The 72,089-nt window shown below is 33.8% G+C and overlaps 4 protein-coding genes across 5 annotated transcripts; 2 read left to right on the top strand and 2 right to left on the bottom strand.

Annotated features, from left to right (window-relative positions):
- Positions 1-9,270: 9,270 nt before the first annotated feature.
- LOC120087911 (phenylcoumaran benzylic ether reductase POP1-like) lies at positions 9,271-11,938 on the top strand. The gene is made up of 5 exons (XM_039044923.1): positions 9,271-9,569; positions 9,832-9,966; positions 10,584-10,821; positions 11,200-11,403; positions 11,527-11,938. The coding sequence occupies exons 1-5, from the start codon at positions 9,387-9,389 to the stop codon at positions 11,691-11,693; spliced, it is 927 nt and encodes a 308-aa protein (XP_038900851.1). The 5' UTR covers positions 9,271-9,386; the 3' UTR covers positions 11,694-11,938.
- A 28,193-nt stretch (positions 11,939-40,131) lies between these two features.
- LOC120087858 (phenylcoumaran benzylic ether reductase POP1-like) lies at positions 40,132-42,608 on the top strand. Its single transcript, XM_039044822.1, has 5 exons — positions 40,132-40,401; positions 40,680-40,814; positions 41,496-41,733; positions 41,967-42,170; positions 42,268-42,608. The coding sequence occupies exons 1-5, from the start codon at positions 40,219-40,221 to the stop codon at positions 42,432-42,434; spliced, it is 927 nt and encodes a 308-aa protein (XP_038900750.1). The 5' UTR covers positions 40,132-40,218; the 3' UTR covers positions 42,435-42,608.
- Positions 42,609-42,855: 247 nt separating this feature from the next.
- LOC120088311 (adoMet-dependent rRNA methyltransferase spb1) lies at positions 42,856-49,555 on the bottom strand. The gene is made up of 11 exons (XM_039045520.1): positions 48,947-49,555; positions 48,275-48,322; positions 48,035-48,193; positions 47,872-47,918; positions 47,281-47,437; positions 47,136-47,197; positions 45,603-45,792; positions 44,953-45,042; positions 44,700-44,842; positions 44,462-44,588; positions 42,856-44,166 (listed from the first exon to the last, which is right to left on the bottom strand). The coding sequence occupies exons 1-11, from the start codon at positions 49,418-49,420 to the stop codon at positions 43,123-43,125; spliced, it is 2,541 nt and encodes an 846-aa protein (XP_038901448.1). The 5' UTR covers positions 49,421-49,555; the 3' UTR covers positions 42,856-43,122.
- A 2,303-nt stretch (positions 49,556-51,858) lies between these two features.
- Positions 51,859-54,877, bottom strand: LOC120087626 (protein RER1A-like). Of its 2 annotated transcripts, none has more exons than XM_039044465.1 (4): positions 54,675-54,877; positions 53,777-54,145; positions 52,345-52,525; positions 51,859-52,165 (listed from the first exon to the last, which is right to left on the bottom strand). In XM_039044465.1, the coding sequence occupies exons 2-4, from the start codon at positions 54,124-54,126 to the stop codon at positions 52,112-52,114; spliced, it is 585 nt and encodes a 194-aa protein (XP_038900393.1). In that variant the 5' UTR covers positions 54,127-54,145; positions 54,675-54,877; the 3' UTR covers positions 51,859-52,111. The 2 variants fall into 2 exon arrangements, with proteins under 2 accessions (XP_038900393.1, XP_038900392.1); XM_039044464.1 differs by having other exon boundaries at positions 53,777-54,149; positions 54,675-54,874.
- Positions 54,878-72,089: the final 17,212 nt, after the last annotated feature.

Genomic DNA, 72,089 nt, shown 5'->3' with positions numbered 1-72,089 from the left:
AGATGGGCTGTCAGAACGTAGAGGAGGTAGGGATGGAGTTGGTCAGATCTAGTATGGATCGTACGATGGACGGTAGTTTGGATCGGGCGGCTCTCTTTAGGTTCCCTCCATCTGATCCCTGGGAAGAGGATCAAGTTGGCCCTTGCGAACAGCTTGATGCACTATCTCCCTTCAACCCTTTGAGCGAAAGCGGCAAAAGGAAGGAAAATCCAGTGGGACCGACCCCTCGTCTCCACCCGTAGGAACTACGAGATCACCCCAAGACGCCTTCGGTACCAGGGGTCGCGGAACCGACATAGAACCCTGTTCAATAAAGTGGAACGCATAGCTGTCCGCTCTCCGGTTGGGCAGTTAAGGGTCGGAGAAAGGGCAATCACTCATTCTTTAAAAACCAGCATCTAAGACCAAAGAGGCGGGCGAAAAGGGGAAAGCCTCCGTTCCTGGTTCTTCCTTGTAGTGGATTCTCCGGAACCACAAGAAATCCTTAAGTTAGAAATTGGGATTCCACTCAGTACCTTTTGGAGATTTTGAGAAGAGGTTGCTCTTTGGAGAGCACAGTACGATTGAAAGTTGTAAGGCTGGTTGTTTCGGGGGGGAGTTGTCTATCGTGGCCTCTTATGGTAGAATCAGTCGGGCCTGAGAGGCGGTGGTTTACCCGTGTTTTTACATGCATAATCCACCCCAATGCATCCAAATACATCGCCCAAAAGCTTGCTCGGCCGTTCAATGCATAGGCGAGGCGTGGGCGTGACGTTCGAATGCAGCACCGGACAAGGCGTGGTTGATGCACAGGCTGCTCTCGCTCTCTCCCACTTTCTCGCTGCTCTCGCTCTCTCCCACTTTCTCGCTCAAAATCTCGCTGGTCTTGATCTCAATGATCTCGCTCTCTCGCTGATCTCGCTGATCTCACTCTCAACGATCTCGCTCTTAGCTACTACGAACATTATTTGTTTCCGTGCAACTTCTACACGTTTTTTCCAGATTTTTCCCAAAATAATTTCCCATATTTTTCTCAGTTCTTCAATCCTTTCTTCAGCCATAACGCATTTCACATAACTTCTCTATACTTAGCCGAAATTTTCCAAACTCAATTTCCATATTTTTCTTTTCAAATCCCCATTCCTTCTTCACCATTTCACATTAACTTTCTCATCAACCTACTCAACCTTTTTATACAAATTTAAATAGGGACACACAATTAAGTGGAAAATTAAGACAATTTAAATAAGAAAACACACTTAAGTATAAAATTGGGATTCGGGGTTCACACATAGTTCTACAAGATGAAATTCACTCTTAACCGTTTTAGGGTTAGCAGATAAATTGTTCCCTTAAGTACTGACTCCTAGTCTTGAGTAAGAGACCTCGCCTTCTCTATGGCTGAGTGGGACTCGGTTTATTAATTGGACCATAAACCAATTGTTCCTTAGTGGATCAGTGGAGATTAAGAGCAAAATATATTACAAGGGTAAATGGTAATTTTGACCCAGCTTTGAATATGAACAACCTATGAAGGATCGACTTACTGATCATAGTTAAATCATATGGACCGAAATATATCTACAATATGGAGAGTACAACTACTGGGTTTTAATGATGTGACCCGATAGTTAACGAATATTGGTTAATTCGGTTAAAAGAGTTTAGCCAATTAATCTCAAATCATTGGAGCTCATGATTTGTAGGACCATTAGCTCACAAACAGACTAAATCTTAGAATAATGTGATGAGAAAATTTGAGATGTTTAAATTTAATTTAAGGGACTTATTAATTATATGCGATATAATTAAACGTTTAATTATCGAATGAAATGAAATTGGAGAACTAAAAAAATATTTAAATATGATTTAAATATTCAATAGATGAATAGGGATTCATGTTTATGGAATTGGTATTTAATTAATTTAATATTTGATATTAGATTAATTTATTTAAATAAATTATTTAATTAATTATTAAGAAATGATTTTATTTAAAATTAATGGTAGAATTAATTTTATTTAAAATTATTTTTTAATATTGATTATTGAATTAATATTATTTTTTTCCAATTTTATTTTTTGAAATTATATTTCAAAATAAAAAAAGTTGAATCTTAATTCAATTAAAAAATTGAAAAAAATTGAATAAGTGGGTTTTTTCTACTTTTGCCACTCAAATTCCATTAATTTCTTGGTAGTTTGGTGTCAACATTTAATGCAATCAAATTGTATGTTCGATTTGTTTAAAAACAATTTCATTTAGATGAAATTTAAAAAGTTGATGCAATTGGAAATGTGTGTAAAAATTGGTTTTTCTCAAACACTTACACCAAAATCTAAAATTCTTCTCTAATTTTCCTAAATTTCAACCTCATCTTGAGTTTCACCTCAGAATCTAAGATCCAAGAGAAGAGTAGAGAAGATAAAGTGATGGTCTACAAGAAATTGGTGAGAAAAAACGAATAAGGTATTGTTGAATTGAAGGAGATCTTCAAAGATAAAGCATTATGAAACCCTAAACATATTATTTATGTACTTGCATGCTCATTACTCAAATTAGTGTAATTAGAGTGCTTAATGATTCTGTTTGCTTTCGTTTATTGCATGCTACCTCTATCACCGCCCTGATCCCAGTCTTGTTGTCAACCCTAATAGCGACGATTGACAGGGCTAATTGCATCAATGGACTTTACTTACTGTGAACTTCTGATTTTGCTATGACACACAGTTTATCAGCCTCTGTTGCAGTATCTTCTATGGTTTCGTCTATTACTTGGCACCAAAGATTGGGCCATCTTTCTAATAAACATTGGGCCATCTTTCTAATAAACATTTGTTGTCACTGAAAGATACCCTATTGTTTTCTGATTCTATTTCTTTTGATTGTGAAATTTGTCTCCTTGCTAAACAAAGAAGGTCGTCTTTTGATTCACATAATCATGTTTCTTCACAAATTTTTGATGTTGTACACTGTGATGTTTGGGGACCTTTTAAATCTCCCATTTATAAGCTGATTTTCATTACTTTGTTACTTTAGTTGACGATTGGTCAAGGTTTACATGGGGTTTTCTTGTGGGTCAGAATCTGGTGTTTTAACTACCATCCCTCGTTTCTTTCAATTTGTTGAGACCCAATTTTCAAAGTCTAATTAAAATTTTCGATCTGACAATGCCCTTAAGCTTAAATGTGAAGAACTTTTTTTCTTTTTTTTAACTTCCAAATGGGTTCTTCATCAATTTTCATGTGTTGAAAGGCCTCCACAAATTTCTGTCGTTGAACGCAAGCACCAACATCTTCTTAATGTTGTTTGTGCTTTCTTTTAGTCTCGAGTATCTTATCGGTTTTGGGGTGATTGTGTTTTGACTGCAATGTATATTATCAACTGCCCACCTATGCCTTTGTTATCAAATGTAGCTCCTTACACTGTGTTGTATAACAAACCGGTTGAAGATATTTGTCTCTCGGGATGTTATATTTCATGAGGATAAGTTTCCTTTTCTGCATGTTGTACTTGTTAAAGTAATGGTTTTTTATGCTTTTCGAGAGTTTGTTTTGCTTATTCCAATTTTAGAGAATATTTCGCAACCTTCTGTTTTTTATGGTTTATCTCTATAGAGGCTACAAATTCTTTGCATAGTTCAGTTGAAGATGGTGTTTTGGCTGGTTCTTCATCACTTTTGTCAAAAAGTTTTGATCCAGCACAAGTTGTTCAACATGCTGTTCCAAGGTTGATGAAGTATCAGGTTCCTCCTGTTGATGATGCTCATGTTCATTCTATTGATCGATATTTGTCCTATGATCGGTTTGCTACTCCTCATAAGTCTTCTATTCTAAAATTTCTACTGTCTTTGAGCGTAATTATTATCATCAAGCAGTGAAATTTCCTCAATGGCAAGTCATGGATGAGAAAATTGTCGCTATGGAGTGCATAAATACTTGGACTTCATTTTAATTACTTGAGGGTCGTCACACTGTTGATTGTAAATGGGTTTACCGTATTAAATATAAATCTGATGGTTCAATTGATCGTCATAAAGCATACCTTGTTGCAAAGGGTTTTAGTCAACTGTAAAGTATTGATTTCACTGACACTTTTTCTCTTGTTACTAAAATCGTCAATGTCAATATTTTTATCACTTGTTGCCTCATATAATTGTTTTCTTATTCAAATGGATGTCCATAATGCCTTTCAGAATGGTGGCTTATTTGAGGAAGTGTATAGGGATTTGCTTTCCGGTTACTACTTGCATATGGTTCAAAATTTGAAGTTGTCCATTGATTTTGGTACAATGTTGAGTTCTGACGATGCTTCATTGTATAGCCGTCTGATTGGCATGTTGTTGTATTTGCAAATCTCACGTCCTGACATTTCTTTCAGTTGTTCATAAACTAAGTCAATATGTTGCTAAGCAACATTTTGTTCATTTGGATGTTGTGTATCATCTATTATGCAATCTTAAAGGTAATATTGGCCAAGGGATTTTAATATTCTTGATCGACTACATGGAGATTCGTTACTAGTTTTTGTATTTCTTTTTGGGTGATTCCTCAATTTCTTGGAAGACCAAAAAACAAGCCATTGTTTCTATGTCTTCTATTGAGGTTAAATACTTCGCTCTTTCTACCGTGGCTAGTGAACTGACTTAGATCTTTAATGTCCTTACTAATTTACATATTTCCTATCAAACACCTACCTTCTTGTATATTGTGAAAATATTATGGCTATTTCTATTGCTTCTAATCCTATTTTTCATGAAAGAACCAAACATACTTGAAGCTTCTTAGCTCGCTGATATTCTTACGAAAATTTTGTCGTTCTTCGATGCTTCAACATTTTATGTTTAAGATGACGGTTTTCAATTTATGTAGTACATCTTGAAGGGATACTAGAGATATTAGTTAGAGTTTGTTAATATTGTTATATTTTGTAAAATAGCATTGTGGGTTACAACTGTATGAAAAGTGTCATTTTATTTATATTTTTGAACTTTGTTCATTAATGAATAACAATGAGAGAGTTTATATTTTCTACTTCTCTCGTAAAACATCCAAATTGATCAAAACCAACTTTAATCCAAATATCCAAATATTACAACTCATCAAAACCAACTTTAATCTACAACTACAAATATGTTGATGTTGTTTTATCAATCAAAGCAACTCCTTCATTTCATCATAGAATCCATTCGAGTTTTTATGTTAATCAAGAGAGGAAGAAATAACAAAAAAATTGGTAGATAGATTTGAACAAATTTGACAAAATTGACCAAATTGGTAGGGGGAGTTTCAATAATGCTTTTCATTCAAAGTTATTTTAAGGAAAATTGTAATTGATAGCAAATAATAATAATAATAAGAAAAATAAGAATATTGCTAAATATAGCAATTGTTTCTAAAATTGTAAATATAGCAAAAAAAAAAAAAAATTAAGTCTGATTCCTTTTTTTATTATTATTATTTTTACGATTTTACTCTCATTGTATCAATAGGTATATCAATATATTTTATATTTGGTATATCAATAAAGGCTTGTTTGGATTGGTTTGTGTGTTTTTTTTTTAAAAAAAACTCATTTTTATTGAAACATTTTTATAAAAAGTGATTAGAATATACTTGAAAAACTATTTTGAGTGGTTGTCAAACACTCCAATTTCTTCCAAAAAAACTTCTATGGTCAACATTGTTCGTTCGATTATGATAAATACTAATTTTATTTTCATTGGACCAATTCAATTTTGATGTTCATGGTATATGTTAAATGCATTTATTTTGTCAAGTAATATATCAAATATAAATTATATTAGTTTAAATTTGGTTTATTTCCAATTTCTTTATATAATTTTAATGGTATATAAGTTATTTACGTTGGTATATCAATTGTATAACAAATATTTCATATTTCGTATATTAATTGATTAATATACCTAATTTAGAAAGGAAGAAACATATCAATGATATATATACCAAATATGAAGTATATCATTTAGAATGAAACTTAAAGTTTAACATTGACATTTCAGTTGTATATTAGTACTAATTCAAAATGAATTGCAAGTAGATCATTAGTATATCAATAATATATCATAATGAGCTGAAAATGTAATACTAAGCATTTGGTGTATTAGTAATTTATTAACACTCATTTAAGTTTTATTTAAATTGTAACATAGATATATCAATAGTATATCAGTAGTCATTAAAGATTCATTTCATGTGCATCTTTAGTGTATCGATAATATATCACTCATGATCTAAATCTATTTTAGGTATTGTACGAATGTATTAGTAGTATATCAATACTCGTTCAAAATTCAATTTCAAGTATATATATTAATAGTGTATTAGTAGTTATGGTTAGACACTTATTCAGAATTCATCTAAAGTGCAAATTAGTTTATCAATATTGTATCAATGCTCATAAAAACTTAATTTGAGTATATCATTAGTGTATTAGTAGTATATCGACATTTATTCTAAATACAATTTTAAGTATTAGTATTATATCAACATTAACTCAAAATTCGTTTCAAGTATAAAACATTGATATACCATTAATATATCAGTATTTCTTAAAAATACATTTGTTCAAGTATATCAATGCAAATGTTCAAAATACAATTCAAGTGTGATATTGGTGTATCGATAGTTTATCGACATTCATTCAAAATGGCTACTAACATAACATTTTGAACTATGATAAGCTGATTATAATGTATCAGAACAATAATATTCTATAACAGATAAATAAGGATTAAAATTAATTCCTCGAAGAATAGTAAATGAACAAGCACTTCTTGACTGATAAATATGGTTAATGAATGATTAATTTTGTATATCCATTATATAACTTGCATACTTTATGTTCAGTATATTAGTCAATTGGTATATCAAATATAAAGTATACCAGTCATCTGATATAGTGGATATAAAGTATATCAGATAATAATATACATGATGAGACGCCAATAATGGTAAATTTGGAATAATAATGACGTAGATCTACTTTTATATTTTTTTTTGTTATATTTACACATTTTGAAAAATCATTGCTAAATTTATAGATTTAATAATGTTATATGCTGTTCTTGCAAGTGTCCCTATTTTTAATTCATTATATATATATCAAAACTTTTGTATGGATGACTCATTTTCAGCTCCCTAAATGATGAATGACTCACTACTAAAAAAACAAATGAAATCTAATCTTCTGCTTAGGTTAAAGTGCATCATTGCTTTTAATTTATATAGAATCACATTAGGGATAACTATATCTATCGTAGCTCTAACGTGATAGTCATGTCTATCGCGGTTTTTGTTTTTGTCCACTCCATGGCAATATTCATGGCAAAAACACAGGAAAATTGAAGATTGCGATAGACATGACCGTTGTGTTAGAGTTATGATATATATGGTCATCCCTAACATAAGATTCTATAAAAAGTGGTAGTGTGATTTGACGTAAGCATAAGATTAAGTTTCATTTGTTTTTTAGGGACAAGCCATTAATCATTTAGGGAGTTGTGTGTGTACGCATGTGTATATTTTTTCTTTTGTTTTCTTAAGTAGGTTCAATAACTAAAATCTAAAATAATATAATCATCAAGCAATATAAAATCAAGGAAAAACTAGATTTTGAATAATTAACGTCAATATAAGTTTTAAATTTTGAAATACTTCCATAAAATGACAAGTTTTACATATAAATAAATTTCATCAATCCTTTTTTAAGATAAATTTCATAAATCAAAAGCAAGCAACTTGTGTACTATTGAAGATGATAATGAATTAAATGTTCCTTTTTTTAATTCATATTTAATTTTTAAATAAATTAAAACTCATTTTTATTGTACTTTCAATTTCATATTCATTTTAAATTAGTCTAACAATTACAAGGTCTATAATAATTTTTATGTTATTCTACTTCTCTTAAGACATCGGTTTTGCTATTGACTCTTCTCCTTGAGATCTTTTTCGATAAGGTTGTGTTCCTTTTACTCCTATTTTCATTGTGTTTGGTGTGTTATTTGGTCTCATTGTGATCCTAATGTTTCTTATTTATTTGTGCCTTGACCCTTAAGTAGTGAAATCTCTTTCTTTTTTTTTTTTTTTTTCATTTACAACAAAAAAAAAAAAATGGTATTCATATTTATATGAACCGTCCTACCTACTACTTTATTTATTCTTTATTATAAAATACTAAATACTAAATACTAAATCATGAGTTTCTTGTTTTTATATTAATAATATTATTTTAGGAAGTGCATCTATATCATGCAACCTAGGTTTTGTAACATAGTAAAAATAATAATCACAATTAGTTTCTAAAAAAATCCATTTTTAAAAAATATATTTTTTTCCCACTAGCAAATTTTAATTGGATAATTGGGTGCACACATAGTTCAAAAATTCAATCCAAATATCGAAATTTAAGATTTTGATAGTCTCAAAATTTTGATAGAGGAGAATTTTGATTTTCCCTCCATTTCTAAAAATTTAGAAATTTCGAGCTTCTTATTTTATTTTTATTTTTTTAGTAATTAGCTATGCTTGTTCAAGGGAAATATAAGAGAGTTTTTTTTCTCTTTTATCATACAAAATCTTTATTTTCAAAAAATAATCATTCAAATATTTTTCATTGAATTTTCACATCATTTCAACTCAAACTTGAATCAATGTGAGTTCTCTAATATTCCTCTCATTTTCTCTATTCTCTATCTACTTGTAGAGTTTACTTTTTCTTCTTTCTTTTCATTTTTGTTGTGTTATATTTATATTATTATCTTTCTATTCTTATTACGTTAGGTTAGTTTAATGTTATGATTTTTCATTTGTATCAACTTCATTTTACAATAAACAATTTACAACTATTTTATATACAAAAATTTCATGTCCTTTAATTTTATAATTAATTTACAATATTTGATATTATCTATAATTATTTATTTTTTTTAGTTTATGCTTTACATTTACACAGATATTTTACAATATATATGTAAATATTATCTTACTTGAAATGATGATTAAAAATGGTCAATTTTAATCTAATTTAACTGCAATCAAAATTTCATTAATTAATTACAATTTTCATAAAAAAAATTGATATTTTTATCGATATTTACATAAAATCATGACTTTAATATTTACATGAACATGATATTTTATTTTGAAACATGACTTGCAAAGGTGAGTCCTTAAATTTTTTTCCTATTATTTTAAATTTATATATTAAATTACATGACATCATCCTCCAAAGAGACTTTACAAAATATGTGAATTTATATATGAGTTTCCCACGCATATAGATCTTGCTATAACAAAAACAGTGTCGAAGCATCATCTTCTGCCCATTTGCAGCACATCGGTACAGCTCCGATCAGGTATTGTTCGTCGGAATTCTTAATCCGATGGCTCAGAAGCTCAAGGTTCTCATCATCGGAGCAACTGGTTACATCGGAAAATTTTTAGTAGAAGCCAGCGCCAAAGCAGGTCATCCAACTTATGCATTTGTCCGCGTAACTACATACTCGGACCTTGAAAAATCTCCCATCATCCATGATTTCAGGAGCTTAGGTGTTAACTTCGTCTTTGTAAGTTCCTTATTCTCTATCTCTCTGGATTCTGTCGTTTGATTGTTGAGAATGTTCAGTAAGATTACTGAATCAATTGCTGAAATGTGAAATGTTCTCCAATTTTCTTGGTTTCCAATTAACTGAATTAGGTCTTTAGTTCAATTCTTCAAAGTGTTCATTATCTAATTCGGTATGTACTGATGATCGTTCAAATCATTCATACTATAATCTTGGGAAGTGATAATGTTCAATTTGCTAAAGCGCTGAGAAATTAGGGCAGGGCGATATCTTCGATAATGAAAGTCTGGTTGAGGCAATACAGCAGGTTGATGTTGTGATATCTGCCGTTGGTCGTGAACAGTTAGGCGATCAAGATAAGATCATATCTGCTATCAAACAAGCTGGTAACGTTAAGGTAATCTTCAATCATTTTCACCACTGTCATTCCATTACCAAATTTGTTCAATGTTTTACCATTGATTTTTGTTGCTCTGCGAGATGCATCCTGCTGGAAGAGTTGTAAAATTTTTAGCACTAAAAGTTAAGCCATATAATATTAAATTTACCTTCACGAATCGGGTTAAATGTTAAGAAGTCAACAATCAAAGATGAACAGAAAAACGTAAACCAATAGAGAATCGATACACAGATTTTGTAGTTCACTAACTGTTGTTAGCTATATTCACAGATATAGAGTGAGAAGTTTATTATTAGAAAGAATATTAGATTACAAGTCTGAGAAGTGCCTCTAAGGTTAGAGAGTTTATATGGCGCACTCCTTTAAAACTTAGGGTCATAATCGTAAATAATATAAATCATAGACTTCAGGCATTCCAATATTAAACTTTTGGGTCAAACGATGATTTAACATGGTATGAGAGCAACTAGTCCTAGAGGTCCTGTGTTCAATGTTCAAACCCGTGCAATGTTATTTCCTCTTAAGTGAAGGAGAGTGCTAAATGATAATCTTCACCCATAAGCTTAAGGTTTTAGGTTAATCGGTGGTTTAACAAAAGAATTTTTGTGGTATAGAGATTCTTCCCCTCGGAGTTTGGCAGCGATGTGGATCGTGTACACGCAGTGGAGCCAGCAAAATCGTTGTTTGCCAGTAAGGTTGAAATTCGTAGGGCTGTTGAGGCAGAGGGAATCCCCCACACATTTGTTGTAAGCAATTTCTTTGATGGTTACTTTCTTCACGGCCTTTCTCAGCCAGGAGCCACTGACCCACCTGGAAACATAATCAAAATCTTAGGAGATGGAACTACCAAAGGTAATATGCGGATTGCAATCGCATGAGTTGTTTGATTGTTTTATTGTTCAACACTATAATCCCATTTTCTTGAATTCCAAAATGAAAACTTCCCTGAAAATCCAAAAGATATTGAACTGTTTCATTGGTGATGCATGATTCTAGTCGTGTAGCAACCCAATTAGTGCGAGATATCTGTTTTGCAGGTCAACTTAACCATCCGGACCGACCTGCCTACCCGACTAGAATCATTCAACTACACATATATATACACTTGTTAATACAGAATTGACTGCATCATCATTTATAACCAGTTTGTTGAAGGGAAACAAATTTGGTTAGAACTTAGAACAGCCCCCTCACACTAGTTTCATTATTCATCTGTGTTGTTTTGTGAAGTGATTTACAACAAGGAAGAAGACATTGCGACTTACACCATTCGGGCCATAGATGATCCAAGAACACTCAACAAGATCTTGTACATTAGTCCTCCTGCCAACATCTACTCGACGAACGAGCTATACTCACTGGTGGAGAAAAGAGATGGGAGGATTGTTGAAAGGATCTACATCCCAGAAGAGGAGGTGTTGAAGAACATCCAAGGTTGGGCCTGCTTGGGAAAAACAACAATTTGTTGATTCTATCATGCTTTTTAGATTTAACAAAAAAAAAAAAAAAAAAAAAAAGGCTGAAACACAGTGGCGTATTTGCTATGTTCTTTTGCAGATGATCCATTTCCAGCTAATATAGTATCATCAATTCTATACTCTGCTTTTGTGAAGGGTGATCATACCAACTTTGATATTGAACCAGCAATTGGAGTTGAAGCTTCAGAGTTGTACCCAGATGTTCAATACACAACTGTGGAAGAATACCTCTACCAGTATGTTTAGAAAGCAAACCGTCTATCAACTTGTTAGGTTTTGACAAAATATTAAAAGAGTAGTTATCCCACATCTAAAGTAATGAACTCCAAGCATAATAAAAGGTGTTTGTGCCTTTAATTTCAAATCATCTCAATTTGAAGCACTTTAAGCTTGGTATACTAACTCAATTGTGTGAGTGGATAATGCTTTGTAATTGGGGTCGGGGAGAATTATTACGTGATTTTAATAATTTTTCATATGTAATAGAATTTTTTTGTTGTCTATGGTTTTTTTCTTCGGTTTGAAGTTTTTCCACATTAATTCTTTTAATTTTTCTGTTATTTTCTTGTTATTTCCTTCGATAGTGGTGGGAGTTTTTTCCACACAAACTTTCAAGCCGTTGATATTTACCTTTACTTGGTTTAATAATGATCTCATTTGAAGAAATAAGTTCTTATAGATTGCCTCACTGATCCAAAATTGCTTATTTATTTATTATCTTTATAAGATGATAGTAGGAAAAAAAATTAGGTTTAAATTTGTGGTCTGTATCGATTTGATCCCTTGATATATCTTAGTAAGAAAATTTAAATTTTAGATACAAAACAAAATAAATGTATACTTTCGAAGGAAATACTAGGCATGGACTATTTTTCTCTTTTTTTTTTAAGTTCAACAATGGCTAAGATGTGATATAATCATCAATAATTGAAATGATATTGATTTTTTATCCACTAAATCAAGCTCGAATTTGCAAGTTATTATTTATTATCATTTTGATACATTGCCATATTAGGAAGGGACAGTTTTTTTTTTTAATTTTATTTTTTAGATTTAATAACATGGGGAAGTGGTATCTCCTAACTAGTTGGGACTAAGTTTACAAGTAGTAAACATCTTATCTGGTAAATGATGCTCGAATTGACTATAACATAATAAGTCAATAATGCCTTGCTTTTTAACTGATTAAGACATATACCTCATTTTTTTGCACTTTTAACATAATATTTTAAAGATTATTGAGCTTTGAATTTCCTCGCTCCTTAACGTTGTTGAACTTAAAAGATAATAATAATAATACATCACTTTTTGTTATTGAAGATTAATATCTTTTGTAAAATGATTTATATTTTGCTATATATGTAAATAAGTTGCTCATTTTGTTATATATGAAAACATTCCTTCTAATTACAAATTTCAAAACAAAAAATTATTACGTGGTTATAATACCATTTTGATAGTTTGTTTGATTTTAGTCTAACTTTGCCCAATTTTAATCCATGTATTTCAAATAATTCTTAAATTCACTCCCTCAAACTTTATTCTTATCATAATTTGTTTTATAATTTTAGTAATTTTCCTGCAAATAAATATAACATGTGAATATGTCTTCAAATTTTGTAGTGAAAATGTAAATAGCTAACAAAATATTTGATAATTTTTTATTTGACCTTTGCACTCTATCAAATTAGATATTCTAAATTTTGTTGCCCTATTTATTAAACATAAATTTAAAAGTTTATAGACCTATTTAATAAAAATTTAAACTTTAGAAGACTAAACTTCTAATTTTAATTAATTATAAACAATAATTCACAAATCCACACGCCAAAAAGAAAAAGAAATATATAAATCTGTGATAGAAGAAGTGAAGAAACTAGAAGTTGACCTATGAAGCACAAATATTTCATGTGAGGCAAAGAAACAGTATCAGACACGTACCAGATATCGATACTTCCAGATACTTTTCATATACGTATCTGACATGCGATTTGACATATCTATTTCTACGCGTACTTTTTTTTAAAGAAAAAAGACAAACAACTCATCTAATCTTTTCCAATCTAAAACTAGGCAACCTATTTAAAAAGCTCACTAATGAAGTCCAAAACTAAAAGGAAAAAAAATAATAAATAACAGACCAAACCTTAGACTAGAATCATATAATCTCCATCTTCACATTTTAGTCGCCACAAAGTCCACTAAAATATAAACCATTTAGATATCTTCAACAATTCAATGAAGAAGTTATTCATTTATCTTCATATTTCTCCCTCCAATCTTCTTCTTTTTCTTTGCAATATGAGTCACTTTTCTATTGCATTTTATTGACTATGATAGTATGAAAATTATGTCAGTTGAACTACGTTCTTGTTGGCTAAACATTAAATTTGAAATTAAGTTAAATTAATAAATATCCACGCCATATTTATTCATCTATCAAGTTCTAAATTCTCTTAGCTAAACATTAAATTTGAAATTTAAGTTAAATTAATAAAGGATTACTTGGTAGACCATCTTAAAACAATAGATTTAATAAAATTTGAGTTGTATTTGATGTTTTTAGATAGTGTAATTGTTTTAAATGACAAAATTGTTGAAACTGTTTTTAGATATAATAAAATGACACTGTCTATTAGTGATAGACATCTATCAATATTTATCACTCTAGACATGTGTTTGGTAGAAGATTCAATAATTAAAGTTCAATTTAAATAATTTTCAAAATGTGTTTGGTAATACATTTATATATCATAAAACTAATTATAGTTACCCATTAAATATGAGGTAGTATATAAACTATTGCCAATTAATTTATAAACTTAAAATTATGTATGATTATTATTTTGTAGTATAAAATAATTTATAATATATTTATATACATATTTCAATTGAACAAAGATAACTAAGTTTATATCGGTTAATGTTTTTATATTTTTTTAGTAAAAGTTTACATTTTTAAATTTAAAATGGAATACATTGAAAATATAAAAATATTGTTTTTATAATTTCAACCATTTTTGGTTTACATAATCTAGAAGAGTTTTCAAAAATAGAATTTAGTAAGAGCTCTTTTTCAATATAAAAATGTATTTAGAAAATATGAAACTGAATCAAAATTGTCTAGTATGTCCTAAATTCTCTAAATAAAATTACATATTTGACCTACAAAATAACCACTATATTATATAATTTTTTTTTTTTTTAGAATAGGTTATATTATATAGATACGACATCATTAAAAAAGTTTTGAAATATATTATATAAAATTCAATCAACAAAATATATTGAATTAAGTGCAACTAAAATGTATTTGGATTGACAATTAAAAATACAAATTCAATAGTATACACAAAATAACTCACACGAAGGTTTAAAATATATGTGTCAATGAAATTATTGAGATCTCAATTTTAGTGAAAATATTGATAATATATCGACATCGATGAATATTTCTAAAAAGAATATAAAAATATAATTTTTTTTTAGAAAAGTATTTAACATAGTAAATAAACATTCAACACTTTTCAAATTAGTTTAGAAAAATTGTTCTAAAAATAGAGTTTATCATGTATATTATATTTTGTTGTTTATTTTTTCTTTTTTATGAACGTTTTATATAATAGAAATATTAATTCACCTCCCATGTCAATGTCATATCTATAGAAATATGAAAATGTCAATAAATACCAACCTATGGATGGAAATTTAATACCATGTTCACGCCAAAATATTTAAGTTAATTTCAAATATTAAAAAAACACACACTAATTGAAGATATAAATTTTAGCCTACATTTAAGATTATGTTTAATTTTCATTAGTTGAGGTAACCTTGACATTTTTTTCTTTTTATTATGTGGGTTGGGGAATCGAACCTCTAATCTTAAGGTTGATAATACACTTGATATCAGTTGAACTACGCTCTTTTCGGTAACATTTTTTTAAAAATAAACCTTTGACATTTTTTAATTATCACATTTTGCAAAATATATAGAAAGAGGTAAATTAAATTATAAACTTAGTCACCATACTTTTTTCCCTTTAAAAAGTTCTAGTAAATTTTTTAATTTTCATAATGGTGTTATTTAGTGACTATCATTTTTTAACATTTTAATCCTTTATAAGCACACTTTTGTAATTTAACATTTTTCTTAATTCACAGTAGGCAATAAGTATCTTATATATTTGATATATACCCTCTACCTCTACAAAGTGGAAATCTAAGCATGACGCGAAAATCATGTGGAATTAGTGAGGCCTGACGTGTAAATCATGTGGACATAGCGGAGTATGATGCGTAAATTATGTAAGAGTGTCAGAGCATGACGCGTGATGAGATTGAATGTATTTGAATATGATTTAAATAATATGAATGAGATTCACATTAATACTATAGATTAAAAATTAAATTAATATGAATGGGTTTCATATTAAAATTATAGGTTATGAGAGAAATAAATATTTGAATATGATTCAAATATTCGTTTAATAAAATATAATATATTTAATTAAATTAAATCGCTCTTCTTTTACACATGGGAGTGGGGAGTTACCTCCATCTTCCTTCCAAACACAAGAGGTTGTTTAGTTGAAAGGTTTTCTGCATGAAAATTGACACACGAATCCAAATGACATGTTTGTTTCACAATTTTCAACTATTTATCTGGGAAAAAGTTATTTCCAGCATTCTCATTTCACAAGGTTTTCTATTCCCTTCAAAAAGTGTGAGTTGTCTCTTTTTCCATCTTTATCTGCTTTTATCTTATATATAATTTCACTTTAAATATAGTTAGTTAGTTAAGTAATTAATATTAATTTAATATAAATATTTATTTTAATAAATCAATAATAATCTATTAAAATATTTACTTAACTTATTTTTATAATAAAATTTTATTAAAGGAATGCAATTACATTTTTACATAAATTAATAATTTATTAGCCAAAAAATATCTTAAATATATTTAATTAGTAAACTAGGATTAGTTAATTTTAATTAGTACAAAAGTTCTATTCTTAATAATAATTTATTACTTTTATTGTTTTTTTTAATAACCAAGTAATTATTTGTTGAGATTAATTTTAGTGTTTCATCTGAATGAACATGTAATCGTTAATGATCAGTTAATTATTTATTGTTATTAACTTTTATTACTTCATTCATTATTAGCATATCATATCTAAAAAAAAAAAAAGAAAAAAATTAGTAATCTTTATCAATATATCATATTTTTATTTTTATTTTTTTACATTTTATAAAATATATATTCTTTAAAAATTAAAATTACTAATTATAAAAATGATTAGTTATTAGATTATAATTAGTCTGACATTCATTAAATACATTTATTTGTTAATTTTTAATTATAAATACTCATTTTTCAAATATTTATAATTAAAATTATTATTGATTCATAATTAATTAATTTTTTTTATCTATATATTGAATTTTGTTTATTGGTTAATATATTATCTATTACAATTATAAAATATTTTCATGCATACTTTTATAAATTAAATACAAACATAATTTTTTGTCATAAAATTCTGATAGTATTCCCATGCACAACCAAACATAGTCATCCTATTGCCAGACATCTTATTCTCAGACATCTTTTATTCTCAAGTATTTATAAAACTTTAAACCAAACGACCACAAGATAGTTATTTTTTGAAAATGGTAATAGAACGTCCTACAGTTTTCTTCTTCTTAATTGCTCTCTCTCTCAAAATCTCCCACAGAGAAAGTTCTTCGTAAAAGTTTTCGGAGAAAGTTCTCTGTAAAAAAGTTTTCATTCTCCTCGGAGTTCCCTTACTCTTTCAAAAGGAATGCTCCCACAAGCTGGTATCTTGTTAGAGAAATAGCAAGGAAGACTTTTGAAGGTATCGATTTGAAAGAGAAGTTGTTGTGAAGAGTTCTATAAAGGTTTTCTTTTTCTTTTTCTTTTTTTTTTTTCTTTTCCTTCATGCTAAGTCTAAAATTGTTTACAATATGTGGTTCAGTAATTTTTTTATTAATTTTCATCTTTCCAAAATTGAAGCAAAAATGATCAAACGCTTTCGCTGTGAGATTCGATCCCTTCAAAATCAATTTCATAAATCAAAGATTCAAAAGTAAGCAATTGTGTCCTATTTAAGATGATAAAGAATTAACTTTTCACTTTTTGTTAATTCACATTTAAGTTTTAAATTAATTAAAACACTGTGTTTATTATATTTTCAATTTCATATTCATTCTAAATTACCTAACAAGTAGGGCATATAATAATTTTTGTGTTGTTCTACTTGGCCCGAGGCATCTATGGAAGGTTTTGCCATTTGCTCTTCTCCTAGTGATCTTTTCTCATGGTTGTATTTCTTTTAGTCTTGTTTTCATCTTGTGTTTGGTGAGTTGGTTTGGTCTCATTGTGACCCTAATGTTTCTTATTTATTTGTGTCTTGACCTAGTTAAGTCTCTCTTTTTTTTTTTTCATTTACAATATAGAAATGGTATTCATATTTATATGAGTCGTCCTACCTACTATTTTATTTATTTTTTATTATAAAATATTAAATCATAAATCAGAAGTTTCTTGTTTTTATATTAACAATATAATTTTGGACAATGTTATAAGTATAGCCAACTCCTTTTCTATAAGATAGAATTTATTATTATTAGTTTTTCCAAAAAAAAAAAATCATAATAATTAGTTTTTCAAAAAAATAATAATAATTCAATTAAAAAATATATTTATCACATGATAAATTTTAAATTGAATAAGTAGATGGGCTACACAAAGATAGGTACAACTAAGCCAACTCTTAAATTTTTTCTTATACTTTAAATTACATGACATTATCCTCGAAAGTCAACAATTTACAAAATATGTGAATTTATATGAGTTTCCCACGCATATGCATATCGATCTTGCTACAACAAAAACTTGGAACTTGAAAATTCTCTGTTCATTGATAATTTCTGGAGCTTAGGTGTCAATTTCGTCTTCGTAAGTTCATTGTTCTCTATCTCTCTGGATTTTGTCATTTAATTGTTGAGAATGTTTAGTAAGATTACGGGATAATGAAAGTCTGGTTGAGGCAATAAAGAAAGTTGATGTTGTGATATCTGCCATTGGTCGTGAACAGTTAGGCGATCAAGATAAGATCATATCTGTTATCAAACAAGCTAGTATGTTAAGTTAATCTTCAATCATTTTCACCACTGTCATTCCCTTACCAAATTTGTTCAATATTTTGCCATTGATTCTTGTTGCTCTGCAAAATGGATTCTGCTAGAAGATCAGTTGGAAAATCTTTAGCATTAAAAGTTAGCGATACCTTCACCAATTAGCTTAAGTGTTAAGAAGTCAACAATCAAAGATGAACATAAAAATATAAAACAATAGAAAATCGGTAAACGGATTTACATGATTCACTAATAGTGTGTTAGTTACGTCTATAGTAAAGTGAAAGAATAGTTTATTATTAAATAGAATAGTATCAAATTACAAATATGAGAAACGTAAATACCAAAAATATCAAATTCAAGGCATTTTAATATCAAGTTTTTTGGTCCACGGGTGATTTAACATGGCATGAGAGCAAGTAGTCATGGAGTTCTTGTGTTCAAACCGATCCAATGTTATTTCCTTTTGTTATAATTCGATTGTTAGGTTTTTCTATTATTGTAAGTATCTTGTATTTTCCTTTTTTGTGTTTTGTACACTTGTATACATTCATATCTTTGGTGAATGAATAGAGTATTTTGATTCTCTCTTGAACCTAAGAGTTTTACATAGTATCAAAGCCCTCTAAACAAACTTAGGGTTTTATGAATCTTAGGGTTTGAGAATTTAGAACCCGTTTGTGTTACATCTAGGGTTTTGTGAAGAGGCGAGTTTACACTTTTTCTCACAGCCGCCGTCTTCAGTTCATTTGTCATTGTTAGCCACTGCCGCCGCTGAAAAAAAAAGGTAATTTTTCAACACCGCCCAGTCCGCCGAGGAGCCCAGCCGTGGATCCACAGAATCTGAAAGTCCATATTCTATCTTACCATCGCGTGAGGCTCACGCGTCACTTTTCTCTTTTGTCGTCAATCCACGCAACAACGGGTGTAGGCACATGCACCACCTGTTTCAGTTCGTCTTCTGTGGGTTTCCTCAGTTTTGTTTACTCTTCTTGGTAGTGTGTTTGTTTGGGCTATATACTCACTGTTTGTAAAGCTATCTCTTCGATAAATTAGGGGTTGATTCTTTTCTGTTTGGTGTTTATTTTTTGAGGTAATGGCTGATAAGAAACCAGTAGTCATGTCTGAGATGGTTCCTATGGTGTCAAAAGTAATTGAACACAAGTTGAATGGATCCAACTACTATTCATAGAGAAAAAATGTTCGCCACTTTATTAGGAGCATGGATATGGATGATCACATCAGGGAAGAGCCACCAATTGATGCTAATAAAAAGATTTGGTGGAGAGATGATTTAAGAATGCTTCTATAAATCAAGAATTCAATTGATCGTGAAATCGTTCAACTAGTAAATCATTGCGAATCAGTTAAGGAACTATTGGAATATTTGGATTTCCTTTATTCTAGAAAGAGAATATTAATAGAGTGTTTGATGTTTGTAAGACTCTATATCAACCTGATCAAGGAGAAAAATCTCTTACAAGCTACTTTATGGAGGTTAAAAATACATATGCAGAATTCGATGCCTTGATGCCAATCAGCACGGATCCAAAAGTTCTAATGGCTCAACGTGAGAAGTTGTTCATCGTAAGTTTTTTAGTAGGTCTTGCACCTAAATATAAGATGGCCAAAGATCAAGTGTTGTCAAGCTCAAATATCTCATCATTGGAAGAAGTTTATACTCGAATACTTCATACAGAGAAGATACAAGCAGTTATGTCATCTGATTCTAGTAATGCTTTGATTGGACGCACAAATGATTATAGAGGTAATAAGGAAGTTGAATCAAATAGCTTCAAAAGTCATTCCAATAACCAAAGATCAAATCCAAGAGGTGTTGTTTGCTATTACTGTCATAAACCTGGCCATACAAAACATGAATGCAGAATATTGAGGGTCAGAGAGTGCCATCACTCTCTGCACATGTCGCTTCTACTCTTGATAATCTTGACAAGTTAATTACGATTTCTGTAGAGGAGTTTGCTAAATTTCAATAGTATCAAGAGTCATTGAGGGCATCATCTTCTACTCCCATTACAGTCATCAGAGAGACAGGTAACATTTCTAAATGCCTTCTTTCCTCCACGTCAAAATATGTCATTGACTCTGGTGTTACAGACCATATGATAGGTAACCCCAGTTTATTCTCTAACCTTTGTACATCTACCTCTTCACCTAATGTCACTATAGCTGATGGAACCTCTACTCCTATTTTAGGATCAGGAACCATCCATCTTAATGAATTAATTTCTTTGTTATCAGTTTTAAATTTACCACATTTCTCGTTTAATTTGATTTCGGGTAGTAAACTCACTCGTGATTTTCATTGTTGTATCTCGTTTTTTTCCTTGTTATTGTTTATTTCAGGATCTTACGATGAAGTAGACTATTGATAAAAGGCATGAATTTGGAGGTCTTTACATCTTTGAGCCACAAACACCTACAACCATCATATGCTCTAGTGTGTTGTCTCCCTTTGAAGAGCATTGTCGTTCGGGTCATCCGTCTATCTCTGTGTTGAAGAGTCTTCGTCCACAACTTCAAAATTTGTCTTCTTTAGATTGTGAGTCATGTCAGTTTGCTAAATTTCATCATTTGAGTTTGTACCCTCGAAATAAATGAGTTAGTGCTCCTTTTGAATTAGTCCATTCTGATGCTTGGGGTCCATGTCCTATTGAGTCCAAAGGAGGATTTAGGTATTTTGTTACATTTTTCGATGACTATTCTCTTGTTACGAAGTTATATTTAATGAAAAATCGTTCTGAGTTACTTTCTTATTTTCGTAACTTCCATGCTGAAATTCAAACTCAGTTTAGTGATGCTCTTAAAATCCTACTGAGCAATAATGGTAAGGAATATTTCTCTCATGCACTCAAGTCTTATTTAGATGCCCATGGCATTATTCATCAATCTTCTTGTGTCGATACTCCATCTCAAAATGAGGTTGCAGAACGAAAGAATCGTCATCTCCTTGAGACAGTCAGAGCTTTGATGTTTCAGATGCATGTTCCAAATTCTTTTTGGGTCGATGCTGTTTCCACAACTTGTTTCTTAATAATCGCATGCCCTCTTCCATTCTTAAGGGTGAGATACCTTTTCGTACTTTATTCCCCAAGCAACATTTGTTTTTCATTCCACCCAAAATATTTAGTTGTGCTTGCTTTATTTGGGATGTTTGGCTTCAACATACCATGGATCCAAAGTTCTTAGAATGTATTTTCCTTGGTTATTCCTATATTCAAAAGGGGTATTGGTGTTATTGTCCTAGTCTAAATAAAGAAAGTTATCGATTGCAAATGGGTGTTTACGGTTAAAGTTAGTCCTAATGATTCTGTTGCTCAGTTAAAAGCGCGTCATGTAATGAAAGGCTACACACAAACTTATGTCGTTGACTATGCTGATACTTTTTTTCCTATAGCAAAAATGGCATCTGTGAGGTTGTTTATTTCATTAGCTTCAATCAATCTTCACTACTACAAAATCTACATTACTTGACACTTGTAGTTTTTAATTACTTGACGTTTCTGTGGAAAAAAAATGTCAAGTAATATGATTTTGGACAAAAAAATGTCAAGTAAAAGGGTTAAAAAAACGGAGATTGATGGAATATTTCAGATATTTGATAGGCCTCCAATTATGTGGCAATATAAAGATATAAAGAATAAAGAAGAGGCGGTTGAATTGGTTAAAGAGGTCGTCCAATTCCGTTGAGAGAAGTGGATGTTTAAAAGAAGAAGGAAATGGAAAGAGAGGGCAGTGAAATATGAATATCAAGAGTGAGGAAGGGGAGCTCTCGAGAGTGGGAGTTCAGAAGTCTCTGTCATGGAGAATCCATCGCAGTGTGCCACTCATCGTCTACTTTTACTAAGTGATCGTGTAGCAGAGCTAAGTGATCATGTAGTAGAGCTCAGCGATCGTGTAGCATTTGGTAGGCGATCGTATAGCATTTAGTGGGCAATTGTATAGAAACTGGTAAGTGATCGTGTAATGTTTTGAAATCAATCGTGTAGTTCCGGGTAAGTGATCGCGGGGTGTTTGTGGGCGATCATCTAGTTTTACTCAGCAATCATGTAGCAAAGCTAAGCAATTGTGTAGCATAGCTAAGTGATCGTGTAGCATTTGGTAGGCGATCGTATAAAAACTGGTAAGCGGTCTGTAATATTTTGTAAGCGATCGTGTAGTACCGGGTAAGAGATCGCGGGGTGTTTGTGGGCAATCGTCTAGTGTTACTCAATGATCGTGTAACAAAGCTAAGCGATCGTGTAGCTTTTGGTAGGCGATCGTATAGCATTTGGTAGGCGATTGTATAGAAACTGGTAAGCGATCGTGTAATGTTTTGTAAGTGATCGTGTAGTTTTGGGTAACGATCGCAAGGTGTTTGTGGGCGATTGTCTAGTGTTACTCAGTGAGTTAAACGATCGTGTAGCAGAGCTCAGTGATTATGTAGCATTTGGTAGGCGATCATATAGCATTTGGTAGGTGATCGTATAGAAACTGGTAAGCGATCATGTAATGTTTTGTAAGCGATCATGTAGTTTCGGGTAAGCGATCGCGGGGTGTTTGTGGACGATCGTCTAGTGTTACTCAGTGATCATGTAGAGACTTTAAGCGATCGCACTACTACAAAACCTACATTACTTGACAGTTGTACTTTTTCATGTCAAGTAAAATAATCTTTACTTTTTGTTTCCCTCTCTCTCCCATTTTCATTTCCCACTCAAATTAAAAACTCTTTCTCTCCTCCTTCACCATCTCACTCACGACCTTCCCCTTCCCCTCAATTTTTTTCTTCTTTCGTGTGCCCGAGAGCCCTAGCCGTCGTCAACCTTCATTCTCCCCTCGCCTCCGTTCGCGCCGCTGTTATTGAGTTTTTCATTCCGTCGTCTGCTCAACCGTGCCAGCCTTCTCCCTTATCGTCTTCTCAGCTCTCTCGTCGTCTGCTCAGTCGCGCCAATCGGCCAGCTGTGCACGTCGTTCGGGAGTCTTCAGCCCCACCCAGATTTATAGCCGAATGCCCCTAACTACTTTCGTCGCTTCAGTTGCGCCCAGATCTGTAGCCAAACGCTTCTGTCGCTTCAGCCCCGCCCAGATCTATAGCCGAATGCCCCAACCCTTGTTTTGGGTAAGGTTTGGTAATTTTGTGGGTTTATATGCATAATTTTGATTATTGTTTGATTTTGGGTTAGTTCTGATAAAAATCCATTATGTTTGGGTCATAGATTCAGGTTGTAGCGGAGTTTGAAGATTGGAAGCGTTTGTGTGGAGTTGCAAGGTTTTGACTTTGACAAATTTTGGTAACTTTTAGTAACTTGTTATTAAACTTTGGTTTGATGTATATTCATACTGGACAAATAAATCAGTGTATGAGTGTTCTTGTTCCTCTTTTGTTTTCTTTTCAGGAAAGTTGGTTGAGGCTCGAGTGAAGCATCGATTTGAGCAAACACTTGGGGTAAATGTTTTGGATGTATTTGAATGAATTTGTGATTTGGAGTTTTAATGTAGCATCTTCTGTAATGATTTACTTGTTTGAATGTTTGATGATGAGATTGATTTTGAAGTGTTGGAAGGAGTTGAGTAATTGTCCAATAGGTTTGAGACCGATCTTGGCAAAGTTTTGGTAAGTTTGGAGGTTAGTATAAATAGTTCTTTGTTACCTATTGAAGTATTGGTCTAATAATTGAGTTATTTTCAATTTTTGATGTTCAATTCAAAGATTTCAAGGGATTGGAGCCACTGTCCAACAAAGTTAATGAAGTTTGGATGTTTTGATAGGTATTAAGGCCTCGAAACTCTTTTGAAATTGTTACATACTTGCTAAAATTTGTGTTTTATAACCATTATTATTGAACTTTTTGTAGGCTGGATTACTTCATTGTAGTTTTGAAGTGGCATTCGAATCAAACCACACTTTGGGTAATCTATTTGGAGTTAATTGGTTATTTTGGTGAATGAAATTTTGAAGAAATTTTTTATTGCTTGTAGATAAGATTGGGCTTCCAATATTCTCTATTTTTTGTGAAAGTTGTGAAAGTTGGGGGAAAGGTATCTACATTCTTCTATTTTAAATTTTAGCATGTGCTTGACTTTTTGTCATTGTTGTATCTTAACACTTATTTATATATTTTGAAATTTGATGTTATCACCTTTTATTCTATTTTGTAGGTTGACTTGCTTAAACATGGCTTACTTGACTCTTAGTTCTCGATCTTTAGACTTCAAAGCTCAATGTATAGATTACATAATGTACTTTGTTGAGAGGTTATTTATTAAACAATTTGTCACTTTTGTATTTGTTGAAATTTGAGTTTTATATACAAAAACAATAGTTGAGATTTTATTTTATGCATGTACATGTGAAAGAGAAATATTTTTGTAATTTGTGAGGAGTGTTCATATGAAAGGTCATAGTTGAACATATGGATTTTCAGTGAATATATTGAGTTGATAGATCTTAAATGTATAATGTTTATTTAGTTGATGTAATTGTATTGTTGGAATACAAGACAGAAAATGAGAATATCGATTGGGGCATTTAATTTGAAAACAAAAAGACATATACTTGACACAAAAAAAGGTAAAAAAGTTATCATATATGATACGTAATCAATGTCAAGAATCAATAAACTTGACATACCACCAATGTCAAGTGTATTATCTTTCTTGACACGAAAATTGTATCAAGAAACATATGTCTTGACGTTTTTTCGGAGTCAAGTTATCACATTATACTTGACACTTGAATAGTTGACGCTTTTATAAGTGTCAAGTATACCCTTTACTTGATATTGGAAAAGCGTCAAGTAATCCAATTTTTGTAGTAGTACTTTGACCTTTACATCAGCTTGATATTAAAAATGTATTTCTTCATGGTGATCTTCAAGAAGAGGTATATATAGAGCAACTACCAGGGTTTGTTGATCAAGGGGAGAATGGAACGGTGTGTCACTTTCGTAAATCTTTGTATGGATTAAAGCAGAGTCCACGTGCTTGGTTTGGTAAATTTAGTCAAGTGATTGAAAGCTTTTGAATGTGGAAGAGCACGTCAAATCATTCAGTCTTTTTTAAGAGATCTGAGGGTGGTGTCATCTTGTTAGTCGTATATGTGGATGATATTATGATTACTGGTGATGATGCTTTAGGTATCCAATCCCTAAAGACCTTTATTCATAGTCAATTCCATACAAAAGATTTGGGCATGTTGAAATACTTCTTAGGAATTGAGGTAATAAGAAGCAAAAAAGGAATACTATCATTACAGAGAAAATAGGTACTTAACTTATTGACTGAAACAGGGAAGCTAGGAGTAGGGGCTAAGCCATGTAGTACCCTAATGATGCTCAACTTACAGCTCACAAAAGATGGAGAATTGCTAAAAGATCCTGAAGATATAGGAGGTTAGTGGGAAAACTTAATTACCTTATTATGACTCGACTCAACATAGCCTATTCAGTGAGTATTGTGAGTCAGTACATGTCATGCCCTACAGTTGAACATTGGACTGCATTGGAACAAATTCTGTGTTATCTGAAGGCTGCTCCCGGGCGTGGTTTATTATATAAGGATTATGATCATACTAATATCGAATGTTCTCAGACGCCGATTGGGCAGGATCTAAAGAAGACAGAAGATCAACTTCAGGGTATTGTGTTTTTATTGGTGGTAATTTGATTTTTTAGAAGAGTAAGAAGCAAAATGTGGTGTCACGTTTAAGTGCAGAATCAGAATCTAGAGCAATGGCACAGTCTGTGTATGAATTGATTTGGATATATCAACTTCTTGTTGAGTTGGGATTTGAAATCACCACATCGAAAAAGTTGTGGTGTGATAATCAAGCAGCACTTCATATTGCGTCTAATCCAGTATTTTATGAAATGACTAAACATATTGAAGTTGATTGCCATTTTGTACATGAGACAATTCAACAAGGATTGGTATCTACAAGATATGTGAATACTGGAGAACAATTAGGAGATATTGTCATGAAGGCATTAAATGGAATATGTATAGATTATCTATGTAACAAGTTGGGCATGATTAACATATATGCTCCAACTTGAGGGGGAGTGTTATAGTTCAATTGTTAGGGTATTCTATTATTGTAAATATCTTGTTATATTTTCCTTTTCGATGCTTTATACACTTGTATATATTCATATCTTTGGTTAATGAATAGAGTATTTTGATTCTCTCTCAAACCTAAAAGTTTTACACCTTTCAAGTGAAGGGAAGTGCTAGATTAGATAATATATAATAACAAAAGAATTTTTGTGGTATAGAGATTCTTCCCCTCGGAGTTTGGCAGCGATGTGGATCGTGTACACGCAGTGGAGCCGGCAAAATCGTTGTTTGCCAGTAAGGTTGAAATTCGTAGGGCTGTTGAGGCAGAGGGAATCCCCCACACATTTGTTGTAAGCAATTTCTTTGATGGTTACTTTCTTCATAGCCTTTCTCAACAGGAGCCACTGACCCACCTGGAAACATAATCAAAATCTTAGGATATTGAACTACCAGAGGTATATAATATGTTGATTGCAATCTCATGAATTGTCTGGTTATTTTATTGTTCAACACTATAATGCCATTTTCTTGATTTCCAAAATGAAAACCTCTCTGAAAATCCAAAAGATATTGAACTGTTTCATCTTTCATTGGTGATGCGTGATTCTAGTTGTGTAGCAACCACAACGTGCAAGATATCTGTTTTGCAGGTCAAATTAACCATCTGGACTGATCTACCTACTCGAGTAGAATCATTCATCTACACATATATACATTTGTTAATACATAATTTAATGCATCATCATTTATAACCAGTTTGTTGAAGGGAAATAGGTTTGGTTAGAACAACCCCCTCCTCACACTAGTTTCATTGTTCATCTGTGTTGTTTTGTGAAGTGATTTTTAATAAGAAGACATTGCGACTCTACCAGTATGTTTAGGAAGCAAACAGCCTATCAAACTGTTGGATTTTGGCAAAATATTAATGGGGTGTTTGAGGCAAAAACTATCATAAGATTATAATAATCAGTAAATACTATTTCAAAACCCCCAGTTAGCTACAGTACACACTATTTCAAAATCTCATTTGCTACGGTATTTACTATTTACTATAGTTATTACTATTTTATGTTCATCATTTTTTTTACTCTTTACTACATTATTTATTATTTCCTTCTCAAACTAAAATAGTTTACACCTCAAACACGTATCATTATAATCAAAACTAAAATAATTTACGCCCCAAACACAAACTATTATAACCCAATTATAATAATTAAGGAGTATAATAACTAACTCCTTACCCAGCTTCTAAAAAAGTAGTTATCCTATATTTGAAATATTCTAGAAAGTAATGAACTCCAAACACAATAAAGATGTCTATGCCTTTAGTTTCAAATCATCTCAATTTGAAGTACTTTAAGCTTGGTATACTAACTCGATTGTGTGAGTGGATAATGTTTTAAGAGAGTTTTCTTGTAATTGGATCGGTGAGAATTATTATGTGTGATTGTAATAATTTTTCATATATAGTAGAATTTTTTTGTTGTCTATAGTTTTTTTCTTCGGTTTGAAGTTTCTTCAAATTAATTCTTATTGTTTTCTTTTAATTTTTCGATGATTTTTTTGTTATTTCCTTTGATAGTGGTGGGAGTTTTTCCCACACAAACTTTCAAGCCATGTTGATATTTACCTCTACTTGGTTTAATAATGATCTCATTTGAAGAAATAAGTTCTTATAAATTGCCTCACTGATCCAAGATTGCTTATTTATTTATTATCTTTTTAAGATGATTGTAGGATTAAAAAAAAAAAATAGGTTTAACTTTGTGGTCTGTATCGATTTGATCCCTTGATATATCTTAGTAAGAAAATTTAAATTTTAGATGCAAAACAAAATAAATGTATACTTTTGAAGGAAATACTAGGCATGGACTATTTCTTTCTTTTCTTTCTTTTTTTTCCAGTTCAACAATGACTAAGGTGTGGTATAATCATCAATAATTGAAATGATATTGATTTTTTATTCACTAAATCAGGCTCGAATTTGCAAGTTATTATTTATTATCATTTTGATACATCGGCATATTAGTAAGGGACATAAGTTTTTTTTTTTTTAATTATATTTTTTATGTTCAACAACATATGGAAGTGGTATCTCCTAACTAGTTGCAGTTAGGTTAACAAGTAGTAAACATCTTATTTGGTAAATGATACTCGAATTGACTATAACATAATAAGTCAATAATACCTCACTTTTTAACTGATTAAGACATATACCTCATTTTTTTCACTTTTAAAATAATATTTTAAAGATATTTGAGCTTTGAATTTCCTCCCTCCTTAATGTTGTTGAACTATAAAAATAATAATACATCACTTTTTGTTATTAAAGATTAATATCTATTGTAAAATGATCTTTTATTTTACTATATTTGTAAATAAGTTGGTCATTTTGTTATATGTGAAAACATCCCTTCTAATTACAAATTTCAATGCAAAAAATTATTATGTGGTTAAAATACCATTTTGATAGTTGGTTCAATTTTAGTCTAACATTGTCCAATTCTAATCCTTGTATTTTAAATAATTCTTAAATTCACTTCCTCAAACTTCATTTTTATCATATTTTGTTATATAATTATAGTAATTTTCATGCGTGAATTTGAAAATGTTAATAGTTAACAAAATATTTGATAATTTTCTATTTGACTTTTACACTCTTGTCAAATTAGATATTCCAAATTTTGTTGCCCCTACTTATTAAACATAAATTTTAAAGTTTATAGACCTATTTAATATAAATTTAAATGTTAGAAGGCTAAACTTTTAATTTTAATTAATTATAAACAATAATTCACAAATCCACACGCCAAAAAGAAAAAGAAACATATGAATCTATGATAGAAGAAGTGAAGAAACCAGAAGTTGACCATTGTTGACCGTAGGAAAGAAATCACTAATGTGCCGTCGGCGACGGCGGCTGCGGCGGCGGCCATCCTTCCCCCACCAACCACATGCCTTGGCAAGCTCCTCTCAATTTTTTTTCCTTTGAGAAAAGGAATATCCACGCCATACTTATTCATCTTAATTTCAAGTTTTAAATTCTCTTAGCTACACATTAAATTTGAAATTAAGTTAAATTAATAAGGGATTACATGGTAGGTCATCTTAAAACAATAGATTTAATAAAATTGAATTGTATTTGATGTTTTTAGATAGTGTAATTGTTTTAAATGATAAAACTATTGGAAATATTTTCAGATATAGTAAAATGACATTGTCTATTAGTTAATCAGTATCTATCACTAAATACATTGAAAATATTTTTATATTTTTTAGTAAAAGTTTACATTTTAAAATATAAAATTGAATACATTGAAAATATATAAATATTGTTTTCGGAACTTCACAATTTGGTTTTAAAAAATGATTTATTATTCATATTATATTCACATTAGTTATATTTTGTTGCTTATTTTTTCTTTTTTATGAACTTTTTATATAATAGTATTGAATGAGAAATTTTAGACCAATCACAAGTTGTCACGTCATTTACTAAATTAATGATGAAATTCCAAATCATTAAATTTGGGCTCAATTAGGAGTTGAATATGTCTTGAATTGAAGTTGAAGACAAATTTCGATGACGCCACGTGGTTTTATCATGATCGTTGAATCAGATAAGATTAATTTGACTCAATTTGATATTATAATTTGGGTCAAAGTCCAACTAAGTCCAAAAATAGGCTGAATTTGACCCAAATGTCAAATCAGGCCTAAATCCGATTAATTGAGTCCAAAAGCTAACCCCATGGACCAACCAAGCCCAAGTCCAACTAATTGAGCCCAAAGGCTAGACCCATGGATCAACCAAGCTCAAGCTCACCTGTGAACTCTATAAATAGATAAGCTCTCCTCATTTGGAGGGGAAACAATTCTATACTCTAGAGAGCTTATCCATTCTTTACGATCAGAAGACTCTTTGACTTCTGAAGCTGACCACGCCTGAAGACTGAAGTCCTTTGAAGCCATGGATTAACCAAGCTCAAGCCCACCTGTGAACTCTATAAATAGATAAGCTCTCCTCATTTGGAGAGGAAACAATTTTATACTCTAGAGAGCTTATAGGGAATTCTTTACGATCAGAAGACTCTTTGACTTCTGAAGCTGACCACACCTGAAGACTGAAGTCCTTTGAAGATGCAAGCATTCTGAGACTGAAATCCTTTGAAGATACAAGCCTTCTGAAGACTAAAGTCCTTTGAAGATACAAACATTTTCTACATTCAAAGAGCCCAGAAAGAATTCATCAACAAGCAGAAGACTCCAAAGACTCCTGAAGCTGCACTCCTAGAAGACAGAAGATCCTTGAAGACCCAAAGACTCTTCCAAGGCTTCTACTTCAAGAACATTCGGTGCTTTTCTTCTTCAAGTCAAGCACATTCACCCAATTGAGAGAGAATCAGAGGATCAAGTACTAGAGATCGAACCACATCGCATCAAATCAACTTCAATATCAATACCAACTTAAGTTCAACTCTACGAAACAAGTTTCTCCGGAAGCCTCGTACGAATAATCCTCCAATAAGATCAACAAGCCTAAAGGCCAATCATCCAAGAAGACCATCAAGCTCAAAGGCCGATTATCCAAGAAGATCATCAAGTCCAAAGGTTGATCATCCAAGAAGATCATCAAGCCCAAAGGCCGATCATCCAAGAAGATCAACAAGCTCAAAAGCCGATCACCCAAGAAGATCAACAAGCCCAAAGGTCGATCATCCAAGAAGATCAACAAGCCCAAAGGCGGATCGGTCAAGAAGATCAACAAGCCCAAAGGTCGATCACCCAAGAAGATCAACTAGCTTAAAGTTTATAGTTTATTTTGAAAGCATCAAAATACTATGTATTAGAGATTGTACTCACTTTCCACAAAATTAATACAAATACAAAGTTCAAGTTCCACGAAATAAATTTCTCTTGAAATCTCGTGCGAACAAATTGGCATGCCCAGTGGGACATCTCTACCTCTCATCTCTCTCTCGTCATCCAAGTCTAACAAATCTACAAATGGCACCAAAGAAAGTTGCATCCAAAGCTACCATCGCAAGCAACACTTACATATGCTCTGTCATCATGGAGGAAATTTGGGACCAGCTGATGGAATCTCTTAAAGGCAGGATCGTCATAAAAAAAAATCCCTTGTTCGACAACTATGCTTCTGCTACTGATCTATCAGAGAAAGTATCACATTTTGATGTAGTGTCTGTCATGATGACTGACGTAACAACTGAGTCGATCATGGTAAAGATAGAGGTAAAGATAAACTCCTAATGAAGGTTGTAGAGGAGCAAGATCATGAAATCGCCGCTTTAAGAGATCAAATACAGGCTCAAGATACTACTGATCAAGTCAATCTCTAGCTACAAAAGCCAATGACAAAGGAAAGACTGTCTTGCAAGAAAGTTAGCCACCACAATCCACCTCTGTTGCCTCCCTGTTAGTTCAACAGCTCTAGGATATGATCACAAACTCCATAAGAGCTCAGTACGGAGGACCGTTGCAAACTTCCTTTATGTACTCAAAGCCATACACCAAGAGAATTGACAACCTGAGAATGCAGCTAGGTATCAACCTCCAAAGTTCCAGTAGTGCGATGGAAAGGGCAATCCAAAACAACATGTTGCATACTTCATTGAAACCTGTGAAAATGCAGGAACCAAAGGAGACCAGCTAGTCAAGCAGTTCTTTCATACCTTGAAAGGAAATGCTTTCGATTGGTATACTGATTTGGAGCAAGAAGTGATTGACAGTTGGGAATAGCTAGAAAGGGAGTTCCTGAACCGCTTCTACAGTACAAAGCGTACTGTTAGCATGATGGAGCTGACGAACACCAAACAGTGGAAGGGAGAGACAGTCGTTGATTACATCAACCGATGGAGAGCTTTAAGTCTGGATTGCAAAGATAGACTTACTGAATTATCTGCAGTGGAGATGTGCACTTAAGGCATGCACTGAAAGCTTCTCTACATCCTACAAAGGATAAAACCTCGTACGTTTGAGAAGCTGGCAACACGCGCTCATGATATGGAGCTGAGCATTGCCAACAGGGGAACTAAAAATTTCCTAGTTTCTGAAGGGAGAAAATACAAAAATGATGCCAAGGGCACTGAAAAGATCGTGGGTAGTGCCACAAAAGAATCTATGGTCGTTCATGCATCCCCGTTGAAATTTTCCTCCAAAGGAAAACAAACAAAATTTGAAAGAAGGCACAATGAGGGCGAGAAGCGTCGTCCAACTCTTAAAGAACGACAAGAGAAGGTTTATCCATTCCCTGACTCTGATGTAGTAGATATGTTGAAGCAACTACTAGAGAATCAACTTATTCAGCTACCGGAATGCAAGCGACCGAAACAAGAAGGAAAAATAGATGTTCCTAACTACTGTAAGTATCATCGGGTCATTAGTCACCCATTTGAAAGGTGCTTCATGCTGAAGGAATGAATTATGAAATTGGCTCGTGAAAAGAAGATTGAGCTAGATTTGGAAGAAGTAGCTCAGAAAAATCACGCTACAGTAGCGGTGACTTCAAATGTTCCAATACTGTCTGTGTCCCATATTCAAAAACAAAGCCCGATCCAGTTTGGAGAATTCGAGCCTATAGTTGTTTGGTTTCAACAAGAGATTCAAACAGAAAATTCCGAAAAGAAAGATGAGCTTGATGAAGATGACAACGAAGGGTGGATAGTAGTGACTCATCGAAAGAGAAGACAACCAAACTTCACCCAAAAAGAGTCGCATTCCTATCGAAGCTATAAAAGAAGAAACAAGACTCATAAAAAGAAAGGCAAAAAGATGACACAGAAGCCTAAGCCAGCTAAGAAAGAAGACAAGGACTTCCCTCAATTCCGACGGCCGAAAACTTCGGCAGAATTTCTCCCAAGAAACTTTCTCAATAATCATCAGAGAAGGTATCAGAAGTTATTGCATGTTACACTGTCGGCATAGTGGAAGTCGACAACAATCATGTGACTGCTGAAGAAGTCAACGACTCAGAAGAAATGAAATAAAGAACTTCTATCTTCGATCGTATTAAGCCTTCAAGTGCTCGATCTTCAGTCTTTCAAAGATTGAGTATCGCCACGGTAGGAGAAGAAGACCAATGTCTAACGACTACTTCTGCTCGAACTTCAGCCTTCAAAAGGCTAAGTATATCCACATCAAAAAAAGATCAACCTTCAATATCTGCTTTTGATCATCTCAAGACAACAAGCGATCAACGTAAAGAAAGGATGAAAATCTTGAATCCAACGTCATTCCATGAAGAAAACAACGACGAAAAGATTCACAGTCGTGTACCTTCACGCATGAAGAGGAAATTTTCTATTGACATAAGTATAGAAGGTTCCTTGATAGTGAAGCCAACACTCATCATATTGACAAATCCTACAAATAAGAGGATAATCAAAACCATGATGAAATAAGAGCTTCTGATGTTTAAATGAAGAAGCTCCTCATCGCAAGAGCCTAAACTGCATGATGCTCCTAGACCGCATGAGCTTAAAATGTGAAGGGCCCAAAAAAAATTGTACGAACTATATTATGACTTGATCCCTATCATTATAAAGGGTATGTAGGCAGCTTGAAAGAAACTTCAAGTTCAATCTAGTTAAAAAATAATAATAATAATAAATAAATAAATAAATAAATCTTCTTGAACTATATTATGACTTGATCTCTATCATTATGAAGGGTATGTAGACAGCTTGAAAGAAACTTCAAGTTCAGTCCAGTTAAAAAAAAAAAAAAAAAAATTGAACTACGTCATGATTTGATCCCTTTCTTTAAAGATACGAAGGAAACTTAAAGAAATTTAAGTCTAGTCCATCAGAAGAGGTACGACAACCACGCAAATATGATACTACAAGATTGATGTTGATCGTCCCCATTAAGGAATGACACTCCAGATTGAAGATGTTAATCCCTATTGGGGGCAATATAATGGATGAAGAAGTTCATCCCTCGTAAGGAGCTAGCACAGTAAATAAAAGGCATACGCTTGGAATGCACTTCGCTTCCTCTTTGAAATCAAACTCGGATGCTCTTCTATCTTCAAGTTCAGAGGTTTCATCGATGTTTCATCTTCATGCTCAAGTCTGGAGGCTTTTCAATGGCATCTTCATGCTCAAATTCGTGAAGTCGAGCTCAATGTGAAGATTCATCGATGCTTCGTCAAACTCAAGTGCGGAGGATTTACAGATGCTTCAAGCTTAAATGCGGAGGATTCATCGATTCTTCAAGCTCAAGTGCAAAGGATTCGTCGATGCTTCATCAAACTCAAATGCGGAGGATTTGCCGATGCTTTGTCGAACTCAAACACAAAGGTCTCGTCGATGCTTCTCCATCTTCAAGTTCAGAGGCTCCATCGATGCTGCTCCATCTTCAAGTTCAAGATTGGCGTGCATGACCCCACTTCTATCTTTAAGTTCAAGATTGACGTGCATGGCCCCACTTCCATCTTCAAGTTCAAGATCGGTGTGCATGGCTCTGCTTCCATCTTCAAGTTCAAGATTGGTGTGCATGGCTCCACTTCCATCTTCAAGTTCAAGGTCAGTGTGCATGGCTTCACTCCGTCTTCAAGTTCAAGGTCGATGTGCATGGCTCCGCTCCATCTTTAAGCTCAAGATTGGTGTGCATGGCTCCGCTTCATCTTCAAGTTCATGGTCGGTGTGCATAGCTCGGCTCCATCTTCAATGAGTCAATCTACAAAATCATGACGCAGCTTCGCTTCATCTCCAAAGTCTGGCGTGGTTCACTTCATCTTCAAAGCCATAGCGTGGCTTCGCTTCATCTCCAAATTGATGGCGCGACTTCGCTTCATCTTGAAAATGTTAGTGCAATTTCGTTTTATCTCCAAAGTCTAGCGTGGTTCGCCTCATCTTCAAAGTTATGGCGTGACTTCGCTTCATCTCCAAACTATTGGCGCGACTTCGCTTCATCTCCAAAGTCATGGTGCGGTTTCGTTTCCTCTCCAAAATGTTGGTATAATTTCACCCCTTCTCCAAAATTGGTGTAGCTTCGCTTCCTCTAAAAAAAATATGGGTGTGGTTCCACCTCATATGCGAGATCAAGTTTGGTTTGCCAAACTCTACCTCATATGCAAGGACAACTCTGGTCCGTCTGGCTTCACCTTGTATGCGAGATCGACTCTAGCCAACCTGACTCCACTCAAAAGCTTGATGGCATATTCTTCTCATCTTCAAAGTTTGATGGCATATCAATCTCATCCTCAATACTTAATGGCATATTTCTCTTATCTTCAAATTTTGATCAAGGAGTAACATAACAAGGTAGACTTTATTGGGATCCTCCCTAGGGTGAAAGCATGGGAGAGTTGTAAGCCTTGCAGGGCCCCTCCCATGACGTTCAGGATATACGAACGGTGCTACAAGGTAGACCTTATCGGAATCCTCTCTAGGGTGAAAGCATGGGAGAGTTATAAGCCTTGCAGGGCCCCTTCCATAACATTCAGGATATGGCAAACGGTGCTACAAGGTAGACCTTATCGGGATCCTCCCTAGTGTGAAAGTATGGGAGAGTTGTAAGCCTTGCAGGGCCCCTCCCATGATGATCGGGATATGCGAACGGTGCTACAAGGTAGACTTTATTGGAATCCTCCCTAGGGTGAAAGCATGGGAGAGTTATAAGCCTTGCAGGGCCCTTCCTATGATGATTAAGATATGCGAACGGTGCTACAAGGTAGACCTTATCAGGATCCTCCCTAGGGTGAAAGCATAGGAGAGTTGTAAACCTTGCAGGGCCCCTCCCATGACGTGTAGAATATGCGAACGGTGTTACAAGGTAGACCTTATCGGGATCCTCCCTAGGGTGAAAGCATGGGAGAGTTGTATGCCTTGCAGGGCCCCTCCCATGACGTTCAGGATATGCAAACGGTGCTACGGTAGACCTTATCGGGATCCTCCCTAGGATGAAAACATGAGAGAGTTGTAAGCTTTGCAAGGCCCCTCCCATGACGTTCAGGATATGCAAACGGTGCTACAAGATAGACTTTATCGGAATCCTCCCTAGGGTGAAAGCATGGGAAAGTTGTAAGCCGTAGACCTTATCGGTATCCTCCTTAGGGTGAAAGCATGGGAGAGTTGTAAGTCTTGCAGGGCCCCTCCCATGACGATCAGGAAGCATGAACAGGCATACAATAGATAGACCATACAAAGGTCATCCTACAAAAGACGCGGTTGTACACCCTTGAGTTGCGCTTTAGCTCCTACAAAAGAGTAAGGGGACAAATTAGTAAACCTATGAAGAAAAAAAAAAGGCAAGTAAAGAAAAAAAAAAAAGGCAAGTAAAGAAAAAAGAAAAAGAAAAAAAAAAGGAAAAAAAGAAATGTTCTTTAAAAAAAAATGAAAGAAGAAGAGAAAAAAGAGAAAAAGTAAAGATTAGAAGAAGATGAGGGGATGAAGATAATGGAGGGGTTTGAGTTCCTATTTATATTGAGGTTCCTGGTTCCATAACAAAATATGAAATCCAAATCAAATAAAAGATTTGATTTAAAATATTAGATTTTTTTTATCAGATTTCTTAATTTGATTCTATTCTAATTTCAAATTAAATTAAACAAATTTCCTATTTAATTTAATCTTATTAGATTTTGTCCTCAAATTTATCTTCAACAAATTTAAATTGTGGATAAAATCATAAATTAAAATCTGACCATATTCCAAATTTTATTCAAAATAAAAAATTTTCAACATTGAGATTAAATTGCAAATAAAATCTCAAATTAAAATTTGGGCATATTTCAAGTTTTATCCCAAATCTAAATTATGAGACTTTTATGCTTAAGCCAAATTATTAAGGATAAAATCTCAAATTTCATATTCCAAATTTTATCCCACCTAAATCACCAAATCATACTTTTATCCCAAATTATTAAGTCAAATTAAAATTTGGGCATATTCCAAATTTTATCCCAAATCTAAATCATCAAACTTTTATCTTCAACCCAAATTATTAAAGATAAAATCTCAAATTAAATTTGGGCATCTTCCAAATTTTATATCAAATTCATCTAAATTTAGGTTCTAAATCAAGTTGTGGGAAAGATCTAAAATTTATCCCAAATTAAAATTTGGCCATATTCCAAATTCAAGTATCCTATTGAGCGGATAAGAAAAAAAATCATCTTTTATTAAAATTTGGGCATATCCCAAATTTTATCTTAAATCCAAATCAAATTAAATTGGGACAAAGCTCAAAATTTTTCGTAAATTTGGGAATATTCCAAATTTTATCCCAAATTCAAGTTAAACTTATGTACTAAATTCATAGTTTGACTAACACATCAACTAAGGTCAAATTCAAGAATAAATATATTTGGATTTTGATTCCAATTTTATATTTTTCGAGATTCATCGCATAAATCTTGAAAGGGGCATTTGTTGAATGAGAAATTTTAGACCAATCACAAGTTGTCACGTCATTTACTAAATTAATGATGAAATTCCAAATCAGGACTCAATTAGGAGTTGAATATACCCTGAATTGAAGTTGAAGAAAAATTTCGATGACGCCACGTGGTTTTATCATGATCGTTGAATCAGATAAGATTAATTTGACCCAATTTGATATTATTATTTAGGTCAAAGTCCAACTAAGTCCAAAAATATGTTGAATTTAACCCAAATGTCAAATTAGGCCTAAATCTGACTAATTGGGCCCAAAGGTCAATCCCATGGACCAACCAAGCTTAAGTCCAACTAATTGAGCCCAAAGGCCAGGCCCATGGATCAACCAAACTCAAGCCCGTCTATGAACTCTATAAATAGATAAGCTCTCGGGAAAACAATTTTATACTCCAAAGAGCTTATAGGGAATTCTTTACGATCAGAATACTCTCCTTTGAAGATGCAAGCATTCTGAAGACTGAAATCAGAAGACTGAAGTCCTTAGAGAATTCATCAACAAGCAGAAGACTCCCAAGACTCCTGAAGCTGCACTCCTAGAAGACAGAAGATTCTTGAAGACCCAAAGACTCTTCCAAGACTTCTACTTCAAGAACGTTTGATGCTTTTCTTCTTCAAGTCAAGCACATTCACCCAACTGAGAGAGAATCAGAGGATCAAGTACTAGAAATCGAACCACATCGCATCAAATCAACTTCAACATCAACACCACCTTAAGTTCAATCCCACGAAACAAGTTTCTCCGGAAGCCTGTGCGAACACTAATCCTTCAATAAGATCAACAAGCGTAAAGGTCAATCATCCAAGAAGATCAATAAGCCCAAAGGTCGATCATCCAAGAAGATCATCAAGCCCAAAGGTTGATCATCCAAGAAGATCAACAAGCCCAAAGTCGATCACCCAAGAAGATCAACAAGCCCAAAGCCGATCACCCAAGAAGATCAACAAGCCCAAAGCCGATCACCCAAGAAGATCAACAAGCCCAAAGGCCGATCACCCAAGAAGATCAACAAGCTCAAAGGCCGATCACCCAAGAAGATCAACAAGCTCAAAGGCCGATCGGTCAAGAAGATCAACTAGCTTAAAGTTTATAGTTTATTTTGAAAGCATTGTATTAGAGATTGTACTCACTTTCCACAAAATTAATACAAATACAAAGTTCAAGTTCCACGAAATAAATTTCTCTTGGAATCTCGTGCGAACAAATAGAAATGTTACTTCACCTCCCATGTCAATTTCGTATCTATATAAATGCGAAAATATCGATAAATACCGACATATGGATGGAAATTTAATACCATGTCCAAACCAAAATATTTAAGTTAATTTCAAATATTAAAAAAAACACACACTTGACTAATTGAAGATATAAATTTTAGCCTTCATTTAAGATTATGATTTAATTCTCATTAGGTTGGGATATATATTTTTGCTCAACATTCTAACGGAAGACTATATATATTTCAAAACTATATATAGAGAGAGCAATATAGTTTTTAGGAAAAATTACAACTACCATCATACTTTAGGAATGGTTTTTTGCCCTACCATCATAATTTAGGAATAGTTTTAAAAATAATTTCTAAAGTATGATGGTAGTTGCAATTATACCCTTAAACTTTCAATTTTAAATGTAGAACCCTTAAAAACAAGTGTTAAATTGAGTCCTCAAACTTACATAATTGTATAACTTTGAAGGGTTCCATGTTTATCATTTGTGAGTTCATTTTCTACAATTGTTGTAAGTTTGAGTGTCCAATTTTAACACCTCTAGAAGTTTTGGGGCCTATCCTTTACAATTGAAAATTTAAATGTATAATTACAATTACCACCATACTTTAAGCGTGATTTTTGCAATTTGTCTTCATTTTTATTAAAAAAAACAATTCTTTAATAATGCAAACCAAAAATTAACCTCTTAATAATTTTTCCAAAACAATGAATTGACACGTGGCGATTGTTAATTGTTCGCTCACAATAGATGGCGGCCCCAAATTTTTTCCATATATATATTTTCCACTCATATGGATGTAGATACAACGAAAAAGTAGGATCATCTTCTTAGTTCTTTCCATTTGCAAGTCACCGTTACAGCTCCGATCAGGTTTTGTTCGCCGGAAACCATGCCTCAGCAGCCCAAGGTTCTCATCATCGGTGGGACTGGTTACATCGGAAAATTTTTAGTAGAAGCCAGCGCCAAAGCAGGTCATCCAACTTGTGCATTGGTCCGCGAATCTACGCTCGCTGACTCCGGCAAGTCTTCGATCATCGATAATTTCAGGAGCTTGGGTGTCAATCTCGTTACCGTAAGTTTCTTATTCTTTATCTCTGAATTTTTTTCGTTTGATTGTTGAGAATGTACAATACAAGATTACGGAATCGATTGCTGAAATGTGAAATGTACAAGTTGGAAGTGATAGTGTTCCAACTGAATTAGGTCTTTAGTTCAATTCTACGAAGTGAAGATTATCTTTTTGGTTTTTCTGAAACTAATAATGTGCTGATGATCCTTTACGTCCATTCATACTATAATCTTGGGAAATGATAATGTTCAATTTGCTAAGACTCTGAGAAATTGGGGCAGGGCGATATCTTCGACAATGAGAGTCTGGTTAGGGCAATACAGCAGGTTGATGTGGTGATATCCACCGTTAGTCGTGCTTTGTTATCCCATCAAGATAAGATCATATCTGCCATCAAACAAGCTGGTAATGTTAAGGTAACCCTTCAACCATTTCACCACTGCCATTCCCTTACCAAATTTGTTCAATGTTATGCATTTGATTGTTCTTGCAAGGGTTGTAGTGTTGTAGATTGATATAATTAAATATAACATAAACCATCTTAAGATTTTTGGTTGATTAGCGATTTAGAGTTCATAAGGATCTAAGAGTTATTCAGTCTAGAAGAAAATTAGATCTAATCCAAGAATAATGAATCTAAAAGAGGCAAATCCTATAAGACATGTTGAGGATCCGTTGGAAATAGGAAAGACTTTAGCAGGTGACCTTTTTTTTTCATATCTTTGTTTTATCATTTTCAGGATAGAGAAAATACGAATCCCCATCCACTCAATAAACCAAAAAGTTTTTGTTGATTTTTTTTATTTTATTATATATTTTAGGTATTATATATAATATCTAAATATAGAAGACCAAAAGAGTAAACTAAACTCTTTATTAAAATTTAATGGAACTTTAAAGTAATGACATTAGTTGATTAAGTTGTCCAGTTTGAACCCTATAGTATCATTTTCTCTCTCATTTAATATTTTTTTTTAATTTGTTTATCATTCTATAAATTTTTAAGTTCATCAACTTAACCTTTTAGGTTGATTGGTGATTTAACAAAGATACATTTTGTGGGGTTGGTCTTTGCATTAAAAATTTGTTTGGTACAGAGATTTTTTCCCTCGGAGTTTGGCAACGATGTAGATCGTGTTCACGCTGTGGAGCCTGCAAAACGGATGTTTGCTGCTAAGGCTGAAATTCGTAGGGCTATAGAAGCAGAGGGAATCCCCCATACATTTGTTGTTAGCAATTTCTTTGGTGGCTACCATCTTCGCAACTTCTCTCAACCAGGAGCCACAGACCCACCTAGAGACAAAATTAAAATCTTAGGGGATGGAAGTCCCAAAGGTATAGTATGTTGATTTCAATCTCATGATATACAGCTATATAATCCCATGTTCTTGAGCTGTGATTCTTTTCTTTTAATAAAAACACTTCTACATAACATACATATATACACATTGGGCTGGCTGCAACATATGAAGCATCATCATTCATAACCAATTTCATAAAAGGAAACAGGTTTGGTTTTAACAGCCCTTCCTCACACTAGTTTCATTATTCATCTGTGTTCTGTGAAGTGGTTTACAACAAGGAAGAAGATATTGGGACGTACACCATCCGAGCCATAGATGATCCAAGAACCCTCAACAAGATCTTGTACATTAGACCTCCTGCTAACATCTACTCGACTAATGATCTAGTCTCACTGTGGGAGAAAAAAATTGGCAACAGTCTTGAAAGGACCTACGTCTCAGAGGAGGAGCTTGTGAAGAACATCCAAGGTCTGTTGGGACAAAACAACAATTTGTCAATTAATCTACACCGTTTCTTAAATAAAAAGACTAAAACACATTTGTATTGCTAATTTTCTTTTTGTAGAGACTCCATTTCCACTGAATACAGGATTAGCAATTAGTCACAGTGCTTTTGTGAAGGGAGATCATACCAACTTTGATATTGAACCAGCAGTTGGAGTAGAAGCTTCAGAGCTGTATCCAGATGTTCAATACACAACTGTGGAAGAATATCTCAACCAATTTGTTTAGAAATGCCCACCCACCCTCAAACCAATTTGATCTTTACTTTGTTTAATACAGCAGCTCTGCCCTTCATATTTGTATAATGCAAAAATGATGAAAACAGAGGCTTTTGTAGATAGCCTCAGGTTTTTTTTCTTTTGCAGACTAATTCTGAAATAATCTCGTCTTTGATTCACTTCATATCATTCTAACATAGTTCACTATAATCCTCATTTATAAAGTATAAAAGCATGGTTAAGAGTGATTCTAACATAATTAAAACTACTTTATCATTTTTAAAATCATAAAACATGATTTTAATCATTCAACTCCAATTTTGATGATATAAAAATTGCATTTAAAAATATGAAATTAAATAATAAATGAATTTTAAGTGATTAAAAATGTATTTTAAAATAATTTCAAGCGCTTATGTAAAGATGTCATCAACATTTAAAAGTTACAAAGCAACTATCATAATTTCTCTTTCTCTAGTCCCATAAAGTCACTTCCCAATCATCCGATACTACAAAATGCATATTTTTAAGTTAAAACTATACTAAACTTTGATGGTGTTTCCACATAATAGCTTTTGTTGGACAAAGAATAAATATCAAAATTGAATCGAACTGCAAAATTGTACACGAGAGTAAATTGGCAGAATGCTTCATCTCTGTATATCACCAGTTTGGACATTTCCACACATTTTCTTCCATCATTTATTTCCCTTTCTTCCCTTCTTCCCGGAAGCCTTAGCGAATCCGGCATTACCTCTTGGTGCCTTTGAGTCCTTGGCAAATCCCCCCTTAGCTCTTGGAGCCTTTGAGTTCTTTCCCTTCTTTGAACCTTTACCCTGCTTGCTCATTCCATGCTTCCTCGCGTCCTTCTTCATACGTCGATCAACCAAGACTTTACCTTTACCAACCCTGACTTGAACTCCTTTCTTTGCAACCACAAGTTCCTTTTTGGGCCTTTGGGGTACAGCTTTTTTGTAAAGTTGATCAATCATCTTCCTCTTTGATCGATCCGATATATCAGCCTGGTCTGAGATGACGTTTGCCTTCTTACGAACCTTCTCGAGTCTCTTCATTGCAACTCGCTTCTTTCGTGCTTTAGCTTCAGCTACCTTTTTAGCAGGGCGAGCATCGATTTCTTTGAATTGTGCTCTCATTGCCGCAACCTCCTCTTTGGTTACAGGCTTTATCGGTTGACGATGTCTACGCTCCTCATCCAAAAACCACTTGGGCAAGCCTGTGTCATCAAACATGTACTTGTTGTAAGAATCGTCAAGAATTTGCTCTCTTTGCTTTTTCCTCAGCATCTTCTTTGCACATGCTAATATCTCAGCCTTTGTGTCAGGATCTTCATCGTCAGACTCTTCAGAGGATGAACTGTCACTTGAATCTGTAGCCGGGGCAGGGACTACCTCAAATCCATTGTCTGCTTCGTTAGATTCAGTTGAAATTTTGGACTTCTCTCTTGCATTCTTTGGAATATTTGACTTGCCTTCTTTGGAGACAGCAGTACTTTCCTTTGGTCCATCAACCTGCGTATCATCTTCGCTATCCAACCCCTTCAAATCTCCCTCCTCTGCTGCTTCAGCAAAAATATCCTGACTGAACCACTTGTTTGCAATGTCCTCTTGAGTTGGCTCCGCACCATCATCAAGAGATACCATCAGTGGATTTCTATCCGCATCTACAATATTTTCGTCGGAGTCATAATCAGATTGAACACCATCGACTCCATTCTCATCCTCCTGCAGAAATCCGACTCCCAGGTGAGGATAATATTTTCTCAGGAACTGATATATGTTTCATATGACCATTCTACTAACATGGGAATGATGATTGAATTAAGCTAACTATTACAGTTCCTATTTCCAAAGGGAAGGACATTGCTCATATATACAAAAATAGACCAAAAGAAAAACCAAAGTGACCAAAAACCGTGAACTGCATCAGAAAACAAAAGCAAACATGACCAGGGGTCGTACGTCAAATTGAACTAGTTATCAATTATAATTAAAAACCTTTAGCACTACAGCTTCATACCTCAAGCATCTCGACATCATCAGAATAGGCTTTTCTTGCACGTTTCCGCTGCTTTGCAGTTCCTTCCTTTCTGGAAATAAAGCTTTCATAAGCCTGATCCAACAATTCTTCCATATGTTCATCATACCTGAAAAAATAGTATCAGTATGCATCACAGAAATAACAATAAGCAGTCATTACTTCATTATAAAAGTTAAGCAGAATGTTAACTGAATTAAAGCAAAGGGAGGGAGGAAACCTTCTGCGCTCTTCATCAGAATCAATATCACTAGCTGAAGACCCATGGTTTTCCTCGTTGGTCACATCATTTTCATGTTCTCCAAACTCATCATTGCCATCATCATAGTCAGTTGAATCAACAACTCTTAAATCATTCTTACCCTGGTTAATATACAATAGTAAAAGAATTTCAGAAGAAGATACAACATTCCCAATGCCAAAAAAAAAAGAGAGAAATGGATTGGCAGGGAAATGTGTAAGTGAAAGCATACCTTGATGTTGGAAAGAGAGAATAACTCATGATCAACATAACCCTCTTCCATGACATCTAGTTGCGCCCCCATCGCTTTCCTAGCTTTGTCCTTTATGATAAAGAAAAATACCCACGTAATCAGATATTACATGACTAGTGATAAAATACTAGGGTGAAGGCATGGGTCATATTCTGAGATTTTATGAGGTGGAGAAAAAGATTCGACAATGCCAACATTAGATTGATCAGCCTATACTTTACCTCTATTCTACTATTTGATGAAACATGAAATCTACAAATCGGTGGACAAGTCAACTGGAAGTGATTGCAACTTACAAGAACATGCCCTTCCCTTTCCATGACAAATTGTAGCTCGTAGTAATAAGTTTAAAAAACAAAAAAAAGGTCTAGAAATCTACAAAGAGTTAGACACTCATACTGTATTGAGCAAGACCCTAATTCTTTATCCAAATAATATTGTGAATATTAGAATTCCCAAGTGCAAAAATACCAATCAGCAACGAATTTTTCCGTAATAAGCAAACATCAAATTTCAATTAATTGAAACACCATAGTCACTTCTTGTGTAAAAGAGCAACATAAGTCTCTGTAAGCATTAATCCCAAGTGGACAGGAAATAATGAAAGAGAACTCTGCAAGATCACAAACCTTAGCTTTCCTTTTTGCAAGTAACTTCTTTGCCCTTTTCTTCTTCCGCTCCATAGCATATGTCAGCTCCTCCATCTCATTTAGTAGTTTATCATCTTCATCCTGCTTTACCTCATTTTCAGCATCTTTAACCAAAGTGGATGTAGCCTTTAGATTGGGAGATAAGGCCTTCCTTATGTTCAATCGCCACCTAAATGAAGAATGATAAAAAATAATAATAATAATAATAATAATTAATGAATGAATTAAAAATATTTAAAACATATATATATATTCAGAAACGTGAAGTTATCAGAGAATTGTTCCGACAGCTGCATGCAAAATGTGCACACATATACACAACCACCATTACAGTATATCAACCTTTAAGAATTTGCCTTCCTATTATACAAGTAATCTCCAGGTGGAGGGAAATCTATTGCTCTACCACACCTGTTTGATCCTATCAGGTGGAACAAAACGTGAATAAGACTTACCCATAAGCCTAATAATTTATGGCCCCATACAGCTCTACATCTATGGTAGTAATGTAACACCTCCAATCTGAATTATGAAGATTACGAGAAAGGCTACTGAGCCTACCAAGAGAGGCTAATAATTCTATTATTTAGATGAGCAATATTTATGGGTACGTGTGGGGCCAATTTTGTAAAATAGCTGAAGATAGTTCCTAAACTAGTTCATAGACATCTAAATCCATACTACTTAAAACTGGTTCTTAAAGTAATTGAAAAGGATATGGAAACTAAAATATCAATACCATAGGTCCCATTTGGTAACCATTTGGTTTTTTGTTTTTGTTTTTGAAAATTAAGCCTATTTCATCCACAATTCTTATAACGATTTGCATCTTTCTTAATTATAATGGTTGAATTCTTAACTAAATTCTAAAAAGAAAAACAACTTTTTAAAAGCTACATTTTTTAGTTATCAAAATTTGGCATAATTTTTTAAACTATTGATGAAAAGTAGATAACAAAGGATGAAATATGGAAGTGGAAGTACTGTCCATAGGCTTAATTTTCAAAAACAAAAACAAAAAACAAAATGATTACCAAACGAGGCCATAAGAATTCAAATCCCGAGACTTCAATTTTTGTGTGCCTACTGCTTTCAACCAAAACAGGAGCATAGACCAGTAACAGAAAAGTTCAACTTTAGAAGCCCCAAAGACATGATTTATTTTTTATTTTTTGATATCCGTGAATGTTCAGGCCAGCTTCTGCATACCTCAACTAATCTCACGGGAAACCTATTGACCCTACAACGTTTAGGCGTTAAGAAAACTCATAGGATATTAAATTTTAAGTAGGTGACCACCATGGATTGAACCTATGATCTCTCAGCCCCAAAGAAGTCATGATTTAGTCCTCTCCAACATCTAAAGACCGCATTACATCATACACGAGACCAAGGACTTAAACTATAGATTAGTCTATGCTTATAGGAAAAAGAATAATAATAATATTTAAAAAGATGCAAAAATAAAATAAAAAGACTTGAATGCAAGTATCTAGAGGGTGTGAATCTTACTTCAGCAGATGCTTGAAATCTTGCTTTCCCAAGACACGCAAATCATCACAAAGTGCCTTAACCTGTCAGAGTATAGGCATTTAGTGAATAAAGTTCCCAGATGATGATTGGAACCTTCAAAAAACAAATGCTAAATATACAATACCTCTTCAGTTGTTAAATCATTATCCTTAATCGGCAAACAAGCAGGATCATCAAAAGTTATGCAAGTCACAGTTCCTAAAATCTCAAGAGGAGAATCTGACCAGATGAAATTAGATGCAGAAGACACTTTCCGAAGAGTCATATCTCCATCTTCATATCTATTATCACAACAAACATAAAATAAATAAAAAATCCTTCATGGGCAAAAAGATGACACATGATCACCGCTGATCCCACCACTACCCATGACCCAATTCTTATCACTAATACAAATTAAAAATAATTCAGCAACACTTTTTGGTTTCCTCTCTCTATGCACAGACACAGATGAACAATCCTTTCCCAGCATAATAATGAATATAAGCAGTATCCTCTCCCTTTCCCATTCTACCATACTTTGTACCCAAAACAATTGGAAATTTACTGTCTCCAAATAACGCCCTTAAGTACTCATAGAAATCTTTCTAACTATAAATGATTCAATAGTTGCTGGCAATCAAGCACCCTGCTTCTTCGTAATATCTAAATTGTAAGTCAAACATGAGCATGAACAAACATAACATATAAAATATGTCCTTAAAATGAAAATTACCCATCACGATGTCTCTTTTGTTTTGTTCCTCTAAGTACATCCACCACCTAGACACAAAAAAATAATTTGATATAATATATTAACGACGATGATGAATGGACTACAAACTCAGGAGGCAAATACAACACACACATTAGCTACATTTGGATGTAGCAACAATTACCTTCCGTTGGGGTTCGACAGATCCTTGAAATAGGTGTTTCACATCAAGAAGATGAGGATCAATCTTTGCAGGAGCCTTATAACTAAAACCCAAAATATAAATTTCTGCAGATGTAGATCGACTTGCTGCTGGTTTATCAACCTCAACCTTATTAAATAACTGCAATACCATTTAAATGCTAATAAATATCAGATATATAGAAACAAAATGACTATGACATCATATTAGAGTGAAAATTACCTGCTTGAGACAATATAGGACAGAACTGTAATCTTGTGACCTGAAAACCTGAAAATGAAAGAGCAAATAAGCAATCGGAAGGCAGTCATATTTGTGATGGGGAAAAAAATAGAGAGTGCTCGTGACTTCCTGATCCGCACATAACTAAAACAAGATTAAGAATGATCCTATTTCCTTTAGTAGATATTGATAATTGTAATAGCTTAAAATTCTCATTTAAATTCTAAACCCCCAATCTCACTAGTATTTCAGTGTTTTACGAACAAAAAAAAAATCCCAATTGAAATCCTCACATCCTTGACTCCAGAGCAAAGGAACCTAAAGTAAAAAGATGGAGGACCAACAAATTAACTTCACTCATCATGAATGTAACAAATTGCAAACACAACATACAGGAAGATGAAAGAATAAAATTTACTAAACTTGTTTTTGTTATATAAGCAAAAAAAAAAGTATCCTAAGATTTCATATTGAGAACCACGATAGACCAGGGGCTTGCTTGTTTATCAACTAAGTAAGAGAAGAATCAACGACAGATAAACCGAGCGTAAGTTAAGACGACTACCCATTGAAATAATATTTAATACCCAACACCCAGAACGATCACCAAGGAACAAGAACGGACCTCAGAGGATTACAAAACAAATGAATACCTAATATGAAAAAACCCACCTTGGTAACAAATGTGCCCTTCGGAGCCAACAACTGAGTAGCTAATTTAACAGAGTCTATAACCAAGGAATTCTGAGCCATAGCCTCCTGCGCCCAAGCCCCGCCAACATTGGGTGAACCATCGTGCAAAATCAAATCAAAAGCAGCGCACCCTTTGTCACTCATAATCTTCTTGAGCCGGGCCTTACACTCCGGCTTGGTAATATCCTGCTCGATAGCGACAGCACCGCGGACGGGCGCAATGGGAACCAAATCGACACCGACGACGAGGCTACCGACGGGAACCCGCTCGACGGCAATTTGCATCCAACCACCAGGAGCGGCACAGAGATCGAGGACGGCATGGGAGGAGCGGAGGAAGTTGTATTTGGAATCGAGCTGAGCAAGTTTCCATGAGGCACGAGAGCGATAGCCATGCTCTTTGGCAAGGCGATAGTACTTGTCCAAACGATGCTTCCCCTTGACTTTGCCCATTGCCGGAATTGAATTCGGAGTTTTGAGGGATTCGCCGGCGACGCCGCTGTGGGCTTTTAGGTTTAGAAAGAAAAGAAAAAGAGTGTGAGAGTTTTATGGCGTTTTTATTGCTCCTCCGAATAAGCCTCACAGTGGGAGGCGGTTCACTCGGTGTTTAATATTTTTTTATTAATTCGCACAATATATAATTTTTTTTTAATTACCATTTTTGTCCATTATCAAAATTTAAGTGATTTTTGCCCTTTTCAAGGAATTTAAATAAAAATTAGTCCAAAGTTTAATTTTAATCTTTCACTTGCATCAACAACGTGTGAAATTACTGATTTAACTTAAGAATGCACACATTTAGATTTTCGCTCGCGCTTCTTACTCCTTCCCTCTTCTATCATCCTCAATTTGCTCTTCTATACTAATAAGTTTTCTTACTTCTCACTCGCTCTCCTTATTTCTCAAAAAAAAAAAAGTACATATTGAGCCAAAAAAAGTTAAAGAAATTGATTGAAGAACAAGTTGTAGATTAAAAAAGAAGAATGATTAGGTTTAAAGAAAAAACTGTAGACTAGACTTTAAAAAGAAAAAGAAAAAAGAAAGTTGTAGTCGATGAAGAAAGAAGAAGCATGCACTGTCAAAGTGGTACTTTCATATGACATTGACGTTTTGTAGAATGCCAAAATTTATTCATTTTCAAACTCAAAGCTAATTTTCATTTGGGTCCCTTCTATTCAATTTTCTCAAAAATTAAGTACATATCGGGTTCTGGCACTCAAAATCAGGGGCACTCATAAAAACAAAACATCCAATTGTGTACAATTACAAATTTTGATGCATCATCTATTATGGGTTTAACAACAAATTCGATATCGATGATGTATCAAAATTTCCTACATACTATATACAACATTGTAATCGTATGCAAGGGTGTTTTGTTTTTTGAATGGGGTCCTTTGATTTTGAGTCTTCGAACCCATTGTAGGTTAAAGTTGAACAAATTTAAAGTATTAAGACCAAAATAATATTTTTACCCTTTTTTCTATGAAACATCAATGTAAAGGTTCAACCTCAAGAAAATGAGTAGGTATGTACACGTTGATATAATACTTATTCTAAATATTATTACTTTTACATTCTTTTAAGGAGGATTTCAAAAATAGAAAATAAAGGAAACTATTTACACAAAATAATAAAATTTAATCTTATTTTATAGAAGTTAATAGAAGTCTATCAGTTTTAGAAACCGATAAAAGTCTTATCATTGATGCAACGCTCTCAATATTTTTTTATTATTATTATTTCTATAAATAATATGACATTTTTCTATTTATGAAAATTTTCCTTCTTTTAATATAAAATTAACATAGAACTCAATACTCACCTGGCTTATAAGAGTAGTTGAGTAGATATGACATTAATTATTATCTCAAGATGACCATTATTGAACTAAAAGGAAAAGAAAACATAGTTTAGGAGTAAAAGTATTTCTATTTCTTCTATGGTCTCACTCATACATCATACTCTCACCTACACATGCTAGGTAATATTTTATTTCTTAATGTAATTAAATTTCTAAGTTAACAAAAAAAAAATTATAAATGCTAATTGACACATAACTCATCTATTAACAAAACCCCACCCACCTAGATGTCCAAAAAATTTACATAGACAAAGGCCATGACAATCCCTGATTGGGATCCAAAGGAAGCTCGCTCTTAAATCGACTACTAAATAAGAATACAAGGCCTAGATATCGAAAAAATATACATAGACAGAGGCCATGACAATCATTGATTGGGATCGAAGGGAGGCTCGCTCTTAAATCGACTACTAAATAAGAACAAAAGGCCTACATGTCAAAAAAATATATATATAGACAAAGGCCATTACAATCACTGGTTGGGATCGAAGGGAGACTCGCTCTTTAGATCCGCTACTAAACAAGAACAAAAGGAAAATGGAGGTCTAATAGATGCAGAAAGATGTTCAGTGTACTTGCTAATGGCCGAACCGGTCACCTCACCTAAGAATCTTCGACCATCGAATAGATCAGATCAACATCCGAATGTTTTTGGTGCCAGGTCTGACCCAAGAGTGGCCTTGCTTTGATCCCTCCAGTGGAAATGGAATGAAGAGAAGATTTTTTTTCATACATAAAGTCTTTTTTTTTCGTTTTTGGCTTCATAATTAGACAATATGTTGCATTTACTTTTGGATATGCATGTTAACCCATCCATTAACAAAATCCAACCCTCCTAAAATTCTCGCTAAAAATTGTTTCCCAATATATCTATTTTCTTTCCTCACTTTCTATAATGGCTAGGCAGATAGAATACTCTCAACATCATCATCAATGGCAACCCAGAAGTGATTGGGAAATTCTACAAGAATACTGCAGGGGCCAGGGAAAAAGGTAGGAAGATGAATCAGAAACAGCAAACAAAAAATTCAAATGAAGCCCTGCGAACTGAACAGATCACGACGTGTATTAAACTGAGAGTTTCTACAACAGCAGTTCTTCAGTTATCATAAAGGATTTGGCATAACCATGTCCTGTGCCTCATCAATGATTAAATCCATAAGCAATCTTAACTACAAGTAACTTCAATGAAAAAATTTTCTGCTACTGTGAATATCAAGTCTCTAATTTCTCCCCCAATTCAGTACTTGTACTAATTGCTGCAAATAATAAGCCATGTATCAATCGTCGTTGGAGATACCGCTACTTGCAGAAGGTTTCTTGCCACCATACTTCTGCAAAATATCAGAAAATTTTACTTAAACAATTGTTTCCTCAACAGGAAAGACTTGTCAAAAGCAAGTCTAACGACTATTAAGTACATTTGTAAGTCACGACATTAGAAGGCTGGAGAAAGGTCAACGGGACAGAAAGAAACAGTGGCGTAATGCATAAGAAGTATTTGACAAGTCACCTGCTTTCCAAAACTAAATGGTATGTATTTGTACTTGATCATATGTGAAATCTGACGCCTCATTGTCAGGACAAAAAGGACGATCCAGTAACAAAGTAAAATAGGCCAGAAGACCGGAACATCAAATATGGAAAAGAAGGTCATAACAAAGGCAATGCAAAAGGCCTTTGTAAAAGAGTACCTACAAACACAAATTTTCATTTCTATGAGAAATAAACAAAAACTTAATAACTTCAATAAGAAAAGGTGTTAATGTGTTGGACAAGAAGTTGAACACCGAATAGTGCAAATAGTAATCAATTGAAGATTCAAATTCAATTAACAGAAAAGAACTACATAAACACACAAGTAAAACTGTGCTGTAACAGTATCCATTAATCAACCATGAAGCGAATATTAAGTATTTCTAAAGTCTAGCAAAATTCCACGATAAGAAATTAGAAAACTCATTTACCCACGTTTCACACCCTTGCATGATTGAAGGGGATGGCAGAGCTCTTCCAAAAAGAATTAATATAAGAAAGGGAGAAAGTTCAAGGAATCAAGGGAAATCTTTCTGTTCGTGGGTATAAACTGGAAGAAGCTTAGAGTAAGGCCTTTCCCTTAAGGTGCAAACTGGAGGAGCTATTATCTTGTTAACATGTTTACGTCATTAAGCCTCCAGGCAATATTTGAGATAGTTACACAACAAAGAGGTTAATATTTTAGAACCATTGTCGTACTGAGTGACATCTATAATGTCAAGGAACTTTCTCCAGCAAGAAAAAAACATTGAAAAAAAAAAAGAAAGAAACTGAAACTAAAATGGAAAATGGATAAAAGGTAAAAAGAAAGTATTAACCTACACTACATAATAAGGCTAGATGAGACCAGGTTCCTCTAAAGAACATCCAAATTTCAATGAGAACCGATAATTGTTTCTTTCTGTCGTGTTTAAATTACAAAGTCACAGGAAAAACCTCTTCTTGTTCCATTACAAATTACTTACTAATTTTTGAAATATCAACTAAGTAACTGGGGGCGGGTGCAGGACAATAAGCCTGACCATGTGGATTCAGGATGCCAAGATTGCTGTGTGCATAACAAGCAAAGCCCATCAACAAGCACCAAAAAGTAGTGGTCACGATGGACAAGACAAAAACAAACAAGATTACTTGATGCATACAGGTTTTTGCACGACATAACCCAACTATGCACACCTCACTCTAAGTTTCCTCCCACACCACACCCTGTGATTTTTCCCCTCCAAAGAACCAAAGCCAACCAAGTTTAGACAAGTTTTCAGTACCAGACTTGGACATAATAGACAAACAGGATACTGAGAATCAGATTTGTAATGAAGAAACAACAGAAAAGGCAAACTTCAAAGTTTACCAACCAAATAAAAACATGCAAATAATGCAAAAGCTCATAAATGAAATTCCATAGTTACCAGAACTTAAATTCTGGAAGTCGGCGGACGAATGGCTTGAATTCATCTGAACCTTTAGTAGGCAGCAAAGGACCATCTGAAACTTCCATCTCTGGGTCAACCAAAGGCGACAAAAATCCAATCAACAAATTGAGTATATAGATACCCAGACCATAAGAAACAATGTAGAACCCTTGCACATAGAAGACCCTCAAAGCATAAATTGCCACTACAAAGATGGTTCCAATCCATCTGTAGACAGTATGTGGGGTAGTCTTATCCAGATAATATTGATAAAGCCTTGAAATATCATGTTGCCACTGGCTCAAGGGTGCTGCCGCTGAGGCAGCTTCACCTCCTATCCCGTCCATTGAATATTAAAAAGCTTCACTATCTGCATATGACCCATACAAGTTATTCAACTTCCTGCACATTTTGCATAACATTCACAAAAAATATGCATGTTGATTATCCCCAAAAGAAAAATTATGTTATATAAAGAATCCCAATACATTGAATGTTCGGGATCCTGGAAGCAAAAACCTTCAAAAGGCTTCCACCAAATTGCATGCGATGAACACTATCCAAGGCTTAGTCCATTTAATCGAAACATAAACACCAAACTAACATTAGGGTTCTACACAAAACGCTTCTTCCGTAGTTAGATCCAGAAACGAACACACCCCACAAATCTACAATCAGAAGAAATTTCGAAAGGAAACAGCATCCCTTAAATGCAAAACAATACAAACAAGAGAAGAAACGGAAAAACATCCAAAAAAGCTAAGAAAGTGAAATTCATCCTCAGACAAAGGCAAGATTTACAAATCTAATTAAACCCCACATCAAAAATTTCAACATTGGAAAAAGGGAAAGAAACGATTCATGAGGAAAAAGAAAAATGGAACGAGTCACTTACGTTGGAGTAAGCTTTGAAAGCTGAATGAGTACGAAAAAATGGAGATTCGAAAGGTAAGGAAGCGAAAAACGAGCAGATCTGCGAGTTTTGTGGGACTCTGGTTTTTCAATATTAATTTTCTAAATTTCGAATAATATTCTTTGTTTGTTCCACTTCCATCTATGAGAACGAGAGAAAAAGGTAATAAAGAAATTCGTTAACACGACGATAACAGTGACGGAATTGAAGACAACACCACTGAAAGATTGGGTCACCCATTCGTTTAAGGAACGGAAGATAATTGGTCTGTCACCTTGAAATTCTTCAACTGCATGTGAGGATATCACCTTCAAGAATATGCCATATCCTATCCCTTTTCTTGCTTGCAGCGGGCTCAGGCCCGTTTAAATCTTATTGGGCTTCTTCAATAGGTATCTATTTTGGGCCTGTTTATTTCATAAACTCCTTCTCCTAATTGACCCTCTCAATCATTTTTTTAGAATTACAATGGGTAGCACTTTTAGCACTAATAATTAAGTATATAGTAAAACTTTTAAAGAATTTAAAATATAAGTCTATCAGAATGGAAAACTCTAAGAACTAGATCTAAATTTTATTAAATCTGCAAATTCGTTTACATTATGTAAATCTATTAATACTTTGGGCATGATAGTTACATTTGCAACTGCCTCCATTTTTTGTCACGATCTTTGACCATATGGACCGTTGCTACAAGTTATGGAGTTCTAAATTTCCGTCAACGTATCCACGTTTTCATCAACAATTTTATGTGTTTACAGATTTGATATTGACATAAGATGTAAATTGACATTTTTATTTTTCTACCTTATCCTAGTGACACTACGAATATGACATGTTTCGTAGTTGTTACAAGTATTACAAACTACTACAAATGATTTGATCCTGATCATTCATGTAGAGACATATGAGCAGGGGTATCCTATATAAAGAGTTTGTAGAAATACAAGCTATTGCAGCCTTTTACTTAGAATTATGAGGGTTGATGAGCAGAACATGCGTTAATTTTTCTAAGAATTCATGTGGAATAATGAGCTTGCGTTGATCAGCATTAAAAATCCCCATTAACCCTATATCATGCGTTATTTTGCATCAAAATGTCTATTTCATAGTTGTCGCAGGAATCGATCACATGCGTTGTTCCCAAACCGTCACAAAGTTGATTGCACGCGTTGATCTTAATGAAGACAAATTAGTTGCATGAAATGTCGCAATTACAATGATAGCCGTGATAGGAGGATGATCGCAAAATGGGTGGAGTGCGTTGATACTTGAAAAGAAACAATCATGAGCGCATACTTCGGGAGTATCAAAGAGATAAGACCATGATGACATTTCACCTACCGTGACAGGAATGGCAGTAATTCAGAGCGGGATTACCAAAGCTGTTGGCGTTTGAGCTCCATAAATAGAGTTTTGAAGCCCAAATTCAAAGTATCCAGGACTTCTGCCTTGGGCAGATTCTTGTGATCACAGACAAGAGCATGAGCAAGAAAGTTTTATAGAGTTCTTCGCTTCCACAACTTCCTCCGATTGACGACCGAAGCTTCGTCGGAGATAGATCTCGAGAAGGACTACTCCACCGCCCATCCATTACACCACCAACAGCCTTGACACACATCTGATGGAAGCAAGAGATTGCCTACATCTAGCCATCCAACTCTCTTCTCACCTCTGTATTGTATTATATTTTGGCTTAAGACATTACATTTTGTAATCAATGCATTTCTTTAATTCCTTTACCATCATTTTCATCATTTTATTCTACTTTATCATCTTTTTCTTTCACCGCAATGAGTTAAGTGCAGATTGCAAGAGTTATCGCATACTTAATCATGCGACATAGAGATATGACGCATGTAGTAAACCACCAAGAGGTGTGCGTTCGAGTATAGTGAGTCAATCTTGTTTGCTTAGTGCGAGGCTATTGCAATACTTGCTATGAGCGGAATAACTATAACCAATTGCCCAAGAGGGTAAGCACTTATTCACTAAGCAAAGTAAGCAGTGTTCCTAGAGATAGGAATAACCTTATGCTCAATGCAACCATGCGTTATAGAGATATAAGCATGTGGCTGACCACCAAGAGGTGTGCAATACATTAGTGTGGCGAGTTGGGATTACCCTTGCGACCAAACTTAAGAACTTGGTGATATCTCCTTCACAACTCCACTTCTCCATGCATCTTATTACATGTTAATAGTTGTCACATCTCTATCGATTCTCATAGTCAAACTTCAATTGTTCAGTCTGTTTAGCTAGGGGTAAGAGTAACACATAGTTAATCAGTTTCTTTCTTTTTATTTTTATTCTCCACCTCAAATGCATTACTTTACATTCATCTTTTAGTTGCAAGTTCTTGTGTTCGATCTCGGATCATCCTGAGAAATTTTTGATCACGTTATACTTGGCAAGAGAGCAAGAAAACTTATAACAGGAATGCATGGTTATCGCATACACGTTTAACGTATATTGCATATTCATCAGATTAACGCATGATCGGCGCATGAACATCAACGCATATCCATTAACACAAAAACAAACTAAACTAGTTTTCCTCCCAACAAGTTTTTGGCACCATTGCTGGGAATTTGACATCTAATAGTTTGTTTACGTTTTGTGTTTTTGCAGGCACCCTTTTAGTCTTAGGCGTATTGTGGCTTGTGTGACCAAGTTGCGAACGATATTTGAGTGAAGGTACTGTGCCCAAATTCAATATTGACGCTAAGATTGAAAGGTTATTTGTCGTATGAGTTGGAAGCAGTCTTAGAAGCATGGTAACCGTCATGTGGCCATTGATTACTGGAAGCTCTGGTGGTCGGGACAACGAGTCCCTTGACCTAGGTAGTGAGTTCGATCCCCTACATGGAAGAATCCTTGCAGTGACTTCACTCCAATTCCTCTAGGGACGTCTTCTACTCTATCTTTACTTTGCTTTCCTAGTTAACTTCTTTAGTTTATTTATTTGATTATTGTCATTTTGGACTTGCAGTTGCTTTTCTTGGATGTGGTGTTAAGCTTACTCCTTTTTGGTGTGATAACAATTTCCTCTCAATGTGTTGTTTCGAAAGAAGAATTCTCTCCCTTATTTAACACATGACTATTTCTTCTACATGAATTCTAGTATTGACGCAATTGGCACTCTGCCCACATCTATTATTTTCTTGTCATCTTGCAGCACTATCCATTTTAAATTCTCTTTTGTATGTTTTCCTTCTTTTGCATCGATAAATTAGCATCCACGATGATACTTATGTAAATTCACTAAATCCACTCACTAAAGGTCGCATGACTCACCTCGCTTTAGTAGCTTCTTCAAAGTTTGACAGTCTTGAATTTTATTGTGTGTAAACCTCTGCTCAAATCTCTTTTACCGCATCTTGGAACAATTTTGTCTTTAGTTTTTTAGCAAAGACCCTGCCACTCTCTAAATTTGGGGATGGGATCGGTTTGAGAAAATGCATTCAATATAAACATTACGATAATGCTTCAAAAAAAAATTATCATAATAAAATCCTCTCTGTCAACGCAAAGGGGAAACCCAAGATGATAAGAGTTAAGTTGTGAAAGATACCTACCCGTAGTTAGATACTTCGCATGATACCCTTACAGGTAAGCCAAATGAAAGAGGTGACCAGAATTAGCGCATAATAACAACTCCTCTATATGGTTCAAACTAAATTTAGCTAAGATAAGAGTTGAGTTGAATATGACACGCAACCGAAGTTGGATGCCCACATGACACCCATGGGGGCAAGCCAAAATGAAGAGCATAACCAGGTTCAACGCCTTAATCTAATAATGAGTCACAAAGCTTTGAATCGTATTAAACGATCGCATTGTAAAAAGCTAAAAACAAAGTTGTTTGTGATTAGTAAAAATTTTTTAGCAGAGGCTTGCCGGAATTAAACTTAGAAAATATTTCTTAGAAGAAGTTGCTAAGTCTGAGGAGAGTGTTACTGCCAAGTTTAGAATTGCAAGTGAATTATATTCTAAGAAGCTGGTTAACGCAAAGAAAAAGTCAGAGGGCAAGCTTTGAGTTTTCTTAGTATAAGGCATGCTTGAGGACAGACATGATTCTAAATTTGGGGATGTGATAACTTGTAAAAATACAAGCTATTGCAGCCTTTTACTTAGAATTATAAATGTTGATGAGCAGAATATGCACTAATTTTATTAAGAATTCATGTGGAATATTGAGCTTGCATTGATCAACATTAAAACTCCCCACTAACCCTATATCATGCATTATTTTGTGTTAAAATGTCTATTTTTTAGTTGTCGCAGGAATCGATCGCATGCGATGATCTCAAACCATTGATTGAATGCATTAATCTTAATGAAGACAAATTGGTTTCATAAAATGTCGCAACTACAGTGATAACCGTGATAGGAAGATGATCGCAAAGTGGGTGGAATGCGTTGATATTTCAGAAGAAACAATCATGAACACATACCTCGAGAGTATCAAAGAGATAAGACCATGATGAAATTTCACCTACCGCGACAGGAATGGCAGTAATTCAGAGCGGGATTACCAAAGCTGTCGGCATTTGAGCTCCATGAATAGAGTCTTGAAGCCCAAATTCAAAGCATTCGGGACTTCTGCCTTGGGCATATTCTTGTGATCACTGACGAAAGCATGAACATGATTTTTTTTTAGAGTTCTTCACTTCCACAACTTCCTTCGATTGACCACCGGAGCTTCGTCGAAGATAAATCTCGAGAGGGGCTACTCCACCGCCCATCCATTGCACCACCAGTAGCCTTGACACGCATCTGATGGAAGCAAGAGATTGCCTACATCTAGCCATCTAAGTCTCTTCTCACATCTGTATTGTATTATATTTTGGCTTAAGACATTAATACATTTTGTAATCAATGTATCTCTTTAATTCCTTCATCATCATTTTTATCATCTTCTTCTACTTTATCATCTTTTTCTTTCACCACAATGAGTTAAGTGTAGATTGCAAGAGTTATCGCATACTCAATCATGCGGCATAGAGATATGATGCATGTAGCAAACCACTGAGAGGTGTGCGTTGCACGAGTATAGTGAGTCAATCCTGTTTGCTTAGTGCGAGGCTATCACAATGCTTATCTATGAGCGGAATAGCTATAACCAATTGCTCAAAAGGGTAAGTAGTGAAACTCACTAAGCAAAGTAAGCAGTGTTCCTAGAGATAGGAATAACCTTATGCTCAACGCAACCATGTATTATAGAGATAGAAGCATATGACTGACCACTGAGAGGTGTGCGATACATTAGTGTGGCGAGCTAGGATTACCCTTGCAACCAAACTTAAGGACTATGTGATATCTTCTCCAGGTGCTGCATGTAAGGAAAAGCTTTTAATTTGTTTTCGTTAATGGATATGCATTGATGGTCATGCGTTGGTCTGAAGAATATCTAGTATGCGTTAATCGTATATGCGGTGATCATGCGTTTCTGTCACAAGTTTTCTTGCTCTCTCGCCAAGTATAAAGAGATCACAAGTTTCTCCGGATGATCCGAAATTGAACACGGAGACTTGCAACTAAAAGATGATTGTAAAGTAATGTGTTTAAGGTGGAGAATAAAGAGAAAAGTTGATTAACTATATGCTACTCCTAATCCTAGCTAAACAGACTGAACAATATGACTTTTCGCCGAGCACCCCTGTGCTCTGACCATAACGCTACGATGCTCCGACAAGTTGGACTAGAGCGTAACGACGCTCTCCCTTAGCACCGATGTGCTTCGATGACGTGCGCGCGTGTTTGGAAAGTTCATGAGACGTGCGTTCAAGACCTAAGGAAAGTTGTTTGCAACATTTTTTTTATTCTTTTATTTGTTAATTATCATTTGTAATAATTAATTTAGTTTTGGTTAATTAAATTATTATAAGTCATAAAGTTAGGTATGTCAATTTCGGTCCACAATTGCCATTTTATTTAATTGTGCATGTGATGTATGATTTTATATAATTATATGTCATATTATATGTCATATAGTTAAATCCTACCTTAGGATAAACATTATTCATGCATCATATTTAATAAAAACATTATATTATATAGTTGTATGAATATTCAATGTGCTCGTGTACTTATTAATACAAGAGTTATATTATAAATGCATGTTTTATATAGTTTCATTAGGATAATATAAGTGTTATCTTATTAATGAAAAGCATATCCATGCATCATCTATGTAATAGTTATATGATATGATAACATGCATTAATAACATGTTCATGCATCATTTATATTATTATTGCTATAATATATAGTTTAGATGCATGAATGGATATTATTTATTTTCATTACTTTATTATATAAATTTTATGTATGTAATAATGAAAATGGAATGCATGAAGCATGATATCATTTTAGTAAAATATAATTGTTATATTTTTTAGAAGTATGTTATTAAATGCATGGAAATAGGTTTTAATTATTTCATTCACCTTATAATAGTTATAAATTAAAATGAAATTAGAATTAAAATCTATCATAAAGAGTTGCATGCAAACATAGGTTAAATTAATTTTAAAATGGTTTAAAATTGATTTCCCCTCTAGACCTATGTTCACATTATTTCTAATATGATTAGAAATATGTTTAATCTTTTAATTCCGTTTAATAGGATTAAAATAGATTGAATAAAAGATTAAATTTATGAAATAATTATCTATAAGGGACCTTTATCTAAGGAAGGTTATGTCTAAGGCTAGGGTTTTTAAGCTGGTAGAAACAAAATACCCCTCCCTGGGAACCGACCTGAAAGGTGACTTAGATGATTATATTATAAGCATGCAATGAATGATTAAGGTTTATTAACGTGTTTAATAAACAAGAATCATTATTTGTTAAACTATCCAATGTAATAGTTACTTTGGCCAGAGTTAACAATTACTTAGTTAAATTAATTAGTCGAATTTACCTAAGTAAGAAACCCTACGTTTGAAATACTCGGTGGGAGGAAATGGATGTATATGATACATCATTTTTCCACTCACGTTCTCCCTTAATATTCACATCGTAAAACTAATGCTTGGCCTTGAGGCGCCCTCGTAGTGTCCTCTTCGGATGGTGTTTGCATGGGCCAATATCAAGGTGAATTGAGAGAGTATCTATTGTAAGTGGGAGAGGTATCTGTGTCAACATGTCATACGGTCTTCTTCATTCTTTTGCATTGTGAGACCTTCTTGCACGACCTCGAGGCGCCCTGGGAACGTCCACCATTGGATGGTTTGTGCATTAGGTCAATATCAGGGCAAACTCTAGAAATGGATAGGATCCTTTTAGTTTTTGCTCCAATCGATTTGTCCCTTCGGTTGGCTCATTGGGGCGAAACTCTAGGGTTTAAAATGAAGAGTTACACTTGTGAGAAATTGTTAAGCTAGTTAATGATTTCTTGACCAATGGTGACTAATTATTATAGGAATACGAGTTATTCTGGTGTGTGATGATTGGTTGAGAGTGTCTCAATTCAATGAAGTGGCGATTGATCACCCTTCGGTGGCTTTTGTCCTAAATCACTGAAACATCGTTGCAAAATTAGATGTTAAATGGGGTTCATTTAATTTTTGCTAAAATTGGTTGGATGTTTTAGAGTTATGTTAAAATCTAACATAGATAAATTTGTTTCATTTCAGCAAAATGTTAAATTCTGTTTTTCCGTCATTTGCCTTCTCTTGTTTAACCGAGTTTAATTATACAACTTGGAAAGATTCGATTAAAACAATTTTTGTGGATAACGACCTTGACTTTGTCTTAACTGAAGAATGTCCTTCAATCCTAATCCCTGATGCAACACAAAGTGTTCGTGATACATACGAAAGGTGGACGAAGGCCAACAATAGGGCTCGAGTTCACATTTTGGCGAGCATGCCTGATATCTTAGCCAAAAGGTTTGAGAGCATGGTCACTATACTTAAGATCATGCAATCAACGCATGAATGGTTTGAGTGAAAGTTCTCACAATTCAAGCACAAAGGGGTTGATTACGACCAAACTAGTAATGTTAGCTTCTTAAACAAACTTGGTCCATATTGAATGTCAAGGGACTGATAAAAAAGGCAAATGTTGCCAACTCTAGTGAAGTTAATCAAAGAGGTTCGTCCTATGAGATAAAACTTAGAGTTTATGATAAGGGGTATAAAGTCGATCCCATTACTCTTCAGACAAGGAAGAAATCCAATGATGGTAAATCTTATTTACTTGGAGACACGCTTAGTAGAAAATGATGATTCTGCCTGGATAATTGATGCAAGGGTTACTAATCACTTATGTTCTTTCTATTAGGGATTTAATTCCTGGAGACATTTGGTAGCTGGAGAGATGACTCTTTGAATCGGTACTATTGAGGTCGTTTCAACCGTTGCCGTAAGCAGGTTTAAGTTATTTTTAGACAAAAAACTATATATATTATTAGATGACATAACTGTAGTTCCTAATATCAAGAGGAACTTAATTTTTGTTCCTTGTCTGATTAAACAAAAATATTCTCTATCCTTCTCTAAAAATAAAGTGTTTATTTTTAAGAATTGAATGGAGATATGCTTTGGTTTAATAGAAAGAAATTTGTATGTATTAAGGTCGTTAGTTACAAATGTTGTCCTAAATACTAAAATTTTCAAAATGGCAACAACTGCAAAAAAGACCAAGAGTTTCTCCTAAACAAAGTGCCCACATTTGGCATCAAAGGTTAAGTCACATTAATCCTAATATGATTGAGAGGTTGGTAAAAAGTGGACTTTTAAATGGTTTAGAACAAAACTCTTTACCTATATGTGAGTCATGCCTTGAAGGCAAAATGATAAAACGACCTTTTACTGGAAAAGGTTATAGAGTCAAAGAGATCTTGGAGCTTATACATTCAGACCTTTATGGTTCGATGAATGTAAGAGCAAGAAAAGGGTATGAATATTTCATCTCTTTTATAGATGATTATTCTAGATATGGGTATCTATACCTATTGCAACAAAAATCTGAAGCACTTGAAAATTTCAAGGAGTACAAGTCCGAGATTGAAAACTTGTTAGGTAAAAAGATTTTACGATCTAATTGTAGTGGAGAGTATATAGACTTAAGATTCCAGAACTATATGATAGAACATGAAATAAAGTTCCAACTCTCAGCCCCTCATACACCTTAGTAGAATTCTATGTTGGAAAGAAGAAATAGAACCCTATTGGACATGGTTCGGTCTACGATGAGCTATTCTCAACTTCCTTATTCGTTTTGGGGATATGCAGTGGATACTAATCTACATCTTGAACAACGTTCCCTCAAAGAGTGTTTCTGAAACATCTTAAGAGTTATGGAGAGGTCGTAAAGGTAGTTAATGCCACTTCAGGATTGAGGGATGTTCAGCTCATGTGCTAATGACAAATCCCAAAAAGTTGGAGCCTCGTTCAAGAGTCTTCTTATTTGTGGCCTACCCCAAGGAAATGAGAGGTGGGTACTTCTTTGATCCAAGTGAAAATAAAGTGTTTGTAGTGATAAACGTTACTTTTTTGGAAGAATACCATATGAAGGATCACAAACCACAAAGTAAAATAGTTTAAAGACAAATTTCTAACGAAACTACTGACACTTAACAGGGATTGTTGAAGAGGCTAGTACATCAATAAGGGTTGTTGATGTCGGTTCATCTAGTTAAACACATTCATCTCAAGAGTTGAGGTTGCCTCAACACAGTGGGATGGTTATGAACCTACCTGTATGCTATATGGGTTTAACAGAAGCTTAAGACATCATATCTGATGATAGTGTTGCGGATTCATTGTCTTACAAGAAAACAATGAAAAATGTTGACAAGGATGAATGGATTAAAGTCATGAATCAAGAAATAAAAGCTATGTACTTCAATTCTGTTTCGAAGCTTGTAGATCAACTTGATAGGGTACAACCTATAGGTCAAGAGGAAAAAAGGTGTAGATGGAAAGGTATAGACCTTTAAAGCTAAACTAGTGGCAAAAGGTTATACCTAGGTTGAAGGAGTGGACTATGAAGAAACTTTCTCAAATATTGCCATGTTAAAATTTATATGAATTCTTTTGTCCATAGCCATATGTTATGACTATGAGATATGTAAAATGGACGTTAAGACTGCCTTTTTGAATGGAAATCTTAAGAGACCATCTACAAGAATTAATTAGAGGGATTCATTGAATAATATCAAGAGCAAAAGGTTTGCAAGCTTAATCAGTCCATTTATGGACTTAAACAAGCATCTCGATCTTGGAATATAAAATTTGATAATGCAATCAAATCTTATGGCTTTGATCAGAATGTTGATGAGCCTTGTGTTTACAAGAAAATCATTAATAGCTCAATAACTTTCCTCATATTGTATGTAGATGATATCCTACTAATTAGGAATGATGTAGGCTTTTTGACAGATGTAAAGAATTGGCTAGCCACCTAGTTCCAACTGAAAGATTTGGGAGAGGCACAATTTGTTCTAGGGATCCTGATCATCAGGGATCGTAAGAACAAAACGCAGTGCTTGTCTCATGCATCGTTTATTGAAAAAATGCTTATCAGATATTCAATGCACAATTTCAAGAAGGGTTTATTAACTTTCAGGCATGGAATTGTTTTGTCTAAGGACCAGTGTCCTAAGATTCCTCAAGTGGTTGAGGAAATGAGATGAGTTCCCTATGCATCAGCTGTTAGTAGCCTTATTTATACAATGTTATGTACCAAACCTGACATTTGCTATGCAGTAGGGATTGTCAGTAGATATCAATCCAATCTAGGATTAGATCACTAGACAGAGGTCAAAGCAATCCTTATCTACGGAGAATAAGGGACTATATGCTTGTGTATGGAGCTAAGGATTTGATCTTTACAGGATACACACATTCTAACTTTTAGACTAATAGGGATTCTAGGAAATTCACATCAAGGTCAGTGTTTACTCTGAATGGAGGAGCTATAGTTTGACGAAGCATCAAGCAAGGATGCATCGCAGACTCCACTATGGAAACTGAATAAGTAACTGCTTGTGAAGCAACTAAAGAGGCTATTTGGCTAAAGAAGTTCCTCACTGATTTGGAAGTTGTTCCAAATATGTCTTTGCCCATCACACTTTATTGTGCAGTGGTGTTGTGATAAATTCTAAGAAACCTAGGAATCATAAAAGAGGCAAAAACATTGAGCAAAAATATCAATTGATTCGGAAGATTGTGCAATGAGGTGGCGTGATCATCATGAAGATTACTTCTGAGCACAACGATGTTGATTTGTTTGCAAAGGCTATCTTGGCTAAAGTGTTCAAGGGTCATCTAGAAAGTATGGGTCTACGAGATATACGACATACTGTCTAGAGAAAGTGGAAGATTTAACTGAGGTATAGTGTATGCCCTAGTTTAGTGTAATTTTGTACTTTATTTGTATTGTACATTTCACTGCCTATGTTTAGGACAAATTGGAGATTGTTGGGGTTGGTGTCCTATGTCTTTCTTGTATTCTCATAGTTTGTAAATTTTGTAAACAAATTGTTATCAATAAAATAATTGTTATTTTATGAGTATACACTCAATCAAATAAACTAAGATTCTAGGTTATTTTATGTAATTTAAACATGTATGTAGAGACATACAGGTGGATCATGTTTAAACGATAACTTGAATGATCTGAAGTAGATGGATAAGGTTGGGTACCTTATCCTAGTGGATACGACATGCTTCATAGTTGTTACAAGTGTTGTAAAGTGCTACAAATGATCTGATCCTAATCATTCATGTGGAGACATGTGAGCAGGATTATCCTATACAAAGAGTTTGTATAAGATGGGACCACAAAATGAATAGTCTCTCTTTATAACGTCGTTGCTAGATAAGACTTACATTTCACCAGGATGACCATAGGTGACTTGACCTGAATCCTGAGTGAGTTGTGAACTTCTGCTTATGTAGGTCGTCCTTTGATTTGCATGGATGAGAGTGACTAGTTTCGCCAACTTAATATAGTTACTATTTTGGGGATTCGTCTGATTGGGGAGCTGGGAATACAGTTACACAAGAAGAAATTCACTTCTTCCCTATTTTTAGGATAAGTAGAGAAATTGCTCCCTTAAGAGCTTATTCCAGGCTTGAACAATGAAGCGCCTCACCCTCTCCTGATCAAAGAGGGGTTCAGTTATAGTTGGACTATAACTAATTGTTCATTAGAGGGATCAATACTTAAGGAGTTACAAGTAACTACAAAGGCAAAACAATGATTTTGGCCTAGCTATACTTATGAGCAATTTATAAAGGGTCAACGCACTACTGATTAATTATATCCAATGGACATAGAAATATATCTATAGTGTGAAGAATGCAGCTGTTGATTTTTAGTGGAATGATCTATAGTTAATGGAGGATGATTAATTTAATTAAAGAATGTAATTAATTAATCAAGTACCAATTGAGCTTTAATCTGTAGGTCTATAAGGTTCCCTCTATAGCTCAATTGGGATTATTGAGAATCAAATTAATTTTGGATTAATTTGAATAGTTCAAATTAATTGAGGAAATTAATTATATATGATATAATTAATATAATGTATGTGATACATTATAATATAAAGTTTTATTTGAGAGGAAATAAATATTTGAATATGATTCAAATATTAATAATGGGAATATGATTCATCTAAAAACTATAGGTTAAATTTAATATAAATTTGATTCATGTTAAATACTATAAGTTAAATGAGAGGTTAATAAACTATAGGTTATGTGTTGTATTTGATATAACATAAAGTTCATTATACATACATATTAAAGTAGTTAATATGTATATGTATTTAAATTATCCTAAATTTGGGGAAGGATTTATTGCAACTCCCTCACCCCAATTCTCTCATTTTGTTCGTGCATAGGAAGAGAGAGAGTGGGAGTTTTGATATTGATCTTCCTTTTCTTCTTCATAGAAGATTCTCTTCTTACAAAATACACAAGGATCACTTTTGCATTTTCCTTTCATCTCAATTACTCTCCCTTCCCTCTCCTAAAAAATTAATCACAAAGCTCACACATCTTGTGGATTCTTAGCCCTATAGAGAATATAGAGGTCTTTGCTTGGTTGTGTCTAAGTATTATTCATGAGTTTTTGGAAGAAGGAATATGGTTTGAAGTGTTCGTGATTAAGAAGAGGAATTCGTGAAGATATTATGACTTCAAGGGTAAGTACAACTTCCCTTTTGTTCTTATCTTGTACTGTAAAAGCATGTTATAGGATATTGAATGTTTATCATGCCTTGTTTCTGTCACATCTTTGATTTATGTATACTCTGTAAAATTAATTGAGAGACACGATTGCATATCACGCTTCTGCATGGGTTTTCCAAACCTCTATATTTAATATCTCCTTCTGGTGGTTGGAAAATTTATTTGGTTAAAAAAGAAATTTCTTCCCCATGATGCAGATGATATTCTCAACATTCCCCTGAGCGATATTCATGTTGGGTTGTATGTCCTAAAACTTGCAGTTGTAAGATTAAACATATTCTATTTGAAATAAAGATGTTATTGAAGTTTATTCACTAAATATATTATTGAATATGTAAATTGCACTTGTAAAAGCCTAAATCTAATGAACTAAGATCTATGGCTATTACATGAGTACTTGGACTTCATGTGGAGACATAAAGATGGATCAAGTTCAAGTAAATAGCCAAAACAATATATAGTATATGAATAAGGTTGGGTACCTTATTTTGGTAACACTATTGGATGCGACCCACTTTGTCTTTAGTATAAACGATGTGATCCTGAATCGTTTATGTGGAGGTATTTAAGTGAAGACATCCTATGCCAAGAGTTTGTACAAGACCAGACGAAGAAATAAGTCACTCTTACTTTATAACGTTGTTTATTGTTTAAGACTCTCTTTCAAAGCGATGACCAAGGTAATTTGACCTTTATCCTGACCTAACTATGAATTCCTGTTTATTTGAGATTATCCTTAGATTTGCATGGGTGAGGGTTGGCTCAACAACGCCGACTCAAGCAACCTCCCATTTCAGGGTAAAACCCGGTAGATAGCTGGGAACATATGGTGCAAGACGAAATTCCCTCCTACCTGCTTTTTGGGATAGTAAAGAGGTTGTTCTTTTAAGTACTGATTCCAGGTCTTGAATAAGGGGCCCCACCCCTCTCATTGGCCCGAGAGAGACTCGGTTTGGTGATTAGATCACAAAACCAATTGTTCACTAGAAGATCAGTGGGACTAAAGGAGGAAGATGTAATCTCGGGGGTAAAACAACTTTAGATCCAACCATTATTATAAACAATCTGTGAAGGGTCGACTTACTGATTATAGTTAAATTAAGTGGACAGAAATATATCTACAGTGAGGCGAGTGCAACTACTGGGCTTTAATGAAGTAACCTAGTTAACGAATGTTGATTAATTCGGTTGACAGAGTTTAGACAATTAATCTTGGATCGTTGGAGCCCATGATCTGTAAGTTCATTAGGTTCCCCTACAAGCTCACAAACGGATTAAACCTTAAAATAACATGATGAGTAAATTTGAAACGTTCAAATTCGAATTAAGGGAATCAGTAATTATATACGATATAATTAAACATTTAATTATCAAATTAAATGGAACTGGAGAAATGGATAATATTTAAAATTGATTTAAATATTAATTGCAAGAATACGATTCATGATTATGGAATTGGTGTTTAATTAATTTAGTATTTGATATTACATTAATTTAATTAATCAAATTGTTTAGAATTTATTTTCTATAAAATTAAAGAGCTTTATTTAATATGAATTTTTAAATTAATATTATTTACAATTAATTTTTCATCTTTTGAAATTTGATTTCAAAAATTAAAATTGAATTTCATTTTTAATTAAATTCAATAAAATTGGAAAATCATTAAGTGGGGTTTTCCCACAATAGACACTAGTTTCCCATTCATATGTCTTGAGTTTTGGTGTCTATCTCTCATGAGCTTAACGGGCATGGTGTAGATGAACAAATAGGATTTTCATTTTGCAGGATGATTGATTCATGGAAAAAATTGAAAAGTTGAAAAGTTGAGAGGAAAAATGGTTTTTCTCTCTTTACACCAAAATACTCCAAGGCTGGTTCTTATATCTTAAATTCAACCTCATTTTGGAATTCACCTTCCAATATAAGGTCCTAGAGAATAGTAGGGAAGATCAAGTGGTGGTCTACAATACTTTGGAGAGAAGAATCAAACTGATTTTGTGGATTGAAGAGTTCTCCAAAAGTATGACTTTAGAAATCCTATTTTAATTTATGAACATGCTTTCTTAGTTGCTGAAATTGATGAATTAGAGTGCTTAATAATCCTGATTACTTTCGCTAATTGCATGCTAACTCCAACAATTGGTATTAGAGCATGATTTAAGCACTTAATTTATGGTAATTTTAGCTTTGTGAGTGATTTTCAGAGGTTGTATGAAAATGGTTATTGATATGAATAATTTCAGTTTTGGCATTTAAATTCTCTTTAATTAAGTGTTAATTGTGATAATTGACTCTTTGGTTATAGGGCTTAATGTGTGATTAAGAGTCTATAAATTTATTAGTCAATAGATTTGTAATTAGGTTGTAATTAAAGAAAGAAGCAAGGGAGGTCAGTTGCAGAAAACTGAGTTTCAAGCTACTGCCAGGCAGCGTTGCAACGCTGCTCATCATTTATCCCAGAAAATGAAGAACAACCGAAGCGTTGCAATGTTATCTTAAAGCATTTCAACACTGTGCTCGGTCCTATCTGAAAATACACGCGTTCAGCTCAGCCGATTCGAGGGTGAACTGTTTTGACCGATCCAGTTCATGATGGTATGGTTCAACTCGGTTTTTGCCGGTTCAACTTCTTTTGGTTCTTTGAAGGTCTGATTTGAGCAATTTGGGTCCAGTTCGGGTCGGTTCGAGCGGTCCAGAAGCCTTTTAAAGGATTTTTTAATTGTTATTGTATAATGTAGGCCTTTCACTTGCTTGGAATCCTAAAAATGATCCATATCAGTGTGTGTTTAATTATTTATGCATTGTGAATGTATGTTATGATTAAATAAATCTTGTATGTGCATATAGTATGTCATGTAGATTTAAAATCCCACCATAGGAAGCATGAAGCATGCATTGAAAGTACGTTATAAAGAATTATAATATATGGTATGCATCTTTAGAGTTTCAAGTATTTAATATAAAGTACTATATTAAATCTCGAAATGCTTGATGAATGTTATGAATGATCAGAATGTCTATTGTTTTATAAATGTTATAAAAACCGGACTAGACATTTAAAATCCATAACAAAGATAAAATGCATGCTCACGTTGGTTAACTAATCACAACTTGTTTTAATAGTTAAAATCGTTATCTTGTAAAATTTTGTTATAAACTTAACCGATCTATAATCCTTTCTAAGGCTTAAAGGATTTAAGTTAACGGTTTACGGAACACCTCCTACTTAGGGATTATAACTGAATAATTGAGCGTTGTTAACCCGATTTTATGAGCATGCGTGAGCGGTGTGAGGTTTTAAAACTGGTTTATCACCTAGACATCATAAGTTAAATCCAAATATAAAAGTTATGTTTGGAAGATCATCTAGACTTAAGTTGTTTATTAGCAGGGATAAACCTAAGTAAATATTTACCTAAAACAAATAGAACCCTCAGTGGTAGATTAATAATATATACGATATATTATTCATAGCTCTCGCGTCCCTAAGAGTTCACACCGTGAGATTCATGCTGGGCTTTCTATCACCCTGGGAGTAACTTCCATTCAGAAAGTGTTTGTATAGATCAATAGTATGGTGAATAGGGGAAGTAGTTCATAGTAAGTGGGTGAAAGATATGTGTCAACGTGTCCTGCAGTCTCTTTCATTAGTTTGGACCGTGAGATTCCTATGTTGCGCTTGTTTGTCGTTTTTAGGTGACGTAAGCTAGTCGTTAGTGGCTATCCCCTCAGAGGGTTGTAACATGGGATTCGAAACAACTCAAACTCCAGAAATGGATAGGACTTCTTAGGTTAATTTCCAACTTTGACTTTCCAAATCGGTAGCATCGTTGGGGATAACCTTTAAGGTCTGAAAATGGAGAGCTACACTTACAAGAGTTACTGAGTGTTAGTAAGTTCTTGATAGAAAAATGGTAACAAAAATGACTATAGGAATAAGAGTTATTCTAGAGATAGTATTTAGTCAAGATTGTCTTGCTTTAGTGAAAGAGTATTTGACTGCCCCTCGGTTGCATCTATTTTGACTCACTAAAGTATCATTGCAAATATAATAATGAAATTTGGGTACATTATTACTTTGTTAAAACATGATTGAATTCAATAGCAATTTACTAATTATAATTTGTTTATAATTTCAGCATGTCGACTTCTTCAAAATCACTCACTTCCGATAGAAATA

Source organism: Benincasa hispida, chromosome 10 (genome assembly GCF_009727055.1).
Source record: "Benincasa hispida cultivar B227 chromosome 10, ASM972705v1, whole genome shotgun sequence".
Taxonomy (NCBI): Eukaryota; Viridiplantae; Streptophyta; class Magnoliopsida; order Cucurbitales; family Cucurbitaceae; genus Benincasa; species Benincasa hispida.
This window is presented reverse-complemented; position numbering and strand designations above follow the sequence as displayed.

Bases quoted from the DNA above. Each gene is read 5' to 3' on its own strand.
- LOC120088311 (XM_039045520.1), bottom strand. From the start codon at position 49,420: ATGGGCAAAGTCAAGGGGAAGCATCGTTTGGACAAGTACTATCGCCTT. The intron at 47,919-48,034 runs GTAATTGTTGCT...TTTTGTGTCTAG, and splicing joins CTGTCGAACCCCAACGGAAG to GTGGTGGATGTACTTAGAGG. The intron at 44,167-44,461 runs GTATGAAGCTGT...GGATTTCTGCAG, and splicing joins ATGATGTCGAGATGCTTGAG to GAGGATGAGAATGGAGTCGA.
- LOC120087858 (XM_039044822.1), top strand. From the start codon at position 40,219: ATGCCTCAGCAGCCCAAGGTTCTCATCATCGGTGGGACTGGTTACATC. The intron at 40,402-40,679 runs GTAAGTTTCTTA...AAATTGGGGCAG, and splicing joins TGGGTGTCAATCTCGTTACC to GGCGATATCTTCGACAATGA. The intron at 42,171-42,267 runs GTCTGTTGGGAC...TTCTTTTTGTAG, and splicing joins GCTTGTGAAGAACATCCAAG to AGACTCCATTTCCACTGAAT.
- LOC120087911 (XM_039044923.1), top strand. From the start codon at position 9,387: ATGGCTCAGAAGCTCAAGGTTCTCATCATCGGAGCAACTGGTTACATC. The intron at 9,570-9,831 runs GTAAGTTCCTTA...AAATTAGGGCAG, and splicing joins TAGGTGTTAACTTCGTCTTT to GGCGATATCTTCGATAATGA. The intron at 9,967-10,583 runs GTAATCTTCAAT...TTTGTGGTATAG, and splicing joins AACAAGCTGGTAACGTTAAG to AGATTCTTCCCCTCGGAGTT.
- LOC120087626 (XM_039044465.1), bottom strand. From the start codon at position 54,126: ATGGACGGGATAGGAGGTGAAGCTGCCTCAGCGGCAGCACCCTTGAGC. The intron at 52,526-53,776 runs GTAACTATGGAA...TTGTGTTTGTAG, and splicing joins CTTCCAGAATTTAAGTTCTG to GTACTCTTTTACAAAGGCCT. The intron at 52,166-52,344 runs GTGACTTGTCAA...GATATTTTGCAG, and splicing joins CATTTAGTTTTGGAAAGCAG to AAGTATGGTGGCAAGAAACC.